The sequence below is a fragment of the Notothenia rossii genome (genome assembly GCF_949606895.1).
Source record: "Notothenia rossii genome assembly, chromosome: 5".
Lineage (NCBI taxonomy): Eukaryota > Metazoa > Chordata > Actinopteri > Perciformes > Nototheniidae > Notothenia > Notothenia rossii.
In genome coordinates, this window is record NC_136903.1 from 89,322,820 (window position 1) to 89,378,996 (window position 56,177).

Sequence of the window (56,177 nt, forward strand, 5' to 3'; positions counted from 1 at the left end):
TCTGGTCAGATCTTCAGACAGGAAGAGAAATGGATTAGCAGTGTTTGGGTCCAGGATGAGAGGAGAGTAGGACACCATGTCCTTCATCTTGCTCCAGATGTTGAAGCTGAGGTTGCCCAGGTGTTTGGCCTGGTCGATCAGAGCTCCTGAGGGCAGCTGTGGAGCCTCCAGCAGGGGGCGCTGCAGCCTCTCCACTGCAGCCTTGTAGTTGAGCAGGAAGGAGACGTCTTCAGCTCTCAGCTCCTCCTCTGTGGCTCTGACTGTGTGTGAAAGAGCTGCTATCTCTCTGCTCACAGCCTCCATCTTCTCCTCCATCATCCTCCTCTTCTGCTCCTCTTCCTCCCTCAGTGCAGCCATCCTGGCCTCCTCTTCCTCTTCTAGAAACTGGTGAAGCTTCTTGAACTGCTCCTTAATCTGCGTCTCTGTGTGTTGAGCCTGGACCTTCATGTGTCCTGCTGTTTGATCAAACTTCACTTTAACTTCTTCAAAGAGCTTCAGTTTCTCCTGAAAGGGCTGCAGAGACTTCTGGAGCTCCTTCTTGTTTTGTCGTGCAGCTTCATCGATGGGTCTGAATCTGTGGTTGGTGTGTTTCTCTGAATCTCTGCAGATGTGACACACTGGCTGCTGATGGTCCAGACAGAAGAGTTTGAGTTTCTCAGAGTGCAGACTGCAGAGAGCCTCTGAAGATCTCTCCTGTAAGAAGGTCTCACTCAGGTTCTTTAAAGCAAAGTTCGGAGGAAAGAAGTCCTTTGAATGTTTTCTCTTACAAACTGGACACTCCTTTTCTTCTTTCCCATCCCACCAGGTCTGCAGACAGGCTTTACAGAAGCTGTGGCAGCAGGACAGGATGACAGGATCTCTAAAGACTTCCTGACAGACCGGACAGCAGAGATCTTCCTCTAACCTGGAAGTCATGTTGTCTCTGAGTGAAGCTGAAACACAGCAGACAGGAAGTTCAGTCAGTCATGGCTCCCCTCTCCCTCCTCTACTGACCTCACTGAAATTCACTTTTGACGCTTTTCCACTGCAGGACCTAGCACGGCTTAGCACGTTTAGTTTGGCCCGGACCACTTTTTTTTTGTTTTTCCACTAGGGGTAGTTCCGGCTCACGGGTACTTTTTCACTTTTTTTCTGGCCCTCGAAAATCGAGGTTCCTACCGAGCCAACAACCGAGCTGAATGCTAAACTAGTGACGCAAACACTCCCGGCTGCTGATTGGTCAGAGAGAATTGTCACAATCGTTGCGCGAGACAGTCCCCAAGCGTCGCATAAGCACCATTTTTAAAACAGACAAGCTACCGTCAACAAATCCATAAAGAAATGGCAGCAAAAACAAAAACACGCTGTGGTCGTTTGACGAGGTACAGACGTTACTCCATCTTGTTGCGGATGAAAACATACAGCGGGAGCTCGACGTCGCAACGCGAAACGACGCCTGGACTCGGCAACGGCGTCCTGCATCCATGCAGGATGGTACATTTTTGCTAACGCTCCGTTCTTTGCTTGAAAGCGTTGTGTCCCTATCTATTGTAAAGTCACTTCTAACAAACAAACCTATTTTATCCTTACATTTATGTTCGACAACCCAGAGCTTTTATGGAGCCCTGAAGAGCTACGGTTAGCACAGATAGCATTAGCAAGAGCTATTGTTTGCTAACACCATATGTACCATTGTTTACGTCCAGTTTTCTAGAGCTAAGTAAGAAATAGGCATGGCAAAACGGCTGGAATTATGACTTTTTTTAAACTTTAGATCATCGTCAGTCAGTAAAATAAGCAATACCAATGTGTGGAAATGCTCTGTTACAAGTAAAGTAACGTACCAAAAGTAAAAGTAGTAAGAATCACTATTAATGTTGCAGCTAGTGAAATTGTGTGACATCCTAATATATTCTTGTATATTCTTCATTGTTAAGTATTGTGCCGCAGACACATGGACCTGCACTGCTTTCCACTTACTTTGGACTGTGCTTTGTTTTTGATTTTTAGCACTTTAAACTGGTCTCATATTTATTCATACTTATATTCATTTGGAATTATCCATTTACTTCATGACTGTATATTTGTACATACTCACACATATGTATACATATATTTATATTCATTACCAACAGGCTGGACATAATGTAATTCACTTTCACAATCATTGTAAACATCTAGGGCCAGAACTGTCTTTAGTTCATCCTTACTGTTGTTCTGTTTATGTCTTTATGTCTTTATTAGGATCCCCATTAGCACCAGCATGAGCATTGGCTATTCTTCCTGGGGTCCTCACACACACAAAACATACATAAACATGCATACAACAAAATTAAAACAAAACCAAACAGCTCATAATTTCATGCAATTTACAGTGCTGTTTGAAGTGAAAACTAAAATGGTCATCCAATTATCGCCATCCTAAGGCCAAACAAAAGTAAATACAAATAAGTGTACATAATAATATATGCATACATAGCCACAGGCACAGTTCAAATTTACTTTTTAATACTTAAATATTTTTTTAGTAACCTTTTGAAATGTACTTGAGAATGTTCCTGAATGATGTGAACCGGTAAAGAGTTCCAGCTGATCATGGCTCTGTTCTGTTTTCTGTCCCATATTTGATTTAGATTTGGCTAATACAAACCTTCCTTCTATTGTATGTCGTGTTTGATAGTTATGTTATGCATATTGCGCTATAAACCTTTGTGATAATATATCTTGTGAGTGAGTCACTGTAATATTTCTGACAAAATTGAACAAAATATAAGTTGACCTCTGTCTGACAGTTAACCATTTCAGTGTCTCCAGCATTTCAGTGACTCTGGTTCTGTAGGAGCAGTGCAGTGCACATCGTGCTGCCTTATTTTGTGCTACTTGTAGTTTTTTAAATCGTTTTCAGCAGCACTCGACCATATAACCAAACAATAATCAAGCTGCGACAGAACCAAAGCATCCAAAACTTGTCTTATGACATCCATAGGCAAATATTTTACAATTCTTTTTACAACTGACACACCCCTTCCCATTTTACATACAACATTACTTCCGTTCCTCTCAAAAATTCTTGAGAAAGCAGTCGCAAAACAGCTGTGTGATTACTTAAAAAACTATGATTTATTTGAAGATTTTGAGTCTGGCTTTAGAACACAACATAGCACAGAGACAGCTCTGGTTAAAGTCACAAATGACATTCTAATAGCCTCTGACAAGGGACTTGTCTCTATTCTTGTCTTGCTCGATCTTAGTGCTGCATTTGATACTATCGACCATGATATCCTATTGCAAAGACTAGAGCACTTAGTTGGCATACAGGGAACTGCTTTAGGCTGGTTTAGGTCTTATCTATCTGAACGCTCTCAGTTTGTACGTGTCAACGATGAATCTTCCATGCAAACCAAAGTTAGCCATGGAGTGCCACAGGGCTCAGTGCTTGGACCTATTTTGTTCACCCTATATATGCTTCCGTTAGGCAATATTATAAGGAATCATTCTGTAAACTTTCATTGTTATGCGGATGATACTCAACTATATTTATCAATCAAGCCTGATGAAATTAATCATCTAAATAAAATTCAAGACTGCCTCAAGGACTTAAAAACGTGGATGACCTTAAATCTTTTGATGTTAAACACGACCAAAACTGAAGTTATTGTACTTGGCCCGAAGAATCTACGAAACAAATTATCTAAAGATATATTAACTATGGATGGCATTAATTTTGCCTCCAGTGAGACTGTAAGGAATCTTGGTGTTATATTTGATCAGGATTTATCCTTTAACACCCACATAAAATCCATTTCAAGGACCGCCTACTTCCATCTACGTAACATTGCAAAAATCAGGCATATCTTGCCTCAAAACGATGCAGAGAAACTAGTCCATGCATTTGTTACTTCAAGGCTGGATTATTGTAACTCCTTATTATCAGGGTGTACCAAGAAGTCAGTCAAGTCGCTTCAGCTGATTCAAAATGCTGCAGCTCGTGTACTAACCAGAGTTAGGAAAAGGGACCACATTACTCCTGTTCTGGCTGCCTTACACTGGCTCCCTATAGAACACAGGATAGAATTTAAAATTCTTCTTCTCGCCTACAAAGCCCTTAATGGGCAGGCGCCATCTTACCTTAAAGAACTCATTATACCCTATTGTCCTACTAGGGCATTGCGTTCCAAGAATGCAGGGTTGTTGGTTGTTCCTAGAGTCTCTAAAAGTACAATGGGAGCCAGAGCCTTTTCTTATCAAGCTCCACTTTTGTGGAATCAGCTTCCAGTTTGTGTTCGGACGGCAGAAACCCTATCCGTTTTTAAGAGTGCGCTTAAGACCTTCCTTTTTGATAAAGCTTATAGTTAGGGCTGATTAGATTCAGCCCCTAGTTTTGCTGATATAGGCTTAGTTTGTCGGGGGACATCTTACTTCTTCCTTCTCTCTGTCTATACCTGTGTACTCTCATGTTCCGATTAACCCAGCTTCTCCAAATTTCTTTCTTTTTGGTGTCTATATACGCCGGGATCCGGAGTCATGGATGATCCTGCGGTCCTGTGTCATGGATTGCGAGTCCTGGATCTTGAGTCGTGGCTGCGGTCCTGGATCATAAGTCCTGGATGGATATCCTCGTGGATTCATCTTCTTATTATACACACATGCATTTCAAAACATTTGGACTACCTATGTTGCAAATGTATTATCTTTTCAATTTACACACGGCATCTATTGCACGTCTGTCCGTCCTGGGAGAGGGATCCCTCCTCTGTTGCACTCCCTGAGGTTTCTCCCATTTTTCCCTTTAAACTGTGGGGTTTTCTCTGGAAGTTTTTCCTTGTACGATGTGAGGGTCTAAGGACAGAGGGTGTCGTATTGTCATACTGATATTCTGTACAAACTGTGAAGTCCACTGAGACAAATGTAACATTTGTGATATTGGGCTATATAAATAAACATTGATTGATTGATTGAACATTATCAATTTGTTTAGACCAAGATAATTTATGATCCAGGGTTATACCTAGCCATTTTGTCTCCTTGACCTGTTCAATTTCAATATGGTTTAAATGTAGTTGTAATTTTGGTTCACCTGTTAACTGATGATTTGATCCTATTAATAATGATTTTGTTTTTCCCACATTAAGTACCAACTTATTATTTATGACCCACTCTGATATCAGTAGTAGATCTTTATTCATAACATTTGTCAACTCTCTTGTAGTTGATGCTGCATAATATATTGTTGAGTCATCTGCATACATTACAATTGTAGCTTTTTCTAACACTAATGGTGGGTCATTTGTAAAAATAGAAAATAAAAGTGTTCCCAAACAACTACCCTGAGGTACTCCACAAGTGACTGTTTTCATCTTTGAGAGACTTCCATTAAAAAAAACAGTTTGACTTCGATTTGTCAGGTAACTTTCTAACCACCTCAGCGTTTCAAAATTAAAACCATATTGTTCCAGCTTGTGTAACAACAAAGAATGGTCAATGACATCAAAAGCAGAACTAAAATCAAGTAGTACTGCACCCACTAACTTCCTATTATCTAGTTCGCCCTTCCAGTCATCTGTAATTTGTGTTAAAGCGGTGCTTGTGGAATGGCCAGGTCTGTAAGCATGTTGATAAACAGTATTAAGTTTGTTACCTTCAAAGTATTTTTGTATTTGATTGAAAATTATTCTCTCCTTTATCTTTGCTAACGCTGGTAATAAACTTATTGAATGGCTAGTTGTACCAGAAAATGGTCCAGCTGGATTTTTTGCAAGTGGAATAATTTTAGCTATTTTCCATGCCTGTGGGCAAATACATTTATCAATACTCAAATTTATAATATGACAGATAGGCTCTGCAACAAAATTAGCAACATATCTAAGAAATGTACCAACTAAATGATCCACTCCTGGTGGTTTATCATTACATTTACCTAGTAGACATTCAACATCTGTAATTGTCACTTTTTCTATTTTAAATGTACACTTCTTATTTTTCATAATTAAATCCTTTATTAGAAATGTGGAGTTACTATTTATAGTTTGATTCATATTTCTCCTCAAATCTTTTACTTTATCAAGAAAATAATCATTCAGATGATTAGCAATTTGTACTGGTTTTGTCAAAAATGTCCCATCCACCTCAAGATATGTTGAGGTGGATTTCGGCTTACGTCCCATCATGCCATTCACTAAACTCCACAGTTTTTTCTTGTCATCCTTTATCTCTTTAATTTTATTTCCATAATACAACTGTTTTTTCTTTTTATTAAATGCTGTAACATAATTCCTTAACCTTCTATAAATTTGCCCATCTGACTCATAACTTGAAGAGAGAGCTACATTTTTTGCATCATCTCTTTGTTTCATTAGATCCCTTAATTACTCGTCTAACTTCTATCTAAAGTTCCTTACAGTCTGTTTTCTAAGTGGAGCATGTTTATCAATCACCTGCATAAATAACAAATGAAAGACATCAAGAGCATCATCTGGATCGACTTTTTCAAAAACATGTTTCCAACATATCTTTTGAACATCCTGTATAAATGACTCTTCACTAAAATATTTCATTGATCTCCTCACAATTACTTTTGGTCCTGCTTTTGGCACCTTTGTTTTTCTCACGATAATTATTAAATTATGATCAGAACACCTTACTGGAATTGATATTGCCTGAGAACATACATGGCTAAAATTAGTAAATATATGATCAATACAATTTGCACTTTTTGACCCATCTTTCTTTATGCATATCCTAGTTTAGTCACCATTTGTACCAAGTTACATGTATTAATTATTGTCTGCAGCTTGTTTTTAAGGGCACAGTGCAACATATTCAAGTCAATATTTAAATCTCCGATATAATAAATCTCTCTGTCAAGATCACAAACTTTATCTAACATTTCACATAATTCGTCTAAATAAATTAAGTTTGCATTTGGAGGTCAAATGATTAATTATTATACTTATATATTTTATTCTTATCCTTACGTGACCTGTACCTGTCCTGTGTTTTTCATTGTTATTGCTGTTGCTGCTATAACACCTGAATGTCCCTACGGGGATTAAAAAAGGTTTATCTCATTGTCTTCCAGGCAAGAGGAAACGAGGAGAGGAGCACCTCGCAGTCCTGAGGGAGATGCAGATCTGGCCCAGCAGGAACGGTTGTATTTATGTTTATAGTTAGTGCGAATGCTGTGCTACAGCATTCCACTATAGTTCTTCGAATCTTTAATCCCCAACCTGTTTAGCCCCGAGCCTGTTTTTTAGGTCTCAGGCTCGAAAATGACATTCCCAGAACAAATGACCATATCTTCCCTTCTAAAAGTGTTAAATTAATAATCTTTTTTCTCAAAGCAAGGTTACATCTGTGAGTTGGATGTAGAAGAGTCAGAATCAATATAGATGTTTTTATTTTAAAGTAAATTCATATTGAACACAGTAAAAAAATGTAAATGATTGTGTCCATCCAAAAAAAAAACATTACTTAGGTATAGTGAAAACCACCCTTGAATGATGGGATGGTAGACTAAAAGCTTTAGGAATCCAAACTATAACATATAATAAGTACCCTGTATCAAGATTGATGCAAAACAAGTTAAATTTGACCTTTTTAGAGAGATCTTGCAACAAAAAAAACACTTCTGGGGTCATTTGGGTGGATTTTCCATATCACTGGCCCCCCTTGGTCGATTTTGATGATTGACACCTCTTTCTAACCGTCAGAGCCAATGGAATCGAGGGGAACTCCCACATACACACACACATTACCAAATAAGGAGTGAGAGTGACGCAAAGCCAAAACCGGAAGCTGTGATAACTCTGGTGGCTACCATTAGCAGCTAGCTTTTACTCTCCGATCTTTACATAAAAATGGAATTATGGATTATAAATAATTTTTTCAAAGCGACAGAAACATTATCAACCTATGGATTAACCAATTCAGCTGCGTTTTTATCGTTTTAATGCCATTGAACACGTCTTTTGATCAGATTGACAGCTAGGGCGAGACGATCTCCCGTAAAAGCTCCGTAAAGGTACGTGTTGTGATGTCTGTGTTTGCTTCCCCTGTCACGAGTTTGGATCGCTCAGTGAAGATACTATACCTATATAATCTGTGGAACCTCAGCTTTAATCGGATATCTTGTATGTGCAGCTACGATAAGTAATAAGGGTATCTTTATCTTGAGTTCTGTGCCAAAGTGCGTGCATTTTTTGCCTCAGGGGTCATTTAGATGCTTCTTATGAGACTTGTGTTTTGTTTTGGTGAAAATGGTTTGTATCATCAATTAGCTGAGATTCTTCCCGTTAATCTGGTATAACACATTAATAGGTTCTTGAATAATAAGATGCCCTGATACCAGTGACGGCTGGTGGAGAATAGTTTAGATGGGGCTGTGGAAATGGTCACCAAACAATACTAGGGGGGTCCGTGGGGATTCTCCCCCGGTAAAAGTAATTGAGAAAAGACCCCTTCAATTATGACTTCTGGTGATGTTAGAGAGGGGGGGGGGTGGAAGGAAAAATTCAGGCTTAAAATTATGAGAAGACTGATCACTACCTCCAATCTTCAGTGTGGTTAGCTATGGATCTTCCAAAACTTCCAAGCACCTTGTCCTGGACATAAGTTTCTACAGTATAAACTTTGCAACAGTACAGTAGGCCCACACAAACTGCAGAACACCAGGGCTTTGGGAACACTCAAAATTACTTAAAATGATTTAATTCCCATTTAACCTGTTAAGAGGCTTTCCCCCCCCCTTTTTTTTTCTCACGAAACTGTGTCTCAGGGCTTCTTAAAATGTAATAAACTATTCATGTGTCCTACTCATTTAACGGGAAGAAACTCAGCTAACGATGATATGAACCATGTTTACCGAAACAAAACACAAGTCTCACAAGAAGCTAACCTTTTGCTAAATGAGCCCTGAGCGAAAAAATGCTAATGCATTCTAGGTATAAATCAATATACGATATACTTATCGGATATGCACAAAGAAGCTTAGCTAACAAACTGAGATTCCACAGATTCTAGAAATATAATTATCATCACTGAGCGATCAGAACTCGCGACAGGGGAAGCAAATACAAACATCACACGACGTAGCTTTAGGTAGCAAAACACGGAGATATGCTCACCTTTTGCTGTTATTCTGATCAAAAACGAGAAAAACGCGGCTGAAGGTTAATCCATAGGTTAATCCAATGTGTCTGTCACTTTGAAAAAATTATCCATAATTCCATTTTTATGTCAAAAACGGAGTTCTCATATTAGCTGCTAATGATAGCTTCCAGAGTGTATGACAGCTTCCTCTTTTGTCTCCTTGGATACGGTCCCAAACAACTCACAGACTGCACCGGGCGCTGATGTAGGGGCCCTGTGACCATCAGAATTAACAGCGCTGATTGGCTGAAATTATGTTTCGGCGGCATAGTTTAAAGACAGCAACAGTTGGCTTCTGCTGCACTTGCTGCACTCTTGTCTGGGCGCTGTGCATAGCGCCCAGACGAGAGAGGGTAATGATACACGGGCAAGGCCAGGCAGGAAACATGTGACTTATCAGTAACTTTAGACATCGTAACACAATTTTAAACGAGATTTTATTGTAGATTATACATTTTACTGATACCAATTAGATAATATTTACATTGTTTATTAAAAATTAAAAATAAAAATATATATTTAAAATATATATATATTAAAAAAATGTAATGTGGGAAGTGGGGGGCGGCGCCCCTAGCGCCCCTATGGGCCTGCCGCCACTGCCTGAGACACAGTGTCGTGAAAAAAAAAAAGACCCGCCGAAGGGGTCTTTGGGGTTAATATTTAGTGTGAATGCTGTTTACAGCTTACTTTCAGCTACAGAAACCATTCAAATATTAAACTATTCAGCCTTTTCAGGAATCGATGGGAAACCTTCAACTTTTTAAAAATATGTTATACTTTTTGAAATATTCAGCTTTTTAAACTCTTTTTTTAACATGGAAGTCAATGGGACGACTCTTCAAGTCCTCTTTTCCTACACCTTACGCTTCTCCTTCCACATACTTTCAGCTTGAGACTTCATTCCAACTTTAAAATTATCACAAGACCTTCATCTTCATTCTATTTCAGATTTTTGAGATATTTAACTTAGCTTGGTAGAGAGGCCTTTTTCAGATTGTAACATTAGTGTGGATGGAGCAGCTCGTTAAGTCTAGAGTGCTTTGATCTCAAAACAGGGTGGAGGAATGCTTGAAATTCTCCCCAATTATTTTTTTAAACCTGCCATAATTTCAAACCCTACACTCCTCAGACATAATTGTTCATGAAAAACGTAGGAAAACCTCTCCTAGGTTGGAAAAGAAAAAAGAAAAAAGATTAAACAAAATGCCTCTTGAGGGCATGAAGAGAGAAAAAGTCCAACAAGCTCCCAATTGATTCCCATGTTAAATTCTTCCGGATCTTTCTTCAGAGCAGAGAGAAGTACACTTGAGACAAACAGCTCTCATCTTCACATTTACCACACAAAACCCAAACCATATATCAGTTCATTGGGTTTCCCTGATGCTCGCGTTCTGTAATTTTTTTTATAGGAGCCATAGTTTTTGAACAGGTGGCAAAATTGTCAGATATAATCCTCAATGCATTCTTAATGGCACTCAGTGCTGCAGCTGGTAACCATGGTGTTGCTGGGCAGATTGAAAGCTTTGATCTCTGGGATCACACAGGCGCAGTGGCGGCCGGCCCATAGGGGCGCTAGGGGTGCCGCCCCACCTCTTCCCACATACAAAAAAAAATATTAAAAAAAATATTAAATTAAAAAATATATATTTAAAAATATATATATTTCAAAAATATATATATTTTATATTTTGAATTTTTAATGAACAAGGTAAATATCATACAATTGGTATCAGTAAAATGTGTAATCTACAATAAAATCTTGTTTAAAATTGTGTTACGATGTCTAAAGTTACTGATAAGTCACATGTTTCCTGCCTGGCCTTGCCCTTGGCATTAGTTTATCATTACGGGGCGCTGCCCCCGAGCCAAAGAGCAGCAACCAGCACGTTGCAAAAGTCTCAATAGTAAACTGTGCCGCCGAAACATAATTTCAGCCAATCAGCGCCGTCAAATATTTTGGTCACGAGAGCGCTCACGTTGGCGCCCACATTGCTGACGTGCGTTGACGTGAGTTGACGTGAGCCCGACTCAGCCTGGTTGTTCCTGGCCCTAGAACCACGATTTTATGGGGCCATTACATCACCAGAAGTCCCAATTTAAGGGGTCATTTCTCCCCTAAAAAACTTTTTTACTCACTATATCAACAGCCCCACCAAAAATATTTTCCACCAGCCGCCACTGCACAGGTGTTATGATTATTTGTTATGAGTAGGTGCTCAGCACAGAAACAAACACTGACAAACACACTGGACTTTAACAGACTGTCTCAGCCTATTATTTTCTGTCTGATGGAGACTTCATACTGACTTCAACAGGTTCACATATTTTATACATTATTGGTGACGTATGGTTTTAGTCGAAAAGTTTGCAGTCAAAATATTCTTCTGCTTTCCCAAGCCCTTTTACTTTCTTTTCTCATCTTAATACAAATTCATTCACTACTACTTACATCTGATATTTACCTCCTTCAGCCTATTTTCAGCTGCAGAAACCATTCAACTATTACATTATTCAGCTATTTCAGGACATCAAGGCTATACATGTTGTTGTTTATACCTTTTTTTAAACTTTTTTTTAAAATATTAAGCTTTTTCTGCATTTTTGTAGCTAAAAGCAGCTCTCATTCAGCTAATAACATATTCAGCTTTTTCAGCTAAAATCAGCCATAAATGTTCACAGTTTACAGCATTTGCACGCATTTTCTGCAGGAAATGCATTTTCTAGTTTTCTTTGTTATTTGCACATGTTTGATGATAAAACTGTTTGTTTGTAACAAGTATTTTTATCGTGATTTATCGTGTTAATAGTAGATCTAAACAAACAAAACAGATCAACTTTCTTCATTTATTAGAAAGATTTTCTTTTCATGATCTGTTATTTTCTCAAATGTTCTCCTTTTTATTATTTTAAATCATTTGACAAACACATGTATATACATGTTGTATGATTGCCCAAACCCTCCTGTTAGTTTCTCCTGTATTTGGTGTTGCTATACGCAGCCTTTTCCGAAACAAAGTTTGCCTCCTGTAATGCTGTGACATACTCTTTGGTCCGGAGTTGTGAAAACCTGGAATGTTATATGAGTGACACCAGTTATGATGTAGCACAGAGAATAAAGCACAGTAACCAACACTCCTGAGTTGTCTATAATAAAGCAAGATACACAAAAGGACAACACTATACCTCCTTGCTGTGATAAAAAGCCACATACCAAGAACCAAGTAAACGATCGCTTCCATATCCTCCATTGTTATGGTGTTTTGTGAGTTGTGACGCATTGAAGATAACGTCACGGCAGTTTTACGCAGCGTCGCTCCGCCCGCCGAACAGCCGATCGCCCCGCCTACACTGCGTCGTTAACTACCCCAGTTACTAGCTGTAATGGAAACACAGTTTAAAGGGCCCATGACATGCTATTCTGGTTATCACCCGTCCCCTTGTGTGTTATGTAGCTCTTTCTGCATGTGAACGGTCTGCAGAGTCACAAACCCTCAAAGTACACTCTGTAGGGAGTAAAACTCCAACACTTTCTTTTTCCATTTCTTTCTTTCTGGGTACAGTGACGTCACCATATCCAACAAATGGACCAATCCGTGGAGCTCCTGACTCACCAAGATCCCTTGCAACACTATCAAACGCAGTGGGGGGACCTTTAGCGTCGAGCATAGAGCTCCCTGAACGTTGGTAATAGACGAGTTGGGATCGCGGAGAAACACTCACTCAGCCTTGTCTTTTCTCAGGCTGTGAGTGTTTGGCGAACTGTGTGTGTGTGTGCTCAGGCTGAGTTTTGCGTCTGTCTCGCTGTCTCGCAGACCCCACACAGCAACCAGGAAATGACACCAGTAATCCAGCTCACACTGTCCGCTCCTCGAGCCTCAAAGGGCGCAGCAGCGAGCCCCCCAACGTCCCGCCAACACGGCACCCAGACCCCACGCAGCATTCTCATCTTCATTACTGGTGTCATTTCCTGGTTGCTAACAAACGCCATTGAAACACATAATCACTAATGGTGCACGATAATTATCGGCCCGATAATTATCGGTCCAATATTAGGAATTATGACGTCATCCCGATAAACCCGATAAAAGTATTAATAGCCCCGATAATATACAATATATTTTTTGTGTAAAAAAAAAGAAAAAAATACTGCGGTGTGGGTGGATTGGGATGAGGGGCGCTTGTTTTTCACTCGGCTCGTCCCGTTTTGCCAGTACTGTGGTATTAGTGGTTTAGGAAGAGGGGAGTTTTTCACAAATCCAGCGCTCCCTAACTCATGCCTGGCTGTGTCGTAAATGGTGTGCGGCCGTGAAGCCAGGACAGTAAACAAACATGTCGTCGGTACTATGGGACTATTTCAAAGTTTCAGAGTTTGATAGTTTGCTTGCTATTTGTATTAACAATGCAATGCAGAAGTTCCACGAGGAGGGAAAAAGGCAACGAGCTATAATACTTCCAACCTGATTAGTCACCTGAAACATCGCCATCGCTACGATGGTGTGTTAAAAGCGTACGAAGACCCCTGCGCTGCTAAACTAGCGGCGAATCCAAAGCCAGCTGCAAAGGCACCAGAGCTTTTACCTATCGACGAGTATTTTGAAAAAGGCAAGAAGTTTGCCAGAGACGACCCCAGGGCTAAAACGAGGAAAAAACTACAGGTACATTTAATATATATATATATATATAATATAATTATCGGTTATCGGTATCGGTATCGGTCTTGAGAAGCAGGAAGTTAACGGTATCGGTTTCAAAAAACCAATATCGTGCATCCCTAATAATCACTGATGTTCCGCTGTAACGGTGGTGGACTCATCAGAACAGAGTCGGCGAGCTGACCAATCAGAGCACACTGGGCTCACAGGGAGGGGGGGGGCAGGACCTCCAACAAGCCGTGTAGGACAAAGAGTGAATACACATACTTTACAGAGACGCTGTATGAGAAACCAATGTGAGTTTGGAACATTGAACAATGTAAATCTATTCTAGTAGACCTCAACAATGAAATTATGATCAGTAGAAATGGCCATGACATGGGACCTTTAAAGTGAGCATGGCCTACCAAGGCCAAACTAAACCCTGCTAAGCCGTGCTATAGGTCCTGCAGTGGAAAAGCCCCATTTGAGTATTCTTTAGAGTCAGACTCACCTTCAGGGGGTGGAGGGTCCGCAGGTTGAAGCAGCAGTGTTGTAGTTTCCACTTTTCTCTCCTGTAGCTGAACTCAGAGGAAGTTGTTAGTTTGGTCTGAAGGTGAATGTGATCGTCTGTTTTTCAGTCCGTCTGTCTCTCTGAAGTGAGTCAGGTGAGCTCTGTCAGACCCCCTCTGCTGAATGCTGTCTCCTCTCATGTAACTCAGGGAGTGTCTCAGTCCAAAGTGCGGATTTATTGCTGAAATGAAGGTTATAGCGGGTGAGTTAAATTATTAACTAAGATGTTGTTAAAGAGGTGAAGTAGGCTCCCATAGTGTGAAGGTTTCACAAACCAAACTCAAATATCTGTCAAGTATATGGCATCAGTTTAAAAACATTGAACCCATTCATCTCTAAGAACCTGTCAACACTCCATCAACACATTATCCTGGACTTCATCACAATGGCAGTTGACATAATTATGTTATTCATACTAACACATAATCAGTCACGTAAAGACAACCATTCATTTAGAGAATTAGCTATCGTTATGCTATATACATTATACGCGCCACAAATTATGTTTAGTTATTATTTATTTTAATTATTGGCAGAAATACAACCGTGCACAAACAGGACCTATACACATGCACTAATGGAGAAGTGTCAGATGGGGGTAGTTGGGTTTGGTGCCTACAAGGTGAACTGGCACCTCTCCAGCTACATTAGATTAGATCAAACTTTATTGTCATTGCACAAGTACAACGAAAGTTGGGGGTCTTTTAATTTTGATTGAGCAGCAAGCAGCTAGTGCGAGTCATGACTGTAAAGTAAAGGGCATTAAAGTGTTCCTGTTTCTCCTGAAATTGCGTGGCACAGACCTTTATATGGATTGAAATGCTTTAACATGATTATGGTAGTTGTACTTCATTCATTGACAGGGTTTAAAGTATCCCATGCGTTAGTGCATTTTGTAATATGTTCCTTTAGAATGGCAGGAAATTAGTATTCAAATTTTGATTTCATTTTTGGTCCCCCCCCCCCAATGTTGACTCCATGGTTACGGCCCTGCAATTTACTGGCATGGAAAGCAGTCCAAAGTGCTCAATCTCATCCTCTTCTTCAAAGTCACTGTCAGACTCAGAATTCTTAGAAATGTGATCCACACATTCTGAAACCTCTTCCTCTTCATCATCATCAAATGGTTCTCTCTCTTCCAGAATCATTTGCAAGGCCCTTTGAGCAGAGAATCTTTTGGCCATCTTGATCAGTTGTTATAAGGACCTGAACTGGAGGAGCTTTATTTACCCGAACACCCTGTATGTAATGTAAATGTGTAGGGGGGGTGTACAGTGGGTGGTAATTGAAAATGTGCTCTGATATATGTTCTTCACAGAAAATGAGCCAAGGCTAAAAAACATAAAATAATTGAAGATATCAATTTTCTTTAGATAAATAATGAAAAGGGGTCCCACAGACCCGAACACCATACAAGGGTTAAGTGTGTTTTTGTGAGCACTTTGAGCTTAGTCTCTTGTATCTTAAGTGCTATATAAATACACTGTATTATTATTTATTACGCAGCAGCTGTTAAACAACCTGTTTACAGATGTGTTTCACCTCTCTTAAGTTCTGTCATCTCTCTACCAACACTTATTTAATAAAGTCGTAAAATGCTCACAAATGATAATTAAAACGAGTATAACAACTTTCGTTAAAGTGCATCTATGCAACAAATATGAAAATATATAATTAAATACCTGTTTGTTAGAAGTTTATCTACCATGTAACATAATACAGATAATTAAAGAATCAAGCAAATAAAACATTCACTTTTTTAGTGAGTCCCACAAAGTCCCAACACACAGATTGACTTGTTTCATGTTTTATTCAAACATATATTTGAAATAAATTGTACAGTTTAAATTAAATGACAGCATAGAAACCCTGCAGAGCATCAGAGAACATCATAAAGGAGCTTTTAGATCCAAACAGTTCAAGCCTCACAGTAACAGCAGCTGATATACTTAGGATTAGCACTTTAAGAAAATTAAACAACAAGCTCGTAACAAACAATGTCAATACAAAAATAAGTCACATTATATTCCAGCTTCAGAGTACATTTCTTTACAGCAGCTTCAGATCAGAGAGAGTTTCTGTTAATGCCGTCTCGAGGCAAGTTTATTTATATAGCACTTTTCAACACAAGGCAATTCAAAGTGCTTTACAAAAATGAAAGACATGAAGAAAATGGCATTTAAAAAAAGTCGTTAAAAAGCAAAGATAACAAAATAAACATTAAAAGAAGAAATACATGAATAAAAGTTACAGTGCAGTTTAAGATGTGAATAGTTCAATTAAAAGCAGAGGCAAAAAGAGAAGTCTTCAGTCTGGATTTAAAAGTAGTCAGAGTTGCAGCGGACCTGCAGGTTTCTGGGAGTTTGTTCCAGATGTTTGGAGCATAATAACTGAACGCTGCTTCTCCATGTTTAGTTCTGACTCTGGGGACAGAAAGCTGACCAGTCCCTGAAGACCTGAGAGATCTGGATGGTTCATCATTTAGCAGGAGGTCAGAAATGTATTTTGGTCCTAAACCATTCAGTGCTTTATAAACAGCAGCAGTATTTTGGAAATGTATTCTTTGACACACAGGAAGCCAGTGTAAAGACTTCAGAGCAGGAGTGATGTGATCCACTTTCTTAGTGTCAGTGAGGAACCAGAGTAAAGACTTCACAACATGAGTCATGTGATCCACTTTCTTAGTGTCAGTGAGGAACCAGAGTAAAGACTTCAGAACAGGAGTGATGTGATCCACTTTCTTAGTGTTAGAGAGGAACCAGTGTAAAGACTTCAGAACAGGAGTGATGTGATCCACTTTCTTAGTGTTAGAGAGGAACCAGAGTAAAGACTTCAGAACAGGAGTGATGTGATCCTCTTTCTTAGTGTCAGTGAGGAACCAGAGTAAGACTTCAGAACAGGAGTGATGTGATCCACTTTCTTAGTGTTAGAGAGGAACCAGAGTAAAGACTTCAGAACAGGAGCGATGTGATCCACTCTCTTAGTGTTAGTGAGGACTCGAGCAGCGGTGTTCTGAATCAGCAGCAGCTTTCTAATAGATCTTTTAGTGAGACCTGTAAAGACACCATTGCAGTAGTCCAGTCTACTGAAGATAAAAGCATGGACAAGTTTTTCCAAATCCTGCTGTGACATTAGTCTTTTAGTCCTAGATATGTTCTTTAGGTGATAGTAGGCTGATTTAGTAACTGTTTTAATGTGACTGTTGAAACTCAGGTCAGAGTCCATGACTACACCTAGATTTCTGGCTTTATCTGTTGTTTTGAACATTGCAGACTGAAGCTCAGCGCTAACTTTTATACGTTCTGCCTTGGCTCCAAAAACCATTACCTCAGTTTTGTCTTTGTTTAATTGGAGAAAGTTCTGACACATCCAGTCATTGATTTGTTCAATGCACTTACTCAGCGTTTTAACTGGAGCATAGTCTCCTGGTGAAATGGTTATGTAAATGTGTGTGTCATCTGCATAGCTATGGTAACTTATTTTGTTGTTTTTCATTATCTGAGCCAGTGGTAGCATGTCGACGTTAAAGAGAAGAGGCCCCAAGATGGAGCCTTGAGGAACCCCACATGTCATATTTGTCAACTCAGATGTGTATTTACCTATAGAAACAAATTTGTTTCTCTCCTTTAAGTAGGATTCAAACCAATTTAGATTTAGATTAGTTGCCAAAAGTCCCACCTCTACATCCTTTAAGAACTACAAGCAGCAGGAGAGCATCTGTTAAAGGACTACAACTATGGAGCTGACTACAACTATGGAGCTGTAAAAGGACAACAACTATGGAGCTGTTAAGGACTACAACTATGGAGCTGTTAAAGGACAACAACTATGGAGCTGTTAAAATGTCTTCATTCATCCGTTCACACCCTGAAGGACACTTTGACAGAAGCTGAGGATTAACTGACAGCATGCAGGCGTTTTACATCTGAGGATCAGAAGTATAATGTTGCTGTATACAGGATTACAGGATGTTACTTAGGGTGAGTTACCCTAATGTGGGACACCTAAGCTCCAATGGTTGTAGGTCTTCCGCAAACAAATCAGTCAATTAAACTATGGGTGCGATCAAAATCACATGACTTCTCAAATGTCGAATCACAGATGAGGGTGGAGCAACCTTCAAACAGGAAGTAGCCTGTGTGAAGACCACCCAAAGGTCAGTGACGTTGTGTTTTGACAAACGTAATGTTAAGGTTTTAAATTTCGTATAAATAAAACAATCTTGCACATTTTTATCAGGATGTGTTTATGTTTGTCTGTTCATCAGAAAATATTATAATATGGTGTAAATATACTCTATATTTTTTATTTCAATCAAATGCTCCATCGTCCCACTTTAGGAAAAATGTTTCGCAAAGTGGGACAGTATGATTTGCCTAATGTGGGACAGTTCTAGAAGTACTTCAGTTAGGCAAACATGTGTGGAGGAGCATGGATTGTGCAAGAGCAACGGTTATTTACAGGGTTTTAGTCTTCTAATGCATTATTTTAGATATTTAAGGTGATGGGCAAATTATATGAAATAATTGGGGATGGCTGCATCTCTGTTCAAATGGTATGACAAAGTCAGGGATAATGTTAAGGATAAATGAGTTTAGAAGATGGCAATGAATTTAAGCCCAAATATTCAGTCATTTAATAAATCCTTCCAACACATGTTTTATTCTATGCATATTAATGATTAATGGAATGCATTTCAGATCACAATGGCAAAGGAGAAAAAATAAGACAGGGAAAGAATGCCAGACACAGAAAAAGGCAAAGCAGGCAAAGAATAATGGAGGAAAGGAAAGACAGGGAATGAAACTGAATCAGTGGAGGCAGGACAGGATGAGGGCAGCCATAGAAGAGTATGGTCAGATCATTGAGGATGGTGGGGTTCCTCAGCTGAGGCTGTTGGCCAGGGCCTGCACCGTTCCTAAATCCACTCTCCAGTGCAGGGTGAAAGGCAATGGTCACTTTCATCGTAACACATACGATTGGAAGAAAGCCATTAATTCAAGAGAAGGATGAAGCAGAACTGGAGGTTGGACGACATTAGAAAACTGGCCTTCCAGTTTGCCGAAAAAAAAGGACCCCATACCACCCTTTTAAAAAGGAATAAAAGGCTTCAGTCAAATTACAAAAAAGGCTGGCTATAGGTGGATTCAGGGGTTTCTGAGGCGAAACCCCAAACTGAGCATGCGCAAACCAGAGGCGCTCTCAGCCGCAAGAGCTGCAGGGTTCAACCCCACTGTTGTGAATAAGTGGTTTTAAAAATATAAGGACACGATTGAGACCCTGGGGTTGGAAAATGTCCCAGACCACATCTGGAATTGCGACGAAACAGGGCTCCAGGATCACTTCCTGTCCACCAGGGTTGTTGCAGAAGTTGGGGCACCCTGTTTTGAGGTCACTGGTGGAGAGAAAGGTCAAACCACACAAAGATGTCCGATGGCTGGATAAATAGTGACGTGTTCACAGAATGGGGGAATAGGTTTCTGCAAAGCCTTCCAAAAAATGATCCACGACCCCATCTGCTCCTTGTTGATGGTCACACCTCTCATGTGTACAACATCGACTGTTTAAATATGATGAGAGAGAACGACGTCCATGTATTTAGCCTACCCCCTCACACAACTCACTATCTGCAGCCAGCAGACAGAGCACTGTTCAAGAGCTTGAAACATTACTGGAGGCTCCAGGGACAAAGGATCACCAGGGAGCGTGGAGGGAAACGGCTTGACAGGGCATTGTTCATGCCACTGTTTTCAAAGGCCTGGATGAAAGCTGCTACACCACTGAATGGCCAGGCTGGCTTTCGAGGGTCAGGGATATACCCATTCAACCCTGCCAAGATCAATGAGAATCTGTTCATGCCACCTCAAACATCTGAGAGATGCTTTCAAGAGACTCCAGTGGCCCCCCCAGATGAGAGGCTCTTTCCTGCACCAGCAACCCCGTGCCATCCTCCACATGATGATAATGATGATGTTGATTCCTGCCATCCACAAATGTGGGAACTTCTGGAGCAGACCCCATGCCACCCTCTGCATGATGCTGTTCAGCCAGCAATCTCCCCTCCTCAGCGCTCTCCACCATTGTCCCCCATTGTAACCCCACCACCTATGGCAGCGGAGGTTGAAGTAGTGACACAGCCAGAGGTCTCCTTCAAATCGCTGATTACACTTCCAGTAAGAGAACGCCCAACCACCAGCCGCCAGAGGTCCAAACCTCCTTCCTATAGTTTGACGAGCGACAGCCATTTTGCTTTCATCAAAGGGAAAGGGGAAAAAGCAAAAGCCTAAGGAGAAGAACACTGCACAAGTGATCCAAGAAGTTTGTGCAATCTGCCAGCATTCATATGGGGACAGAAAGGACCCCAAGTCCAGAGAGGAATGGCTTTCGTGTGCAGTCTGTTTCCGGTGGTTCCATGAAAGCTGTGCAGAGGATAACGGGGTCTTGGACGATGATGGCTCCTTGACATGCAAGGTCTGCTTGTTTCCAGACATGTGATGTTGTAAGCAATTGTTTTAGGCAGGTTCATGTGTGTATGTGTGTGTGTGTGTGTGTGTGTGTGTGTGTGTTGCCTTCAAATATACCTGTTAAAGGTGTTCCCTGTGAAATACACTTCAATGATTTTTTTAAACTATTAGAATCTATTGTTGTTTGATGATGTTTGATTCTCCATGTAACATCCACACCTATAAGTCTAAATGTTGTAACAACAATAACATTATAAATAGTCAAATAGCTGAACATGGTATTGCACATTTAGCTTTGAGTGTTACTGACCTGAGATGTTTTTATTACATGAATTAAGGTGACTGAGGCTTTTCAACATAGACTTTCTAGTGTCCTACATTAAGAAATGCAGATTGTCCACATTAGGGCAAATCACCCTAACTAATGTTATACATTTTAAATTCTGTTAAGATGGTTTTGAAAAACTGCAAGATACATTATCCTATTTTATTACATGGCTTAGTTCAATACTCAATTCGATCAATTTTAACAGTTTTCCAAATGTAACAGTTTGAAAAGCAAAGCAAACTGTCTGCTTGTCTTTAGTTTTCCGCTCACGTGTGAGAGCAACATGGAGGACTTTAACATTTCTTTTAATAATATATATATTATATATATATATAATATATATATATATTTGGAGAGCACAGTAATTTGGAGGAATGCTTAGTGGCTGATGAGTCCCCAGTGAAGAAAATAAAAGACAAGCAGGACAAGAAAACAGCGGAGAAGTAAGAGAGGCCAAAAGACACAGAGATTTGAATGACAGAGAAATCGACCAAATTGAAGAGGACAGGCATGAACTGAATACAAACGGAACACAGTATGGGCTATGAAACTATTTAAAGACTTGCTAATCGAAAAAAAACAACCATCAGAGTTTGACAGCTACGGGGCAGAAACCCTCAATACGCAGCTGCGGTCCTTTTACCGAACGGTCCAGACATCAAACGGCAAAACCTATTCAGTTGCCAGTTACTTTGGCATCAGGGCAGGGCAGAGCCCTCTCTATGACTCTGGGGCAGGGATATCAACACACTCTCCAAGGTTTGACATCATGAACTGCGCTACTTTTAAAGCAAGCAACGATGTTTTCACATCTGTTGTAAAAAAGCTCTGCAAAAACGGGAAAGACGTCAGCCAGCACCACCCGCCTATCTCAGCTGAGGATTTGCTCAGGGCTCCACAGGCGCTGTCTGTGGACACAGCCGGAGGACTGGTCCGGAAAGTGTGGATGGATGTCCAGCTGCATCTTGCCAGACGAGGCAGAGAGGGAAATCGACATTTGATTCAAAGCTCTATTGTTTTGAAACTTGATGATCACGGATGTGAATATATATCTCTTGCTCACAACGCCGATACCAAGAATGATAAAGATCCAAAAGATACGAATAAAGAGAACGACAGAGGTTTTATTTTCGCCGAGCCTGAAAACCAAAATTGCCCCTTTGCCAGTTTCAAAAAGTATGTTTCCCTGAGCCCATCTGACGCCAAAGCCTTCTACCTTCCCCCACTAAAGAAGGACCAACAGCTTCTCAACAGTGAATCAGTGTGGTGTTCACGTGAGCCCATGGGACATCCTTTCTTTGGGCAAATGCCACTAAGCCAGGCAGCCCAGCTTCCAAAGCGCTACACTAACCATAGCCTGAGAAGCACGGCTGAACAGCTGCTCTCTCAGGCTGGTCTTGGATCAAAAGAGAGGATGTCTGTGACTGGGCACAGGTGTGAGAGCAGCCTGAAGAGTTACTGGGCTCTGACAATAACTGAAAGGGAGAAATGGAGCAACATCCTGTCCTCCAACCCAGGGAATAGCACCACATCGGGTCAGTGACTTTTAGTTGTCTGTCCTTACACACACATTAGCGGTAGCGATACAACTGTGGCAATATTGTTTCCCTTTTTTTACATGTTGGGAATTGTGCTTTCAGGTGTGTCATCTGCGAAACCCCCGCAAGGAGAGAGGATCGAGGACAGAAACGTTGATCTGAATATCCCTAAAGATTTCCTATTCGTCACATTGCACTATAAATGGAAACTTTCATGTTATTGTTAATTACAGCTAAGGCTCAAATGCTACCTTGCACATAGTTAGTTGCTATCGAATCAGTTCCTGTCGTTGCAATGTAGCCTAGCTCAAACGGCAACAACGGACTATTTTTCGTATCGGATGCATGTCATTGATTGTCAATCAATAAAAACATTTTCTAAATCAATAAAAGCATTTCAATTGTTGAGAATGTGGCCTTGTAATAAGCGGGATAATGCAAGATCAAGAACCGCGTCAGCAAAATGGCGCAGATTTTTAAAAGGCCGCATAATCCCCGCATTTTTCCACCAAAGTTGAGAAAAAAAAAGTTAACTCGTCTTGACGTGAAGTAGTGATGATGATGATGATGACGTGACGTCATCAGCTCGCGCATCACAGAATGTAAACAACACCGTAGAGTGAACGTGTGGAACTCACACGAGAGAGAAAACACCAAGATGAAAAAAATCTAATCAATCTCATTTACCGACGAACATTTCTGCTAAAGACCGGGCAAAAAGTGGGGGGAAACTATTCTGCACCCCGTGCAACTGTGTGTTGGAGCATAAGAGAAAATCGACGGTGACGACCCACTTTGATTCATTCAAACATTCGAAAATGCTTTCTTCTGCTGCGGACAAGAAAGCCAAACAACTCACATTCACCGAGGCATCAACCTCCAAAACCTACAAGATTGAAGCTGGTCAGATAACGAACGAGTAAATGAAAACAGAATGAGGAGGAGAAGTGTGTGTGTGTGTGTGTGTGTGTGTGTGTGTGTGTGTGTGTGTGTGTGTGTGTGTGTGTGTGTGTGTGTGTGTGTGTGTGTGTGTGTGTGTGTGTGTGTGTGTGTGTGTGTGTGTGTGTGTGTGTGTGTGTGTGTGTGTGTGTGTGTGTGTGTGTGTGTGTGTGTGATTAAAATAGCCCAATTGCTTTTACAATAAATAAACATTGAATGTGTTTAATTGAATAGTAAAGGGGTTTAACGTTAGCGGCAGGTTGTGTGTGAGAGAGAATAAATAAGACAGCCCAATATTTTAAAAAAAATCTATTTTTTTTCGCAACTTTCCGCAATTTCACCGCATAAAATCACATAAAACCCCCATATGTTTAATCGCATAATCAAGGATTGTAGCCCGCGTTTTTCTGGAGGGTCTAATCAATACAGTGGAATAAAATACGAATGATTGTGTCATCTGGAAATAATGAAGGGAAACTAATATCAAATATGAAAAAATAGAGGCTTCATAAAACACGGTGGAAAAACGATCTTTCTTTTGGAAATCAAGGCTTTATTTTTTTTAATAAAAAATTAACTGCAAAAAATAACTGAGTTAAAGAATCAAAGCGATACAAAACAGTGCAAGGAGCCGCTCTCATTAAAAAACGAAGGCCTTTCAAGTGTTTTTTGTTAACCTGAACACAAACTGTTAATTAAATGATGTCTTAAGGAATGATTCATTAACAATCTGTCTTTAACTTTCTCTCTCAAGTTTCTTTCTACTTTACAGTTTGTAATTTCAGGAGTTTGATATTTTACCCGTGAACCACGAGCCAGAGCTTCCTGTTAACCTCAAACTCATCAGAACCCTAAAACCAGCTCTCAACTCTCTGAAATAAATTAAAAACATAAATAATATAACATGCTCACAATATCAATCACACACGATGGTGTAAAACACAGAGTGAACTCACACACCTCAGCACAGGTGAACCCGGTGACCTTTCTGACTCACTGATCTGACTCCAGCAGGATTTTATTCTCAGGAGGATCAGCTACAGAATCTGCAGGAAGCGTGTTCTGAGAGGAAGTCTTCTTCTGTTCATCTTCAAGTTTCTTTATCTGATCTGCAGGAAGGAAAACAAAATGATATTCAAGATCCCACCTGACTTCAGGATGCTCCGGGTGTAAATACCAGCAGAATAATTATACAAATTAAAAATCTGTTAATCCGGTGATGTAAACATTATTTAAACCTACCGGTAAATTTGGTGCGGTCCTTGGAGTAAACAACGACTACACCAACAAGAACCACGAGAACTACAAAAAATCCAGCGCCAAAAACAGCAGCCATCCATCCAGTGATCGACCCTGAACAGAAAGGTTGATGTCACTCAGACGGTCAGAGCATGTTGTTCTCTTCAGATTAAAGCTCTCAGTCAGAGAACATCTGAAGCTGAGCTTTGCAGAGGAAACAGAGACGTTCACTCTGACCTCTCACTCTCCTCTACAAATTACAGTGTGTCCATTTAGTTTGATGTATACTCCAAAACACGTCAGAGGGCAATATATTCAGTGTTTGACTGCATCTATCTGAGAGAGGAAGACCCTCTGATCTGACACATTTAGACATGGGATCATCTTCTAACATGTGATGCTAGTTTGCTGATTCTCTAAAGACTAAAGTGTACTCTGAGTGTTTCTACAGAGAGGTTCTGCTGCTCCTCCTGAACTACAGAACGTCCTCCTCCCTGACTGCAGCTCAGTGAAGAGCAGATTCACATCCTGATGTTTCTCCAGAGGGAAACTCACTCTGGGTTTCTGCAGCAGAGCCTCCAGACACAAGTACACTTTCACTCAGGGGGGTCAAACTCAAGGCCCGGGGGCCAAATCCGGCCCGCCATTTCATTTTCTGTGGCCCCACAAGAGCTCTGAAAGAATATAATACGTTTATTATACGGTCACATGCCGATTTACAGAATCACGTGGCCCATAAACTACATGTCCCACAATGCATCTCAAATATGAATTTTGCTCAGAATTAGACTTTTTTTTTTAAATTTGGCTTTAAAAAAAAAAATCATTTTGTGACATTCTCACTGAAGAGACTTCCAATTATTTGCCCTGCCTAGACTTCAGCTTTCAGCCGTAGTTAATTATGAAGTTATTACTCTATCCCATAATAATCCAATGCAGAGGCAATAATGTAATATAATACATACATTTATATATATTAAATATTTATATATGTATTTTTAAATAGTCTTAAAGTTACAACCGGCCCTTTGAGTGCAACCATAACGCTGACGTGTCCCGAGATGAAATTGAGTTTGACACGGCTGCTTTCACTCATTCAGAAAACTCTATGAAGAACATGTAGAGATTCTGCTCTGAGGACACGTGGACACACTGAGGGAAAGACTCAGAGCTCTACACACACATTCACAAAGAATACAGTCTAACACAGTTATAGTTTGGTGAGCTTAAAGTTAAATATTAGATGAGTTAAAATCAGGACTAACCTGAGCTCCTCTCTGATTCTTCTCCTAAAATACAAAAGAAAGCATGTCAGAGTGATTGGGAACAATAAGAGAGGAAACACTGGAAACTAAACACACATCATTTATTGGTAATGTTTCCTCCAACCATCTGAACCTGATAGCTGGTTAGAGCCTGATGAGATCCTGCTGGAGTTGGATCTGACTCATGAGCATCTAGACTCAAACCCAGCTCTCTGATGTCACGTCTCTAACAGCAGCTGATCCTCAGATCAGATCCTCAGCTTGTGTTGATGTTGGAGTCGAGCTGCACGACACGTCTCCATGTCTTCTGTCCTCAAAGTCTCCCTGTGTTTAAAGTCAGTGAATGAACTCAGAGAAAGAGAACGTGGTCTCAATGTTTCCTCTCAGCTGGAGAACGTCTCAGTGATCAATGACTAACATGTTTCCTCTCAGCTGGAGAACGTCTCAGTGATCAATGACTAACATGTTTCCTCTGGAGAACGTCTCAGTGATCAATGACTAACATGTTTCCTCTGGAGAACGTCTCAGTGATCAATGACTAACATGTTTCCTCTCAGCTGGAGAACGTCTCAGTGATCAATGACTAACATGTTTCCTCTGGAGAACGTCTCAGTGATCAATGACTAACATGTTTCCTCTGGAGAACGTCTCAGTGATCAATGACTAACATGTTTCCTCTGGAGAACGTCTCAGTGATCAATGACTAACATGTTTCCTCTGGAGAACGTCTCAGTGATCAATGACTAACATGTTTCCTCTCAGCTGGAGAACGTCTCAGTGATCAATGATTAACATGTTTCCTCTGGAGAACGTCTCAGTGATCAATGACTAACATGTTTCCTCTGGAGAACGTCTCAGTGATCAATGACTAACATGTTTCCTCTGGAGAACGTCTCAGTGATCAATGACTAACATGTTTCCTCTGGAGAACGTCTCAGTGATCAATGACTAACATGTTTCCTCTGTAGAACGTCTCAGTGATCAATGACTAACATGTTTCCTCTGGAGAACGTCTCAGTGATCAATGACTAACATGTTTCCTCTGGAGAACGTCTCAGTGATCAATGATTAACATGTTTCCTCTGGAGAACGTCTCAGTGATCAATGACTAACATGTTTCCTCTGGAGAACGTCTCAGTGATCAATGACTAACATGTTTCCTCTGGAGAACGTCTCAGTGATCAATGACTAACATGTTTCCTCTGGAGAACGTCTCAGTGATCAATGACTAACATGTTTCCTCTGGAGAACGTCTCAGTGATCAATGACTAACATGTTTCCTCTGAGCTGGAGAACGTCTCAGTGATCAATGACTAACATGTTTCCTCTGAGCTGGAGAACGTCTCAGTGATCAATGACTAACATGTTTCCTCTGGAGAACGTCTCAGTGATCAATGACTAACATGTTTCCTCTCAGCTGGAGAACGTCTCAGTGATCAATGACTAACATGTTTCCTCTGGAGAACGTCTCAGTGATCAATGACTAACATGTTTCCTCTGGAGAACGTCTCAGTGATCAATGACTAACATGTTTCCTCTGGAGAACGTCTCAGTGATCAATGACTAACATGTTTCCTCTGTAGAACGTCTCAGTGATCAATGACTAACATGTTTCCTCTGGAGAACGTCTCAGTGATCAATGACTAACATGTTTCCTCTCAGCTGGAGAACGTCTCAGTGATCAATGACTAACATGTTTCCTCTGGAGAACGTCTCAGTGATCAATGATTAACATGTTTCCTCTGGAGAACGTCTCAGTGATCAATGACTAACATGTTTCCTCTGGAGAACGTCTCAGTGATCAATGACTAACATGTTTCCTCTGGAGAACGTCTCAGTGATCAATGACTAACATGTTTCCTCTGGAGAACGTCTCAGTGATCAATGACTAACATGTTTCTAAGAAAGCTGAACTCAGAGTTCCTGTTTGTCTCCATTTCATCTGAGAGGGGAGCTGTTGGAGGGGTTACAGTGTGTGTGTGTGTGTGTGTGTGTGTGTGTGTGTGTGTGTGTGTGTGTGTGTGTGTGTGTGTGTGTGTGTTCAGTATCTCAGCCTCTCTCAGTCTTCCTCTCATCTCTTTGATGAAGAGGAGGCTCAGAGTTTCAGATTAAACTTTCCACTCAGATTGAAACCATGGTAACCCCTGCAGAGGTCTTCATCACAACGTCTGGAGCAGAGAGGAAATCCACTCTGTGTTCAGACTGAAGACACATTTAAAACATCATAAATTACACAAAGAGAGAATAATGGAGGGAGAATCTTCTCACCACTGAGAGACACGTAGATGTGTGCAGGTTTACTCTTGATCTCCTCCTGAGAAGCCACACAGCTGTAGTTGTCTGTCTTGGTCACAGTAGTCTGGAGGGTCACGTCGTAGCTGCCTCCTCTCTCTGAGACCTGAGGCTCTGCAGCAGGGACCATGTTTCCAGAACTGTCCGTCCACTGGAGGAGAGGCTTAGGGAAAGCTCCACTAACGGTACATCTACACTACAGGCATCAAAAAATCTTGAAGCTGGGCGTGTCTGAAGCTTGGCGATTTCTCGCGCCCAAAGCGACCAACAGCCAATCAGGAATCTCCCGCCCGCCCCCGGCATACAAAGCGAAAAAAAAGCCCTCTTCTTCTCCACTATTGCCAAAATGGATGCCGGTTTTGTAGGAAGGGTAGCGTTGGTTTCTGCAATGTCTCGCAGGAGGCCACGTATTGTGCGTCGCTGTTGGGTACATCCGATACTCAGAAAACGTCTGCAACGGGGGGAATACCACGTTCTTGTCCAAGAGCTCCGCCTGGATGGTGTACTGTTTCAGCAGTACTTCAGGATGAGCAAAGACGTGTTCAACGAGTTGCTCGGGAAAGTGGGTCCACTGATTGCAAAGGCAGACACCCGTATGCGTTTGTCAATCCGACCCGCCGAGCGACTCGCCATCTGCCTACGGTACGTTTTGTGTATTTCTACTTCTTTAATATGACTCTGTATATAAAGAGAGAGAATGCATGCAATGGATGAATTATGAATGAAGTCTGTGATTTAGTTCAGATGAATGACATTAATTAAGATAGCTAGGTAAACACAGTATTGTGTGTGTGTGTGTGTGTGTGTGTGTGTGTGTGTGTGTGTGACATTTTTTTTTTTTAATCATGTATATTACTTTTTTCTCAGGTACCTGGCAACCGGTGACTCGTACAGGACCATAGCATTCAGCTATCGGGTCGGGCATGCAACAGTGGCTGTCATCGTGAAGGAGGTTGCGAGTGCCATCTGGACCGCGCTGGTTGAGGAGACCATGCCAGTACCACAGACGGAGGACTGGAGAGCCATCGCTGCTGGGTTCCAGGAGCGCTGGAACTTTCCGAATTGCGTTGGTGCCATTGATGGGAAGCACGTGGTGATCCAGGCTCCGGCAAATTCTGGGTCCCTCTACTTCAACTACAAGTCCTCCCACTCCTTGGTACTGCTGGCTGTCGTGGATGCCCAGTACCTCTTCACGGTAGTGGATGTCGGAGGTTTTGGAAGGAGCAGCGACGGTGGGAGCCTGCGAAATTCCGCTTTTGGAGAGGGCCTCCGAGATGGCAGTCTGCAGCTACCAGCTGACAGCGTCATCCCAGGAGCAGAGCGGCTGGGCCTTCTTCCCCATGTGTTTGTTGGGGATGAGGCTTTTCCGCTGCTGGACAACCTGCTGCGTCCATTCCCTGGACGTCAGCTCACGCGTGAAAGGAGGCTGTTCAATTACCGCCTCAGCCGGGCCAGGTTGGTTGTTGAATGTGCGTTTGGCGTCCTTGCATCACAGTGGAGAATGTTCCGGCGTGTCATCAACACCAGCCCGGAGGTAACAGAGTTGTGTGTGAAGGCCACCTGTGTGTTGCACAACTTCCTCCGCAGGAAGACAATAGGAAAGCCATCACGCACACCTGTCGTCCCTGTAGTCGCAGAGTCGAGTGATGACGCTCCAACCCTGCGCGATGCACCTAGGATGGGCTCAAACAACGCCACACGCCGATCCATCCAACTGCGGGAGACCTTCTGCTCCTATTTGAATGAGGAGGGTGTAGTGTCATGGCAGCATAAAGTTGTGTAGGGTCACCATGGCTCCTCCAAACCAAAAGCTCTTTTAAGAGCTACCCATTTTCTTTAAAGAGCAAATATTCCAAATGAGCCATTTTAAAATCAAACATTCCTAATAAACATGTTTCTTGAATTGATATTATTATATTATGAGATGACTAACAACCTTTTTCTTTCAGCCCTGTTTTTACTGATAAACCACTCATAATTTCAATAGGTTTTCACAAGAAAAATTACAGAAGAAAGCACATATATATATATATACATATATATACCGACATACATGAAGCTTCTGGTATGTTGCAACTGACAAACCACATGAACAAGTGAAGAAACAGTATAGTCATAACATACTTTAATGTTTTATTTGGTAATGTTGTGAGTGAAGTGTGTGTGATGAGTGTAAAAAAATGTAATGTGGATCAGTATGTGTGAAAAAAATTTTTAATTATAAATTGTCCTGATCCACCTCAAAAATTAGCTGGTGTATCCCGAGGCGGACTCTTGCCCTCTGTCCCCTTGTCATCAGCCTCATGGTGGGCAAGAGGCTCTTAAAGAACTGCAAGTCCTCGTCCTCCTCCACCACTGGTGGGGTTGGCTGGGCAATTGCTGGGTAATTGCTGACAGCAGACAGCAGACTTCGTTCAAACGAGGACATCTCCCTCTCCCTCCCCCGTTTTTTGCCCCGGACCTCAGCATTCTCCTCCTGGCTGGCTGCTGCTGGCTGACTGGTGGGCTGACTGGTGGACTGGCTGGTGGACTGGCTGGTGGACTGGCTGGTGGACTGGCTGGCTGGCTCACTCTCTACCTGGCTCTCTTCCTCTTCCACCAGGGTGGATGGAGGCAGGGTCTGCCGGGGGACATTGCTGGACGTCGCACGGTCTATGATGAATGGGGTTAAAAACCCCATCACTGCCATGAAACGCCAGGGTTTGTACCACCCTGCAGACCCTGCCCCGCTTCTTTTTGCCTCCTTCTCCATATTCTTCTCCTTGCGGAACCTGTCCCTCAGAGTCTTCCATCTCTTTTTGCACACATCCTCTAATAAAATGAAATAAAATAATAAAGTTAATAAATAAGTTAATTTCTTGAATTTACTAAATTATTCCTCCAATAATGAATGCTATTTTTATGCTACATGCTGGCTAAATATACTGTCTATGCTTGATAGCTGTGCATGTATTATACGTTATGTTATATATTTTGCTTATACTTATTATATTATATATATATTATATATATTATTATTTTATTATTATATTAATATATATTATATGTTATGCTACATTACTAGCTGTCCATTCAATGTTAAAAAGAAGTAAACTGGATATAAACTCCCCAAAGAGTTGAAAACCTACCAGTTTCACCAACTGTCTCTGCCACCTCCCGCCATGCCTGGTTCCTCCGGTTTAGGTCCCGGTATGTGAACAGAGTACAGTCATACAGTACTGGGACACTTGCCACGGCAATGATTAATTTATCCTCCATTTTATGACATATGGAAAATAGTCAAGACCTGCGGTATCAGCATACACGCGGTTTGATTGGCTTGCGCTTGTACTGGCGGGAATTGCATAAACGGGATTTGATTGGCTGATGCCAAGCATCAAGCCTCAAAAGTTGAACAATGTTCAACTTTTGATGCCGATAGATGCTCGTGATGCTTGCAAAGCCATGCCATGCTCCCCACAATGCAGTTCGGCGAAGATTCAAAATCTCCTACGTCACCCCATTCAAGTGAATGGGCGAAGCGTTGAAAGCATTTTTTGATGCCTGTAGTGTAGATGTACCGTAACTTCACACTGAAGTAGCGCCCGGTCCTTTTTTTCTTCAAGAATTGTGACATGTGGTTTTGAAGAGGGCTCTGAAGCTGCACCTGGGAACATCACAGAAACATCAGATGATAAACAGCTTAATAAATGAAATATTTAGATGCCGTCTGCTCGTCTCTTTTCTTGAAAATGGTTTTTAGATCATGTTTAAGATTAAATCAAAACCCAGGAAGCCCTGACAATAAAAGACTCAGTTTCCCATCCCATCAGTATCTGACAGTATCTCATACTTCAAACATTTCTTCTTAAACTTTGGTAACTATTAATCTGCATTCACATGATTTGCTCTTTTCTAAATGCAGGTTGTCCTCAGAGCTTTGTGGTGAAAACAGTTTCTGAGTTTCCTCCTCTGATAGCTTGTGTCTCTTAGCACAGCTGTTCTGATTGGATGTGCATCGAAAGGTCAGAGTTAAACGAGGTCAAAGTTGAAATAATTTAAAGTTTGATCGCAGCGCTCAACAACAGAAACACAAAGTCAGCACAGAGCTGTTTATAGTTAAACATGTGAACGCAGATTAAGATACGATAAACGTGATTGTCCCTGTGAGGACGTTTGTTCTGACTCCATCCTGCAGGTCCTCAGGAGATAGGAATCATACATACTTCGATGAGACACATTAACATATTAACATGTGATTTATGTACATATACACGGTTAAAGATGAGAGCATTAGGAAATCATCCGTAAACATTATTTCTGACTCATGACAGAATCACATTTACAGAAAATATGTTCTTTAACTTTTTATGCTAAATGTATTATCCTGAAACTATTTATCTTAAAATGAAATCAAAAAATCAAATGTGTTGTGACAGGTTAGACTTTGTGTTCACCTTCCTCCATGTGAGATATATATTACAGTTTAGATCAGGGGTAGCCAACACGGTGCCCGCGGGCACTTAGTCGCCCGCAGGGGCAACGTGAGTCGCCCGCCGGGCATGTTCTACAAATAGCTCGCCAAGCAAATCCAAAATGTATAAAATACACAAAAAAAAAAGGAAATGTAATTAAAAGAACCTACCCTATGCATAAACGAAACCTCAATCATAGCGAACCCTATCTACTTACTACAACTCTATATCTATCTAACACCCCTCCTCCCCCCACCCCCACAATGAATATCGACCAATCACGTTCTTGCTTGATTTGCGGGACCGGCGTTGCAGTCGGGAAGAAAAGCAATGTGGCACCTTCCCGCTGATTTTCCTGAGTTTTACTGTGTGTGTGTTGCAACTTGCATATATATTTATTGCACTTGACGCACACATACACATGGCGTAATTTCCTTTAAAAAACTGTTTAAAAGGGGAGTGATTAGTCAAATATGCATAAATGAAAAGATAGAATGCTAACTAAGTAACATAAGATAAGAATAAACAAGTTGAAATGATTTGTTATTGGTTGTGATCATATCCTAAAGATGTTTGGATTATTGAAAAGTATACAACTCCCTTTCATATGAGTGTTGAGAGCTGTATCCATCAATTCATTTTGTGCTCCAGATTGATGCATTTCACTTCAACATTTAAAAAAAAATTCCCCTGGAGGATGTGAGGTCCCCCCCCAAAATAAAGCAGGTTAAAATAATTAAATTGCATAAATGTTATTTTAGTAAACACTGAAAACGGGTCCCACAGAACCAAACAGCACACAAAGGTTAAAGGTAAGCATATAATAATGTTCAAATGTGCTAAATATATACACTGCAAAAAACAAAAAAAAGAGGAGTAAAAGTAGCCCCCGACTTGTTTTTTTTTTTTAAAGTAGCCCTCGTCCTAAAAAAGGTTGGTGACCGCTGGTTTAGATGATAAGTCATATATGTCTGTCCTGTTCTTTATTTAAAAGTCTGTTTTATAAAGTGTTTGATTCAGTCTGTGGTTTTAACTTCTGCTGATTTCTATGAGATCACAAGCAAACCATTTGTTGAAAACACAAAACAGCTAAATTATCAATTATTTCAATACAAATGTATGAGGAAGAATCTTACCCCCGATGTATACATGGATCTCAGCTTTAATCTGATGGTTGATCTCCTCCTGAGTGACCACACACTGATACAGGTCTGTCTTGGTCACAGTAGTTTGGAGGATCACGTCGTAGCTGCCTCCTCTCTCCGAGACCTGAGGCTCTACAGCAGGGACCATGTTTCCAGAACTGTCATGCCACTCTACTTTAGGTTCTGGATAAGCTCCGTGAACTTCACACTGCAGCTGAGCCCAGTCCTTTGTTGCCTTTAGTGATGTGACAGATGGTTTTGGAGATGCACCTGTGGAACAAGGTATGAAAATAATATATCAAGAACGTTCACCGGATTTCTAATTGATGTAAATGACGATTAAAATCTATAAATCACAAAATAAATCAACAACACCTCTCAGCATTGTTATATAGCCCATGAAATGTCAAATATGTATAACTTCCTTTCAAAAGAAATTGCCTTTTACAACTGTACACTTATTTAGAGTAGCAGAAGAACATGAACTGCACAACCTGAATCGATATATTGTCAAATGATGTTGTTATGAATTGTATGGCAATATGCTGACAGGTGTTTCTATTATTCTGTCTCATTTCCATAAATAGGTTAATTCATAGAAACACATTTCATCTAATACAAAACAGATGTGTGGTATCTATAACACCACATACTGCAGGTGTAAGGTGTTATGTTGTATATATGTGTATCAAACGAACTTTCATCTAAGTGTATTTGTAATGTGGTTTCCCATTGTGCTGGACACACTAACTTTATAAATGGATAAAAACACTGACTCAAATTCTGGGGTTATTTTTTCAGAATATTCCAAATTCAGAAAAAAAAGATATTTTTACAAATCAAGTCTATGATTCAAATGTGCAGGAACCAAGACTATTGCATGTATTTAACATGTTTCCATTTTAATGATGTCTAATGAGACCATCCACTACTCTTCAGATTCAGGACTCACCTGCGATCTTTTCATCTGTTCTGTCCTTTAACGTTATAAAGCGCGGAGCTTGCAGACGACCCGACAGTTTACAATAAAAACGAATAAACAACTAAACTACATAATTTAATGTTATTCTAAAAGTCAGTACAGACAAATTATACATCGTTTTAAACCTTAAATCTTCGTTTTTCAACGGATTTAAGAATCTAATTATTGCGTTTTTTGAAATGTAAACAGTCGCGTGTTACTTTACGGCAGTAAACCGTTAGCTCCTTAACGGCTATGCTGTCTAGCCAAAGTTAATATGTATTTAAAACCCCAAAAACACATAAATGTGGAGAATAATTAACCGTTTTAAAGGACAAAGGTTAACCGATTAAATGTACCTCGTTTTTGTTTAATCGTCTGTCAGAAATAACGTGAATAAAAGTAATTTGTGTCCCTCGTTTAGTTTTAGCTCCTCCCGTCAAACTTCCAAAACAACTTTTCTTCTGTCAATTTAAAGTATTGACAAAGTATTCAACCAATGATGTTCGGTATCTCTGAAATCAGTTAACGCCCCCGAACATAATGAACCAATCGGCATCTTTCTACGAACTAAAGTGACGTCACTAACGGCACTTTAACTCAATCAGCCAATCATAGGCCAGCTCCTTGACGTGCCCACCATATGTTTCTTATTGACAGCTACTTTCATCCAATGGTAAGCCAGCATTCTGAAAACAAGGTGAGCTTGTAGCCAATTAAATTACCTGCTTGACCATATATGGAGGTGAATGTAGCTGGACTGTCTGTGGCAGGAGGAGACCCACATAACAGAGAAACGTTACTTATATGTTCATGGAGGCAGGATTTAATGATTATAAATATGTAAAAATGTATAAAAATGTTAACAACATGAAATTAAGGTTAGATCTAACATTTGGGGACACTTTTTCATAATAAAAAAGAGATTTGTTATTATTGTTTGGTAACTTTTAATGAGTTTAACTGAGCTATAGAGTCCTCTGCTGGAGGTGATCTGTACTGCACTTTCTAAAGTATCTCAGAGCCACTTCTGTCAATCAAATTCAAATTTTGTCCAGACATTATACACAAGTTAAGGTAGATCTCCTGTAAATATCAGCCTGATGGCTCTTATTATGACTGATTTACTGTATTTAAAATACGAAATAAAAGGAGAATAACAAATAATGTCTTAGTTTTTCCGTTAAGTCCTACAGCACGATGCCTGTGTTAGTGCTACAAGGAAGACGAACACACTGCATGAAAGCTTAGAGATTAATTAACAATGAGGAAATGGATATATTTCAGTACCTCGTGGCCTTGGAAATAATAAGAGGTTCAAATTGGAGCATATAAAGAGGCATACATGTGCATAACTGTGATAAGCCTCAAGAGGTTAAGATAGGATCTGAAAGGGAAAAAAAACAGGAGTGTGTTACAATTCTTGGATGATATTATCAGCTGTCCTCAGAAACGTGTTATACAACAAATATGTACTATCTTAATCTTAAGAAGAAGCACCATCTCAGATTTAGCTTGTTTGTGTCAGTCCTTACAGAAACAGGGTCTGCTGGACAGTAACATGAGAACATGTTTCACTAATATGGCTGATGGTTATCCAACAGTGTGTCCGTTTATTTAACAGGGACAGAGCAGAGGAACATTGTCTCACCACTCACCAACAATGAGCTCAATGCAGAATTCTTCACGAGGCTGACGTGGAAAAACGCAGGTGTAACTTCCACTGTCGATCACCTTCGTCTTCCTGATGAAGATGGAGGCGTTTCCGTGCTTCAGTTCATTTTGAAAATGAGAGACTCGTCCTTTAAACTGCTCACTCTGACCTGAATGACGGTCATAATGAACAGCAGAATCGTACATGAAGACTTCGTGCTGAGTTCCTCCTCCCTGACCGACCTTCTTCCAGTCAAACAGTTTGTTTTGGAGGTTTTCTCTGGTGCTGGGGGAGCAGGGTAAAATAACATCTGTCCCTTCTGTGGAGATCACTTTGCTGACAGCTGGAAGATAGAGACATGTGTTACTCAGTGTGTTCACACACACACACACACACACACACACACACACACACACACACACACACACACACACACACACACACACACACACACACACACACACACACACACACACACACACACACACACACACACACACACACACACACACACACACACACACACACACACACACACACACACACACACACACACACACACACACACACACACACACACACACACACACACACACACACACACACACACACACACACACACACACACACACACACACACACCAGTTTATGAGCAGTTTGATAACAAGTCAGAGTTTTATACATTTTAGATCTGGATTAAATGGATCGGATTCAAAGAAACGACGACCTAAATATCCTAAAACACTGTTAGAAAAATGGTCCCCGGCTTGAGCTTGAATCTCAGGATCCATGTATCTGTGATCCTCTCCAGAATGGAAGTACTCATCACATACAGAGCATCAACTAGTTCCTGAACAGTGTCCTTCACATGCTGATATCCAAGAGAGGGAGTTACACAGTCACAAGATGGAGGAATAGAAAGCAGTATTCAATGTTTACTTCAGATTAGCTCCACGTCAGAAATGAGCATGCTTGTCATATGTCTCTCTCCATAGAGGCTGAATCATCATGTTAATCACATAGCTATCATATGCCTCAAACAGTCCTGATGCTCTTCTAGGTAATCACACATCCTGTCATGTTCACAGCTACAGTTGGGATACCTTTGTTATCATGTTACTCTCATTGGAAGAGGACATTCAGTATTTTCCAAACACACACTGATTGTCATCTGAATATGAAGGTGCACCTTTCTAAGAAAACAATAAGAAGATATGATATGCAACATTTAATAGGTCATTAGACGGTTTTAGCTTAGCGGTGCTGATTTAAGTAAAATCAGAGCAGGTTAAAATGTTTTTCCAAGCCTCTAGCTAACACCTGAACCTGGGAAAAAATAATATTAACTGTACATGCAAGGTTCAACATTGATCCCGATAGTTTTATATTTTGTGATGAAGAATTATTCTTCCTCTGTCTTCAAAGCAATACTTCCTGATGATATATGTAGGATTTCTATCATCTCTCCCATTTTACCAGAAATGATATTACATTGAATCCTATTGGAGGACAAGAACACTGAATCTCAGCTGAATACTTTATTTATTTTATAAAGATCCATACATGTTTTTGTGTAAAGAAATCCCTTAATGGTGTTTTTATGAGAGCACTAGCAATATAAAGGCCTCTTACAATAAGATGATGATTATGGCTTAGACTGATAAGAAGCGACCTTTAGATATCTTATTTATTATATTGATCAGGTTATAATCATGTTGCAATGGGCACTCCTTTTCCTTATAGGCCTTCTTCTGATGATGCATTACTTTAGATATTGTTCTACATTTCCCTAAAACCAATAAAAAGCAGACTAATAATATTCTGTCTCCAGACTCCTGCATGTTTTTTTAAGCCTTTTATATGTAATTAAATTACCAAAATGACGTAATGTTGTGTGAATAAGAGTGTAAGTGTTCTCACCGTTTGTGCAGGCAGACGAGTTTCCAGTCAGGAGACTGAAGAGAAGAAGAAGAGGAAGAAGAGGAAGAAGAGGAAGAAAAGGAAGAGGAAGAAGCTGCTTCATCATGCTGGAGTCCTCTGAGGGTTAAACTGCACACACTCCTCACACACACTCCAGCCCATCCCATTCACTTCCCATAATCTCTCACATGCGCAAAATAGAAAGTCTTCTAGAGGTTTCTGCATCACTTCCTGCTTCGAGTCCTTCAGAATAAAAGCCCCGTCCTCATTTTATTTGGTGAATTCTGCAAAACAACAGACTGACTGACAAAATACAAAAAGCACTTTAACACTATCACTGAATATGTGTATTATATAAAAAAACTACAATTCAACCACATATTCACTGCTGTCGAGCCGATGAATGGGAGTCGGAGGCGGCGTGTTGAGTATGGAACTCCACACTTTATTTTCCATTAGGTTTACAGAAGGGAAGAATAACTTGCATACATGCTACTCAAGCTAGAATGATAACAACCACCAGGTACACTCTCTAACCGGTCCGGGGTGCAACACACACTATATACCACAGTGAATGTCCCGTAAGGTTCCACCACACGAGCCCCCCAGAATTCACCCATACACAAAGTCCGAGCGGCGGGGAGGAACAACAGGCCGACCACCATGACTCCGGAGAATGGGAGCCGGGGCGGCCGAGGGGAGAGGTGGGAACGGAACCGCAGGCCCCAATTTGGTGACAGGTGTCAAGGCCGGGGGGCGGCCCCGTCGCGGAGGCCGTGCCAGCACCACCAGCTAGTCCAAGTCCAGGTGAGCAGCCTTAACCCGGTCCACCGAGACGTGTCGGCCTTGCCACCCAGGTCGACCACAAAGTGCTTGCCCCCGTGTTCCAAGACCCGGAAAGGCCCGTCGTAAGGGGGCTGGAGGGGGCCTCTGTGAGCACCGTGCCGGGTGAACACGTGCATCGCCGAGCAAAGCCCCACGGGAACCCGGGACACCTGAGTGCCGTGCTGAGCAGTGGGGATCTGAGCAAAGGCTTTGGAGCTCGGAGCCTTGGAGCTCGGACGTGAACTGTTCGTCTGAGCTCTGGAACGCCGTTCTGAGGAAATGTCTGAAGGGGTGCCGAAACGACAGTCGCAATGAAGGCCCGCGCTATGTCAGCCGCCACCGTCGACGCGAGTGGGACCGCCTCCGGCCAACGGGTCGTCCTGTCCATCATAGTTAGGAGGTAGGTAAAACCTTGGGATGAGGGTAATGGACCAACTAGGTCGATGTTGACGTAGTCAATCCTCCTCTCAGGCACCAGGAATTGCTCCAGGGGGGCCTTTGTGTGGCCACGCACGTGCCGGCCGAAGCCCTCACGTCCTTTTTGAGCCCACGCCAGACGAACTTCGCAGCCACCATACCACCGGGGTGCGACAGGTTGTGCACCGCCTCGAACATGGAGCGCCTCCAGCTGGTGGGAATGACTGGACACGGCTGGCCCGTGGAGACATCACACAGGAGAGTAACACCCGCGTCGCTGAAAACCACATCCTCCAGGCGCAACCCCACGTCAGTCCCCTTCAGGGCCTGGACGCTGGGGTCTGTGACCTGGTCCGCTGCCATGCGGGTATAGTCGAGGCCCAACTGGATGGCCCCGATGACGACCCTGGAGAGGCAATCTGTGACCAGGTTCGACTTGCCAGCCACGTGCTGGATATCCGTGGTGAACTCCGAGATGTAGGAAAGTGGGAGAGTGGTTGCCAGGCGCCCTCCACCCATTGCTCATGCACCGCACCGACGGTGTAGTCCGATGCGTCTGTGGTAATGGAGATGGGGCCGTCGGTGACGGATGCGCCAACAGGTCCGCCTGAGCCAGCGCGGTCTTGACCTCCTTAAAGGCAACCTCTGCCTCCGCTGTCCAGTCAATCTCCTGGATGGGGGCCTTACCTTTCAATGCCTCATACAGCGGCCGCATAATGTGGGCGGTCCGGGCGATGAAACAGTGGTAGAAGGTCACCATCCCTAGGAACTCACCGGAGCGACCGGGTCGTGCGCGGGCGAGGAAACGCTACGACAGCATCAACCTTCGCCGGCAGGGGTGCTGCCCGGCAATTTCAGACAGCTCGAACAGACACTTTGCAAGGTTGATTATCAACCCCTGTTGGCTGAGCCTCGTTAAAAGGGCCCGGGGGTGGCACAGGTGTTCCTCCTCAGAAGTGCTGGCGACGAGTAGCCTATGTCGTCCAGGTAAACGAACACAAACATTAAGTCCCGTAGCACCAAATCCATCAGGCGCCATTCAAATGGCGTTATCACCGCCGTTTTGGGAATGTCCAGGGGATGCATGGGCACCTGGTGGTATCCACGCACCAGGTCCACCTTAGAAAACATGAGCCTACCCGCCAGGTGCGCCGAAAAGTCCTGAATGTGCGGCACCGGGTAGCGGTCAGGTGTCGTGGCGTCGTTGAGGCGGCGGTAGTCCCCACACGGGCGCCAACCACCATTAGGCTTGGGGACGATGTGCAGAGGAGACGCCCAAGGACTGTCGGACCAGCGGGTGATACCCAGGCGTTCCATGGTTGAGAACTCCGCCTTCGCTACTGCAAGTTTGGAAGGGTTCAACCGCCGGGCCCTGGCGTAGACTGGGGGTCCCTCAGTGGTGACGTGGTGCTCTAAGTAAATAAGGAAGATTAAAACTGGTTCTTACTCCTTCCTTACGGTGACTTCAGCCCGTTGAATAAGAACAGAGTAACAGAGGAGCAGCCATCCAGCAATCTACCGCTGATAACATAAAGAAACATGTACACTACATTTAGAAAGTGTACTGATGTTGATGTGAAATCAGGATAAAACCATGTTATATCTTAAACTATTTTTAAAACAAATATTTAGTAAGTAAAGTTATGTGAGGGGAAAACCTGAATTAGAAAAATGAATGCCTGATAAGTAATGTCCCTTTTTAATTTAATTTAGTTTTAGTAATTCTCAATTATATCTCTCTTAATGTATTCTTTATCTACTTTCACAAGTCTATGTATCATCTTTTTTACAACTGTATTAACTATTTATTTGTAATGTGTTTCTTTGAGCACTTTGAGCTTAGTCTCTTGTATCTTTAGTGCTATATAAATACAAATACCCTTTATTATTAGTTATTATGCTGTGTCTGTTAAACAACCTGTTTACAGTGTGTTTCACCTCTCTTAAGTTTCCTGTCATCTCTCTACCAACTTATTTAATAAAGTCGTAAAATGCTCACAAATGATAAGTAAAACAAGTATAAAAACTTTCATTAAAGTGCATCTATGCAACAAATATAAGTCCAAACACACAGATTGACTTGTTTCATGTTTTATTCAAACATTTGGATATAAATGGTACAGTTTAATGACAGCATAGAAACCCTGCAGAGCATCAGAGAACATCATAAAGGAGCTTTCAGATCAAAACAGTTCAAGCATCACAGTAACAGCAGGTCATCAATCAGCTGATATACTTTGGATTAGCACTTTAAGAACATCACAAACAACAAGCTCGTAACAAACAATGTCAATAAAAAAATATAAAAGAAGTCACATTATATTCCAGCTTCAGAGAACATTTCTTTACAGCGAGACAGCAGCTTCAGATCAGAGAGTTTCTGTTAATGCCGTCTCAACATCCTTTAAGAACTACAAGCAGCAGGAGAGCATCTGTTAAAGGACTACAACTATAGAGCCGTTAAAGGACTACAACTATGGAGCTGTTAGAGGACTACAACTATGGAGCTGTTAAAGGACTACAACTATGGAGCTGTTAAAGGACTACAACTATGGAGCCGTTAAAGGACTACAACTATGGAGCTGTTAGAGGACTACAACTATGGAGCTGTTAAAGGACTACAACTATGGAGCTGTTAAAGGACTACAACTATGGAGCTGTTAGAGGACTACAACTATGGAGCTGTTAAAGGACTACAACTATGGAGCTGTTAAAGGACTACAACTATGGAGCTGTTAAAGGAATACAACTATGGAGCTGTTAAAGGACTACAACTATGGAGCCGTTAAAGGACTACAACTATGGAGCTGTTAGAGGACTACAACTATGGAGCTGTTAAAGGACTACAACTATGGAGCCGTTAAAGGACTACAACTATGGAGCTGTTAGAGGACTACAACTATGGAGCTGTTAAAGGACTACAAATATGGAGCTGTTTATGGACTACAACTATGGAGCTGTTAAAATGTCCTCATTCATCCGTTCACTCTCTGAAGGACAGGAGCTGAGGATGAACTGACAGCATGCTGCATGTGTTTCACAGCTGAGGATCAGAATCTTAATGTTGCTTTATACAGGATTACCTGATTTTATGCAACTAATTAACAATAATTTACACAAAAACTACTGAAAGTTTTTCAAGTTTAGATTATATTGATTACGTTTTGGTCAAACTACAAAGTCTTGTAAATTATTTTGACTAATAACCTGCTCTGCTATCTCATCATTTTTCACATTTCCATCAGTTTCTCTATAGCTACATTTATTCATTAAGGATCTAAATTTGATTACAAATAAATTACTGTAACCTGGAATTAATCAATAAATATAAAAATATAAAACATAAAACATAACAACCCGATATTCAAGGATACTTCCTTTCCAAATTAGAGAAAAAAAGTTCCTTAAAAACACTTCGTAAGAAACCGTCCTCCTCGATTTCAAGTGTTTTTTGTGGAAGGAGAAAAACTATTAATGAAATTCTCTCTTTAAGGAATGACTCATTAATAATCTGTCAGCATTACAGGAAACTTCCTCTTTTCTGTTTTCTCCTTCTTAATATCTTTTTGAGTTTGAAATGTATTTCTGTTTGTTTAAAATATTCAGGTGTTACAACCAGGGGTTAAATTGGGCCTGGGCTGTCCGGGGCTAAGGCCCGGCCCATAGGACGATGCTCTGACGTCATCTCCCTCGCACATTTGTCATATATGTTTACAAAAAACGATATATACGTTAAAACTTTTCTCGTTCTTAATATAGACTTTATTTAGGGTCGATATGTGTTGACTTTACTTTAAAATAGCAGATCACTGTGACAGGATATCGTTTTTTTCGGCTTAGTGAACATGTGTCTCTTCCTTGGAGGAGTAGCATCGCCCGGACTCCGCTGCTCCTCTGTGCAGAGAGTCTGCACTGCAGTGGTGTGTCAGCGACGTGCAGTCAGGGGAGGCAGTTCACCCGAGGGGAGTCACGGATTGGCCATCGGGAGAGTCTGATTTATCCCGGTGAGCCGCTGCCTTTGGTGGGCCGCTGGCCAGCTGTGTGTTCGGGAGAATCACAGATCGGCTGGACGTCGACGGCCTGGTGCGCTGGCGGCCGACAACACCCCCCCCCCTGTCGCACCTTCAAACTGAGCCCCCCCCACATATCAAATCCCAATTTAACCCCTGGTTACAATATATTATGTTTTACCCATGAACCACAAGCCACAGCCTCAGTGTAGTTTAACACACACACTTCAGCACAGGTGAACCTGGATACCTTTATGACTCAGTCACTAGGCTGGATCCAGTTGATCCGTTTCAGATTTTGCAGCAGGGCTTTTGGAGGAGGAAGCGTTCCCCTTTTTCCCGACTGGAAGGAAAACAGAAATATATTCAAGAAGATCCCTCCTGACTTCAGGGAAGAGAATATAACACTACTGTCAAAACTATAAAATGAGACACTTACCTTTGTTACATTTTAGGGTGATGTGACCAGTGCATACAAGCACAGCAACAACAATACAAACAACAAAAACAACAACAAATACAAAAATGCAGAGAGTTCCAGCAACTGAAAATCCACCGGAGGGATCTGAAACAGAAGACAAAAGGGAAACACTGCAGTCAGCATGTCGTTGTGTCGCTGAGACACTTCACCCCAAACTGCTCCTGTGGGGATTGTCCACAGTATTGAATGTATGTGAGTCGCTTTGGATAAAAGCGTCTAACGTTTGTTATTATTGTGGTGGCAACAAATGCCTACAAGGATTTCATCAGGAGCTAGAACAGAAATCACTTCAGGGGGAAATGTTCAATCTGGTGTTATTTATCAAACTTAAAATAAACGCACTCTGAGCACTCTGTGAATCTCTTCTAGAAGAAATTGCAGATTATTTGAGTGACCTTTAAACACTCCCCCCCGAATAGAAAAGCAATATTATATATATATTCATAGTTTTTGATCCTTTTCTTTATTAATTAATTAATCTTTTCACTTATTTTTAATGTTTCCTTTTCCTTTATTTTAAGGGTTTTTCAAGGGAAGGAGCTGATTGGTTACTTCTGAAGGAGGGAACAAATTAAAGCAAAACCGATGATGTCACTGTATGATTTTATCAATTTAGAGTATTTATAAGTTATTCTCAAATACATGTCGGAGAGAAAAATTCTATATTTTACTGCATGAATTAATCAGATATATTCCCTTTGATCTGACACATTTAGACATGGGATCATCTTCTAACATGTGATGCTAGTTTGCTGATTCTCTAAAGACTAAAGTGAACTCTGAGTGTTTCTACAGAGAGGTTCTGCTGCTCCTCCTGAACTACAGAACGTCCTCCTCCCTGACTGCAGCTCAGTGAAGAGCAGATTCACATCCTGATGTTTCTCCAGAGGGAAACTCACTCTGGGTTTCTGCAGCAGAGCCTCCAGACACAAGTACACTTTCACTCATTCAGAAAACTCTATAAAGAACATGTAGAGATTCTGCTCTGAGGACACGTGGACACACTGAGGGAAAGACTCAGAGCTCTACACACACACTCACAGAGAATACAGTCTAACACAGTTATAGTTTGGTGAGCTTAAAGTTAAATATTAGATTAGTTAAAATCAGGACTAACCTGAGCTCCTCTCTGATTCTTCTCCTAAAATACAAAAGAAAGCATGTCAGAGTGATTGGGAACAATAAGAGAGGAAACACTGGAAACTAAACACACATCATTTATTGGTAATGTTTCCTCTCAGCTGGAGAACGTCTCAGTGATCAATGACCAACATGTTTCTAAGAATTCAGACTGAACTCAGAGTTCCTGTTTGTCTCCATTGGGTCTGAGAGTGGAGCTGTTGTAGTGGTTTACAGTGTGTGTGTGTGTGTGTGTGTGTGTGTGTGTGTGTGTGTGTGTGTGTGTGTGTGTGTGTGTGTGTGTGTGTGTGTGTGTGTCTTCATCACAACATCTGGAGCAGAGAGGATATTCACTCTGTGTTCAGACTGAAGACACATTTAAATATTTGAACGTGTTACTCACCGCTGATATAGACAGATATCTCAGCTCTACTCTGATGGTTGATCTCCTCCTGAGTGACCACACACTGATAGAGGTCTGTTTTGGTCACAGTAGCGTTGAGAGTGATGTAGAAGCTGCCTCCTCTCTCTGAGACCTGAGGCTCTGCAGCAGGAAGCACTTCTCCAGAACTGTCCTGCCACTCCACTTTAGGTTTTGGAAAAGCTCCTCGAACTAAACACTGAAGCAGAGACCAGTCCTTTGTTTCCTCAAGTGATGTGACATACGGCTCTGAAGCTGCACCTGGGAACATAACAGAAACAATAGATGATATACAGCTTTATAAATGACATTTTGATGTTGTTTGCTCATTTATTGTCTTGGAAATGGTTGTTAGATCATGTTTAAGATGAAATAAAAACACATGAAGCCCTGACAGTAAAAGACTCAGTTTCCCATCCCATCATTATCTGACAGTATCTCATACTTGGCCGCTGAGCCTTGTGGTGAAAAAAGCTATTTAAAGTTCAGTTTCTAATTTTCCTCCTCTGATTAGGGGTGTTGAAAATAATCGTTTCTACGATGCATTGCGATGCGGACGTGGACGATTCGGTATCGATGCAGTGACGGAAGATAATCGATTATAGCGTAGTTATGTTGCTTCCTGATTTTTCGGCCACGGCTTTACTATAACGTTTTTTTTTCTGTCACTTTAATATCAAATCGGTCGGTGACGCAGAGATCAGGGAACAGACGTGACAGCGGCACAGCGACACCACACACGGAGCAGTCTGCTTTATCCACCAACACAAGAACACCAGTCCAGAACCAACAGCAGAAAGACCCGCTCTGAATCACTCCGGGTCGCTGCGGCTCAGACACACAGACTTATGTTTTTCAAAAATAATCGCGTTACAATCATGTTAGGTTTTTGGTGGATTTAATTAAGTCTTGGATTGCAGAGTATGAATGTCCTCAAGCAATTTTCAGACGATATATATAGTGGGGCAAAAAAGTATTTAGTCAGCCACCAATTGTGCAAGTTCTCCCACTTAAAAAGATGAGAGGCCTGTAACTTTCATCCTCGGTATACCTCAACTATGAGAGACAAAATGAGAAAAAAAAAATCTAGAAAATCACATGGTCTGATTTTTAAAGACTTTATTTGCAAATTATGGTGGAAAATAAGTATTTGGTCAATAACAAAAGTTCATCTCAATACTTTGTTATTTACCCTTTGTTGGCAATGACAGAGGTCAAACGTTTTCTGTAAGTCTTCACAAGGTTTTCACACTGTTGCTGGTATTTTGGCCCATTCCTCCATGCAGATCTCCTCTAGAGCAGTGATGTTTTGGGGCTGTCGCTGGGCAACACAGACTTTCAACTCCCTCCAAAGATTTTCTATGGGTTTGAGATCTGGAGACTGGCTAGGCCACTCCAGGACCTTGAAATGCTTCTTACGAAACCACTCCTTCGTTGCCCGGGCGGTGTGTTTGGGATCATTGTCATGCTGAAAGACCTTCTCCCAATCCTCTTCTGGATCATCTAAATGCTCTCTAGCAAACTTCAGACGGGCCTGGACATGTACTGGCTTAAGCAGGGGGACACGTCTGGCACTGCAGGATTTGAGTCCCTGGCGGCGTAGTGTGTTACTGATGGTAGCCTTTGTTACTTTGGTCCCAGCTCTCTGCAGGTCACTGACTAGGTCCCCCCGTGTGGTTCTGGGATCTTTGCTCACCGTTCTTGTGATCATTTTGACCCCACGGGGTGAGATCTTGCGTGGAGCCCCAGATCGAGGGAGATTATCAGTGGTCTTGTATGTCTTCCATTTTCTAGTAATTGCTCCCACAGTTGATTTCTTCACACCAAGCTGCTTACCTATTGCAGATTCAGTCTTCCCAGCCTGGTGCAGGTCTACAAGTTTGTTTCTGGTGTCCTTTGACAGCTCTTTGGTCTTGGCCATAGTGGAGTTTGGAGTGTGACTGTTTGAGGTTGTGGACAGGTGTCTTTTATACTGACAACGAGTTCAAACAGGTGCCATTAATAAAGTTAACAAGTGGAGGACAGAGGAGGCTCTGAAAGAAGAAGTTACAGGTCTGTGAGAGCCAGAAATCTTGTTGGTTTGTAGTTGACCAAATACTTATTTTCCACCATCATTTGCAAATAAATTCTTTAAAAATCAGACAGTCATTTTCTGGATTTTTGTTCTCATTCTGTCTCTCATAGTTGAGGTGTACCTAGGATGAAAATTACAGGCCTCTCATCTTTTTAAGTGGGAGAACTTGCACAATTGGTGGCTGACTAAATACTTTTTTGCCCCACTGTACGTGTGTAAAGTTTGTGAAAGCAGGAGGAAAAAAGCTTCCGCGATCACCGTCTCCTCTCCGTTCCTCCAAACCCCGCCCCCTCACTGAAAATAATGAGTGACAGGCTGATAGTAACCTGATAGAAACTTTATTATTCACTTAATCACTGAGATATAATGAAGCTAACTTAATCTCATACATTCATGGGATTTATGTAAACAGTAAGACAGAGAATGTAAGTGTGCACCATGCAGTATTTTTGTTTTTATATGCTATTGTAAATACTCTGTTGTCTGCTGTGTTCGGACTCAAGTCCTGTGTGTGATGCCACATTCAGTGTCCTTTTTTTAACAGAAGACTGTTGCTAGAAGCTGCAGCTAGACTGCAGAAGCATTATTTTTTTTGTTTTTGAGGATGGAACAACTTCACACACAGATATAGGGAGGCTAGACCTATACAATTCATTTATGTTATTGATTTCTGAAGCACTTTCTAAATAATAAAAAGAGAGTTCATATGTATTTACTGCATGTATGCATTGATGAAAAATAAGCCATGTGCAGTAATATAGAAATCGAGGATGCAACGCATTGGTATGAATCGTGATGCATCGGGATATCGAATTGAGTCGAAGACAGGATAATCGTAATCGAATCAAATCGTGAGACCAGTGAAGATGCACAGCCCTACCTCTGATAGCTTGTGCCTCTTAGTACAGCTGTTCTGATTGGTTGTGCATCGAAAGGTCAGCGGTAAACAAGGTCAAAGTTGAAATAATTTGAAGTTTCATCACAGCACTCGACTCGGCAACAGAAACACAAAGTCAGCACAGAGCTGTTTATAGTTAAACATGTGAACGCAGATTTAAGATACGATAAACGTGATTGTCCCTGTAAGGACGTTTGTTCTGACTCCATCCTGCAGGTCCTCAGGAGATAGGAATCATACAACGATGAGACACATTAACATATTAGCATGTGATTTATGTACATATACACGGTTAAAGATGAGAGCATAAGGAAATCCGTAAACGTTATTTCTGACTCATGACAGAAGCACATTTACAGAAAACATGTTCTTTAACTTTTTATGCTAAATGTATTATCCTAAAACGATTCATCTTAAAATTAAATGAAATGTGTTGTGTGAGGTTAGACATTGTGTTCACCTTCCTCCATGTGAGATATTACAGTTTAGTTATATATGTCTGTCCTGTTCTTTATTTAAAAGCCTGTTTTATCAAGTGTTTGATTCAGTCTGTGGTTTTAACTTCTGCTGATTTCTGTGAGATCACAAGCAAACCATTTGTTGAAAACACAAAACAGCTAAATTATCAATTATTTCAATACAAATGTATGAGGAAGAATCTTACCCCCGATGTATACATGGATCTCAGCTCTAATCTGATGGTTGATCTCCTCCTGAGTGACCACACACTGATACAGGTCTGTCTTGGTCACAGTAGTTTGGAGGATCACGTCGTAGCTGCCTCCTCTCTCTGAGACCTGAGGCTCTGCAGCAGGGACCATGTTTCCAGAACTGTCCCTCCACTCCACTTTAGGTTCTGGATAAGCTCCGTGAACTTCACACTGCAGCTGAGCCCAGTCCTTTGTTGCCTTTAATGATGTGACAGATGGTTTTGGAGATGCACCTGTGGAACAAGGTATGACAATAATATATGAAAAACGTTCACCGGATTTCAAATTGATGTAAATGACGATTAAAATCTATAAAGCACAAAATACCATCTCAACACCTCTCAGCATTGTTATATAGCCCATGAAATGTCAAATAATTATAACTTCCTTTCAAAAGAAATGGCCTTTTACAACTGTACACTTATTTAGAGTAGCAGAAGAACATGAACTGTACAACCTGAATCAATATATTGTCAAATGATGTTGTTATGAATTGTATGGCAATAAGCTGACAGGTGTTTCTATTATTCTGTCTCCTTCCATGAATAGGTTAATTCATAGAAATGTACACCACACACTGTAGGTTGCATATTATGGTTGTATCAAATGAACTGTCAACTAAGTGTCTTTGTAATGTGGTTTCTCAATGTGCTGGACAAACTAACTTTATACAAATGGATAAAAAAACATTAAATAATTAATGTGTCTGAATATTCAAAATTCAGAAAATAAAAAGGTATTTTTTACAAATCAAGTCTATGATTCAAATGTGCAGGAACCAAGACTATTGCATGTATTTAACATGTTCCCATTTTAATGATGTGTAATGAGGCCATCCACTACTCTTCAGATAAAGGACTCACCTTTGATCTTTTCCTCTGTTCTGTCCTTTAACGTTATAAAGCGCGGAGGTTGCAGACGACCCGAGATTTACGTGTAAATACGAATAAATAGATAAACTAAATAATTTCATATTACTATATAAGTCCTAATAAACAAATTGTAACTTGTTTGAAAGCTTAAATGTTCGTCTTTTCCACAAATTTAACTGCGTAATTACAGAATGAAGGACATGTAAACCGCCGCGTTTTACTTTACGTCAGTAAATCGTTAGCTACTAACCGTTTGTCATGTCTAGCCGCTGTTAAAATGTGTTTAAAGCTCCCAAAACACACATTTATAGACAAATGGAGGCTCGTTTTACAGTAAAAAAGTCAACCGATTACAATTACCACATTGTAGTTTCACCGTCAGACAAAATAATCGAGAATAAAAGTCATTTGTGTCCCTCGTTGAGTTTTAGCTCCGCACGTCAAACTTTCAAAACAACTTTATTTCTGTCAATTTAAAGTATTGACAAAGTATTCAACCAATGATGTTCGCTATCTCTGAAATCAGTTCACGCCCCCGAACAAAATGAACCAATCAGCATCTTTCTACGAATTAAAGTGACGTCCATAACGTACCTTTAACTCAATCAGCCAATCACAGGCGAGCTCCTTGACGTGCGCGCCATGTGTTTCTTATTGACAGCTACTTCCATCCAATGGTAAGCCAGCATTCTGAAAACACGGGGAGCTTGTAGCCAATTATTTTACCTGCTTGACCATATATGGAAGTGAAGGAAGCTGGACTGTCTGTGGCATTTGGAGACCCACATAACAGAGAAACGTTATTTATATGTTCATGGAGGCGTGATTTAATGATACTAAATATATCAATTGTTAATTTAAATGTTAACAACATCATTTTAAGGTTAGATCTAACACTTAGGGACACTTTTCCATTATTAAAAAGAGATTTGTTATCATTGTTTGGTAACTTTAAATAAGTTTAACAGAGCTAGAGAGTCCTCTGCTGGAGGTGATCTGGACTGCACTTTCTAAAGTATCTCAGAGCCACTTCTGTCAATCCACTTCAAACTTTGTACAGACATTAAAGACAAGTTAAGGTAGATATCCTGTAAATATCAGCCTGATGGCCCTTATTATGACTGATTTACTGTATTTAGAATACGAAATAATAGGAGAATTAAAAAAAAAAGTCTTAGTTTCTATATTAAGTCTTTCAATGCATTACCTGTGTTAGTGCTACAAGGAAGACGAAAACACTGCATGCAAGCTTAGGGATTACTTTACAGTGAAACAATGGATACATATTATTCACTACTGGTCTTGGATGTATAAAATGGCTCAAATTGGTGCATATAAAGAGGCACACAGGTACATAACTGTGATAAGCCTCAAGAGGTTAAGATAGGATCTGAAAGGCAAAAGAAAACAGAGGTGTGTTACAATTCTTGTGTGTCCTCAGAAACTTGTTATACCACAAATATGTTAAGTAAATAAGTAAGTCAAACTTGATTTATATAGCACCCTTCTCAACACGAATGTACAAAGTGCTTTACAGTATACAGTACACAATACACAATTCAAAGTACAACTATAAAATGTAGAATAAAAAGGCATAAAACACAGCAGGTAAAACATAGGATAAAACACCAATGAAAAACAGCTACAAACCCACCTCCTCCTCCGACGCCCCAAAGGCCTGTCGGAAAAGGTGAGTCTTTAGCTGTCCCCATAAAAATGGACCTCAGGTCCCGGGTTTAACTATTCTAAACAAAAAAATAAGTACCAGTCTCAGATTTAGCTTGTTTGTGTCAGTCCTTACAGAAATATTGTTTGACTAATATGGCTGATGGTTATCCAACAGTGTGTCTGTTTATTTCACAGGGACAGAGCAGATGAACATTGTCTCACAGGAGAAGGAATGTTGCCGATTTAATGCACATGAGACTTGTTTATTTCTGTATATAAGAAGGCTTATTTTCAACTTTCTTATGAGAATACTCACCAACAACAAGTTCAATGCAGAATTCTTGAAAAGGCTGTAGACGTGGAAAAACGCAGGTGTAACTTCCACTGTCGATCACCTTCGTCTTCCTGATGAAGATGGAGGCGTTTCCGTGCTTCAGTTCATTTTGAAAATGTGAGACTCGTCCTTTAAACTGCTCACTCTGACCTACTTTAATACCATCATAATGAACAGCAGAATCGTACATGAAGACTTCATGCTGAGTTCCTCCTCCCTGACCGACCTTCTTCCAGTCAAACAGTTTGTTTTGGAGGTTTTCTCTGGTGCTGGGAGAGCAGGGTAAAATAACATCTGTCCCTTCTGTGGAGATCACTTTGCTGACAGCTGGAAGATAGAGACATGTGTTACTCAGTGTGTTCACCTGCAGAGGCCACACACACACACACACACACACACACACACACACACACACACACACACACACACACACACACACACACACACACACACACACACACACACACACACACACACACACACACACACACACACACACACACACACACACACACACACACACACACACACACACACACACACACACACACACACACACACACACACACACACACACACACACAGACGGATGAATGCAAGGTTAAACTTTGATCCCAATAGATTTATATTTTGTGATTTAGAATTATTCTTCCTTTGTCTTCATAGCAATAATTACTGATATCATATATGTAGGATTTCTTTCCTCTCTCTCATTTTACCAGAAGTTATATTACATTGCTTCCTGTTGGAGGGCAAGAGCACTGAATCTCACCTGAATAGGCCTATTAAAATAAGATGATGATTATGGCTTAGACTGATAAGAAGCGACCTTTAGATATCTTTTTGATTACATTGATCAGGTTATAATCATGTTGCAATGGGCACTCCTTTTCCTTATCTTCTGATGATGCATTACTTCAGATATTGTTCTACATTTCCCTATGACCAACAAAAAGCAGACTAATAATATTCTGTTTCCAGACTCCTGCATGTTTTCTCAGCCTTTTAGATGTAATTAAATTACCAAAATGACTTAATGTTGTGTGAATAAGCGTGAACGTGTTCTCACCGTTTGTGCAGGCAGACGAGTTTCCAGTCAGGAGACTGAAGAGAAGAAGAAGAGGAAGAAGAGGAAGAAGAGGAAGCTGCTTCATCATGCTGGAGTCCTCTGAGGGTTAAACTGCACACACTTCTCACACTTAGCTCACACACTAACACTCCTCACACACACACCTCATACACACTCCAGCCCATCCTAATCACTTCCCCTAATCTCTCACTCTTCCTGCTTCGAGTCCTTCAGAATAAAAGCCCCATTCTCATTTTATTTGGTGAATTGTGCTAAACAAAACTTATCAGACTGACTGACAACATGCAAAAAGCACTGTAACACTAACACTAACATTAACACTAACACTGAAGATGTGTATTTATATAAAAAGCTACAATTCAACCACATATTCACTGCACTGTTTCCCCTCACCTGCAGTTTACTTTGTCAGCAGCAGCACTTTCGGTGCATTTTCTCCACAATAAAAGTAGATTTAGCGCAAATTAAGAAGTTATTTTGTGATTTGGATCTTTATTATTTCACTGCATTGGTTACATTCCCAGTAACTTCGTGATGAGGAAGCTGCACATCTCACAGCATGCACTGCTCACATATTTTAAGATGAAGTTCCCAAGAAGAAGACTTCCTCCAACATGTTTTTCAAGAGTGGTAACAATGAACTTAATTTGTTAAGAATGCAGAACACACACACACACACACACACACACACTACAGTAATGATGCCAAACGGCTACCAGCCAACTGCAGCAAGAACATCTCCAAAATCAACAACTGTTTATTTCCAAAGAAGATGTTCAACGGTTACTCTGCCAGCCCCGAGCCTGTTTTTCAGGTCTCAGGCTCGAAAATGTTTTTCCTGGCTTTCGCTGCCTTGAGTTTTGGTCGCACAGTGATGATAATTATACCATTGGAATCTGTGGAATATCAGCTTTTATATGAAATCTAGTTTGTGCAGATATGAAGTATAACATATCGCTATCGTGTAGGGATGCACCGAATATTCGGCCGCCGAAAATTATCGGCCGAAAATGGTTAAAAAGGCCCTTTCGGCTTTCGGCCAAAAGGGTTCTAGCACCGAAAAAATATCACCGAATGTCAGAGAACAGGGTTACGTTGGTAAGCTAACGTGTTGTTGTGATGACGTAATCAAAACGCGGCGAAAAGCACGGCACGCGACCATGCTCACGGCTGGCTCACAGCCAACATGTCTGGCGCTTGGAGATATTTAAAAATATCAGAGAAAGAGGCGCGGATTGCGATTTGTAAAACGTGTTCAGCTGACATTTCTCGAGAGGGTGTAACTGCAAAGACTTTCACCACTTCGGGATTACTCCACCACTTGAAATCAAAACACCCGGACAAATATGCGGAGTAAGATCAAATCACAAGCACTGACAGCGAGAGACTGTTCAGCGCTGCCTCTCATGTGCTTGATGAGAAGAGGAACAGACTTATGGCTGATAAAGCAGAGAAGCTAATGTTCATTAAAAAGAACCTCCCACTTTTCCTTAATAAGTAGACAAGGCTGGTTTATCATAAGCTTATCTAGTTCTACATGTCTACTCTATACCCACTTTCCTGAACCATTTTCATTGTGAGTTATAATTCACCATCTCAGGTTATCATTAGGGGGAAATGACAGCAGCACAGTGTTCAATATATTGTACTTTCGGTATCTAAATGATACAATGTTGTTTACATTGCTCATGAGGACAGATCACCTTATTTGCAGATTCTTGAAATTGTAATTTAATTTGTAATTGATTGTGGATTTTGTATCCAGTTTTCACTTTATGTATCTTTATACAATGTTTACTACTTTGCTTATGAGGACAGACAGCCTTATTTACAGATTCTTGAAATTCAATTGTAATTTCATTTGTAAATAGTTACATTCATGTGGATTTATCCAGTTTGCACATTTGTATGCATGCACTTATAGGTGCATTTGTTGTTGTTGAAGGCCTGGCTGTTACAGTCTTTATTTACACTGTTTTGTTGTAGGCCTAGTGGCCTAGATGTTTATGCAGTTTTAAAGCACTTTGGCTTTGTTCTGAATGCACTTTGTTGTAGTTATCCTACAGAGAAAAGAAAATGCACTTGACTTGGAATTAATGTACTGTATGCATTCAAAAGTGCTGAATAAATGTTTTATGGACCCATAATAGTGATTATTATTTAAGTTAAGTTTTGCCATAATCATTTATTTTTCAATAATCAGCTGAACAACATTGGTAAAAAATGTATACATTATATATATATATATATATATATATATATATATATATATATATATATATATTTCTATTAATCATTTTCGGCCTTTCGGCATTCGGTTTTCGGCCAACCGTTTCCTATTTTCGGTATCGTTTCGGCCAAGAATTTCGCATTCGGTGCACCCCTACTATCGTGAGTTATGTGCTAAGTGCGTTAGCACTCTTTCGTAAAGTGCTGATACAGAGGTTTGGTGTTTCGTTTCGGTAAAAATTGTTCATATCCGCCCCCGGGGGCTAAAAACAACACTATTCAGGAAACTGTGTCTCAGGGCTTAACATTTAATAACCTATGAATGCGTCATACCCACTTAACGGGAAAAAACTCAGCTAACTGATGAACAATTTTTACCGAAAGAAAACACAACTCAAACGCCGAGCCTCTGAATTAGCACTAAGCGAAAGAGTGCTAACGCACTTAGCACATAACTCACGTTAGCAATCTTTTAGACTTGATCGGATCTGCAAAAA

General features: G+C 40.9%; 5 protein-coding genes across 8 annotated transcripts; 1 reads left to right on the forward strand and 4 right to left on the reverse strand.

Moving 5' to 3' along the window:
• Positions 1–3: 3 nt before the first annotated feature.
• On the reverse strand, positions 4–14,486 carry LOC307038944 (E3 ubiquitin-protein ligase TRIM35-like; the record flags this gene model as incomplete). Its single annotated transcript, XM_079680615.1, has 2 exons — positions 14,275–14,486; positions 4–932 (listed from the first exon to the last, which is right to left on the reverse strand). A coding segment is annotated over exon 2 (912 nt), but the record flags the coding sequence as incomplete, so codon positions are not given.
• A 10,486-nt stretch (positions 14,487–24,972) lies between these two features.
• Positions 24,973–55,133, reverse strand: LOC307042067 (CD276 antigen homolog). 4 transcript variants are annotated; one of them, XM_079685774.1, is made up of 7 exons: positions 53,431–55,133; positions 52,344–52,688; positions 49,442–49,720; positions 45,788–46,066; positions 45,383–45,406; positions 44,224–44,349; positions 41,850–44,127 (listed from the first exon to the last, which is right to left on the reverse strand). In XM_079685774.1, the coding sequence occupies exons 1-7, from the start codon at positions 53,516–53,518 to the stop codon at positions 44,051–44,053; spliced, it is 1,218 nt and encodes a 405-aa protein (XP_079541900.1). In that variant the 5' UTR covers positions 53,519–55,133; the 3' UTR covers positions 41,850–44,050. The 4 variants fall into 4 exon arrangements, 3 of the variants coding, with proteins under 3 accessions (XP_079541901.1, XP_079541902.1, XP_079541900.1); XR_013808985.1 differs by lacking the exons at positions 41,850–44,127; positions 44,224–44,349; positions 45,383–45,406 and adding exons at positions 24,973–25,515; positions 26,107–26,430 and having other exon boundaries at positions 53,431–55,130; XM_079685775.1 differs by lacking the exons at positions 41,850–44,127; positions 44,224–44,349 and adding an exon at positions 24,976–25,515 and having other exon boundaries at positions 53,431–55,131.
• On the forward strand, positions 28,671–30,381 carry LOC307042069 (uncharacterized protein). Its single transcript, XM_079685778.1, has 2 exons — positions 28,671–29,040; positions 29,266–30,381. Exons 1-2 carry the CDS (start codon positions 28,745–28,747, stop codon positions 30,179–30,181), a joined length of 1,212 nt encoding a protein of 403 aa, XP_079541904.1. The 5' UTR covers positions 28,671–28,744; the 3' UTR covers positions 30,182–30,381.
• On the reverse strand, positions 30,519–31,656 carry LOC307042070 (uncharacterized protein; the record flags this gene model as incomplete). The annotated part of the gene is made up of 2 exons (XM_079685779.1): positions 30,519–31,209; positions 31,527–31,656. 2 exons carry the CDS (start codon positions 31,654–31,656, stop codon positions 30,617–30,619), a joined length of 723 nt encoding a protein of 240 aa, XP_079541905.1. The 3' UTR covers positions 30,519–30,616.
• Positions 32,028–38,667, reverse strand: LOC307041202 (CD276 antigen homolog; the record flags this gene model as incomplete). The annotated part of the gene is made up of 4 exons (XM_079684528.1): positions 38,533–38,667; positions 36,617–36,955; positions 33,989–34,267; positions 32,028–32,044 (listed from the first exon to the last, which is right to left on the reverse strand). Coding segments are annotated over exons 1-4 (741 nt in total), but the record flags the coding sequence as incomplete, so codon positions are not given.
• Positions 55,134–56,177: the final 1,044 nt, after the last annotated feature.

What these genes read in the sequence shown, in the direction of transcription:
- LOC307042069 (XM_079685778.1), top strand. Translation starts at nt 28,745, where the DNA reads ATGGATGCCGGTTTTGTAGGAAGGGTAGCGTTGGTTTCTGCAATGTCT. An exon ending in CGACTCGCCATCTGCCTACG is followed by an intron (nt 29,041 to 29,265) that starts GTACGTTTTGTG and finishes CTTTTTTCTCAG; the next exon opens with GTACCTGGCAACCGGTGACT.
- LOC307042067 (XM_079685774.1), bottom strand. Translation starts at nt 53,518, where the DNA reads ATGATGAAGCAGCTTCCTCTTCTTCCTCTTCTTCCTCTTCTTCTTCTC. An exon ending in GATCCATGTATACATCGGGG is followed by an intron (nt 46,067 to 49,441) that starts GTAAGATTCTTC and finishes TTATGTTCCCAG; the next exon opens with GTGCAGCTTCAGAGCCGTAT. An exon ending in AGAATCAGAGAGGAGCTCAG is followed by an intron (nt 44,350 to 45,382) that starts GTTAGTCCTGAT and finishes CTTCTGTTTCAG; the next exon opens with ATCCCTCCGGTGGATTTTCA.